At 37.8% G+C, this 72,089-nt stretch overlaps 1 pseudogene; it reads right to left on the reverse strand.

The window, feature by feature from the left end:
* Positions 1 to 4,355: 4,355 nt before the first annotated feature.
* Positions 4,356 to 58,886, reverse strand: LOC149224604 (zinc finger CCCH domain-containing protein ZFN-like; annotated as a pseudogene).
* Between the last annotated feature and the right edge of the window lie 13,203 nt (positions 58,887 to 72,089).

Genomic DNA, 72,089 nt, shown 5'->3' on the forward strand with positions numbered 1-72,089 from the left:
CTGCCAGATTCCTTGAAAATATTTCGACAAAGAATGCTTGCGATGATAACCAAGTAAAGGAAGCAACAAGAAAATGTAAAATGGAAAAAGGTTAGGAATTTGGTAAAAATTCCTTTCACCTAAATTAATATATTTGGGTTTCCAAATTAATGAATGCTTTGCATGGATGTCCAAGCAGGGATATGGTTAAAGAAGCCTTCACTACGAAAAAATTTCAATGACTTTTGTACTGCATGAAAAACCAAAGTGGAAACTAATCACTCACAAATTTAAGGATATGTAGATTTCAAGTTTGGCTCTTTGGGCTACTGGAATAAATGTTTGATTGCATTTTGAAATGCTTAGAGTGAATGTGATGTGTATGTCCAATGTAATGATCATGTTCTATTTGAAATTTATGGATAGAGATAATCGTTATATGTGTAATAAATCTAAGATCACTTTAGGATGTTATGAATTTTTGCAATAAATAGATTGTATCCATAAAATCTCACAAGTGTTTGGCTAACCAGAAGATCAAATTGCAAGTGAAATGATGGAACTAGGTGTGAAATAGAATCGACTATGACAACATATCACCATATTTAAGGGAGCTTAACAACACAATCAAAAGTCTCATGTTTATGAGATATAGATTAGTAAATGATGCAAAGTTGGGAAATTAAAGTTTTTATTTCAAATTTATTTATTTATTTTTATTTATTATTTATTATTTTATTTATTTATTTATTTTTATTTATTTAATTTAATTTATTTTTATTTTTATTTTTATTTTTATTTTTTTTATTTTTATTTTTTTTAGTATATCTCATGCAAATTAAATGTTGTGACATAGGTGAAACAATGGAGCATGGAGCTCAGAAAGGAGACTGTCATGATAGAATTACAACCTTGTGTAACTTTGTTTACATCATGGGAGAAATTCATAACCAAAATATTGACTATAACACTCCATGATAAAATCAATGGAGCACACCAAACTGTCACTTGGCCATAAGACTCCTCACACGTTACAATAGAGCATGCTAGACTGATGTTTGGATGTGATAATCTAATGATTACCCCACTTAGGAAAACCCACAGATAGGTAGATTACTTGAAATGGGGATTTCCTAGGCTGATACGGATGAGTAGCTGATGAAGGCCCATGTAGGAAAACCCACAGACATACAGATTTCATAGAAAGAGGGTTGCTTGGGCCTAGAAGTGTGAGTAGATGATGGGGGCCCATGCAAGAAAACCTTTAGATAGGTAGAGTTCCAGGAATGGGGGTATCCTGGGCCTGGAAAGGTGAGTAGATAATGGGAGAATAAATATGGCCCATGCTCATTGGGATGTGAGCACGAGGAGGTTTATTTAGTAAAGAAAAAGTTTGTTTGGTAAAGACAGAGTTTGTTTGGTAAAGATAGAGCTTGTTTGGTAAAGACAAATTTTGTTTGGTAAAGACAAAGCTTATTCAATAAAGAAAGAGATGGAATCATTAGCTATGAATAAAAATAAAGAAACAACCATAAAGATATGTATCAATTTAAAGAATTTGCTGCTAAAATTGTAGTTTAATTGATTTAAAATTTTTATGATTAATTTCATAAGAATTGTATGCTTATGATATATGTGAGATGTTGAACTATCCAAAAAATATATATGATGTTTATCATAAGCAATATCAAACTAGTATTAGCACGGTAATATCAGAGTGGTGCAACAAAAGCACAATGGAGCTAAAGACCTTAAGGGCTAAGCCATTGTGGTGACACTAGAATCATGTGATATGCATTGATAACCATGATGTATGCTATGAAAAATGTGTTGTGTTATTAGAGAAAGCTAGAGGGATGTTGTGGATGTGAGATTGCATCAAAAATTTTCTCGTGCAAGGAAGCACTATCAAGAAATTGATCACCCAAGGGACTGGGGAGGCAGAGAAGGGGATGGTTGAACCTGGAAGATATGTAACTACAAGGAAGAGAAAACTTAAATAAATTGGTTTTCAAGGAGTAATGTGCATACTCATTGGGATAAAAAATGCATTGGGAGTGTCCCAAAAAGTAATGAGTTGAATCTGTCCCATGCGAAAGCCTTGAGGATAATGAACGACATGGATGGACATGACAATTCAGAACATGGAGGATGTTGCCAATGTAAGACCTGTAATTATAAAGCCATATTTTGTTTATGTTCTCTGATTATATAACATCAAGGATGGTGTTCATTTAAGAGGGTGGGCTTTGTAACATCCCTCATATTACTCCTATTTTTGTAATGTTAAAATTGTGATTGTGTAATGCCAACATGGAGGCCATGGATGGCTAAGAAATTATGTATAATAATCAAATAAATTAAATGTGAATCTTAATTATCCAACCTGAATGGAGAGACACACATATCCAAGGTTTTGAGGGAGTTTCCTATTACTTTCTTGTTGGTTACTTGTGGTATTCTTATTGATTGCTAACAACATGCCTGTTTGGTGGACCCATACCGACAACATTTAACTCTTTAATGTTTCCCTGACCAACCATCAACCTACACTAACAAGAATTAAAGGTTGTGGAGTGGGAAACATGGTTGGAGGATGACCCTATCCCTATTCCTCCTCATATATTGAGATAAAATGAATAAAATCTAGGGAAGACAGAGTGCAGAAGTGGAGACAACGTTCTCACTAGAAGAGGGAGGAGGTTGCATAATAGACCAAACCACCTCTTGATAGATGAAAATACGTGATTAGATGGAAGATAATAGACTACACACAAAAATAGATCACACATAATAGAGGAAAAGAGAGGAAAGTGGGCATCAAGCCATTAACGAGAAGGGAGAAGGAATTCTATGTTGAATGAAGGACAAAGACACCCTCTAAGGTAGTTTATAGCGAAGGAGACTGGTTGCAAAGCAATATAGGATTTGGCTAGTAAGAAAAAGTTGGGTAGAGAAAGAGTAAGGAGCTCCTAGAGCCAAATGAAAAGACTAAACTAGACCTGACCTTGGGTTGATTCCCCATAATTGAGCTCAGAGGAATGAGGAAGTCACTATGGCACTTACTACAAGAGAGCAGTAGATAAGTTACCTTGGAAGTGGAATCCACCTCTTGAGCATGTGACCTTATCCTTAGCATGATTCCCTTGAATAAACATCCCCTTTCATAATGGATCTAGTTCAGGGGTGGTCAACTGATCTAGATCTTAGCGGCTAAGATCCAGGAACCATGAATGTTGAGAGGGGAGGGTAAAAGCATATACATCTTCCAAGAATCTAATCACAGAAACAAAAAATAATACCCACACTATATACAAAATACAACTTTATTAATTGAGAAGAAGGTATAAATTTATTAATTGAGAAAAAGATCCTTTTACAACTACATTATGGAGGACCAATTTGTCTTTTTGTAAGATGAGGCCCATTATTTATTGTATTCTCGGTGCATTATTTAGTTTCATCATTTAATACCATGGGTGAATGCCATGGGTAAATACCATGGTTGGATACCAGTTTCCATTCAGATCAATCCTCCCCCCTTAGGAAGCATGGTCCCCATTGTGTCAAGTTCCCTCCTTAGAAGATTTTTTTGAATATGAGCCAATGAAGAGAATGGTTTTGTGTGTTTGACCCATAATCGTGGGTTTGTGGATGACCAAAAACCAAGTGTTGTTGAAGAGAAGGGTTTTGTGTGGTTTGCCCATAATCATGGGTTTGAGGATGACCCATAACCATAATGAATGAAGTTTTGAGGATAGAGTTATCCTATAATGCTTTTGGGCCAGTTGTGATACTAAAAATGTATGACCTAGTAAATGGACTTCGATGGTAAGGGTTTTGTGTAGTTGACCCATAACCATGAAGATTGAAGGTTTGAAAATAGAGATGCCTTGTAATGTTTGTGGGCCAACTGTGATATTGACAATGTATGGCTTAGCAAATGGACTTCAAGGTAGTTCACTTGCTAGTATGCCAAGGTGTGGTAGAAATCTAGTGGCCTATCTGGTGGCTTATCTTTGTAAATTCTCACTATCCAATGATATGTTGTAAAGGATTCATCCAAGTAATCAAGTTTCAAATTTTTTATTCCCATTTTTGTGATTTGATAGTCCCACCATAGGATTTCCTTAGCATTAGAAGGGGTATTTTGGCACAACTAGAAGTAGGTTTATAGATAGCGATAAATGATAGCTCTATCACCATGGGTGCCCCTAGCTCCAAAATGCATAGCTAGAAAGGTAGAATACAAATCTCTAACATGATCAGTCTAGATTGCAAATAGATAATGTAAGAGTATGATTCCTGAAGGACTCCAAATTCTACCGGCCAACTTAAGGAGAACGATTCATATGGTTGCGTAATGATAGTAACTTCTAAGTCGAACACCCCACAAGAGCCATGTACCTCCTGCTTAGAATTTCCATTTCCATTTTAAGATTGCAGAACTTCAAAACCCCATCTTCAGTTGATTGTTTCTTGAAGCTAGATGTCTCCTTAAATTTTGAATACTAATATGTTGCTTTCAAATCTTGCTCTAAAAATTCTTCATAAATGGATCAAAAAATTTCCCCAAGAGAACCCCCTTTTGGATATGAATTTTTTCGCTATTCAGATGGTGAAATGTTATAGGATTGCAGTTGGGGCTTGTTAGTGGATGATCAAACTTTCATATGCCATACTTGTTGTAATATTGGTAGGTTGGTTGGCTAGGCCATAAAGGAAGCCCTTGTGAACTATGCATGCAACAAGGAGATAGTGCAACTCTCTCCTTAGGGTGGTGATATGTACAATTTGTGCCATACTGTAACACCCTGTTTTCATGTAATGTTGACACTACGACTAGTCAGGACTTTCAGGGAATGCCTCCCTTTGGGGAGTGACATATTGACATTAGAATCTTGGGTATTCCATGGCTATAGATGATCCTTGTATAGGGGAAGAAAGAAGACCTCACATATGGATACTTGATGAAACATACATTGTACTAATTCTAAGTTGTTTCTTTCCTTATGGAGATGACAAGGGGCTTATTAGATCATCGTAAATGTTCCAACCTAGCTGGAGTAATGGTGTTATTTTTTGAGATGAAATCATGATAGGTATGTATATTAGAGATCCTTACAGGTGAGGACCAAAGACATAGATAGCTCCCTGTAAGGACCATCATATGAGTCTTACTGGATATGGTGATGTTGATGAAGGTGACAAAGATAATTTTGTTGTTGCATATATAGGAGAACCTAAGTCATGTAGCAACGTGTTGGGCTTTGAATGATGAAATTTGTAAGTAGCTCCATATTTGCAAGATCCAATGCATGTATAATATGGATACTCTTTCTCTCCCTAGTGCATGGGAAGGCCTAGATAGTTTAGATATAATCTTTATCCATCTATGTCATGTGGATGATAATATTTTCTTGTTGCACCATATTTACATGCCCATGTCTTCATAAAATTCTTACATTCAAGTTCCTCAAATCTTTCTGGAAGATTTTTTTCTACTAAATGGATTATAAATTTGATTAGGTATATGCATGGATCACAGTAGGAAAACCAGGAAGTGATTACATTCAATACAGAGGAAAAATATCTTCTACTAATATCATATATGGAGTTTAAAAACGTACCTTTACCCTACTATCTTGATCAAACATTTTGCATAACGTACTACAACTATAAACTCTAAAGAAATTAATGCAAAAACAATATATTTGTAGAATTTAGACATATGTCATCTATGGGGGTTTAGTGGACATCATGTCTAAATTTCCTCCTGAAGCACTGCTTGCAGTGCTACAATTGTCTCCAAAATTTCATTGAAGTTGCATGTCCACTAATTGACATCGAATCCAATGGAGTTCCTCTTCAAACTATTGCATTTTTTACTGTAATTTTTATTGCTCTTGTAGGAGAAATAGGATGGAGTTTGATTGCTACCTCAATTGTTGTATTATCTCATTATACCCTTCATTGTTTCCTATGGGAGGGTGAAGATAAAGGTGACACGGAATATGATGTCCTAAATTTGAGCTAGAATTATCTTGTTTCTCCATGCTGAGTCTAGGCATTGAATGACAGTAGACCAATCACCCTTTTCTAATTCCTTTGTTGGAGACTAAAGGAGATGGGGCCACAAAGTCTCTTCGTGTTGTGATGACCAAATGCGAGCATCTCCAAGGTGTTGTTTCATAGAGGTTGGTGTAGGGAGGGGACTCGAATAGAAACCACAAAGCTTACCAACTATAAATGCAGAAGAGAGATTATGTGTGGAGAGTATTCAAAAGCACATGAAAAACAAACTTGGAAGATAGAGATATATCCTACAAATTCCCGAAGTAGGCCTCTAAGAGATAATTGATATCGATTTGAAAAGACAAAGGATCAAATATACCTATAATATGAACTTCCAGACTACTAACCTTCACAGAGCGAGGTCTTCTTGATTTCTTTAAGAGATAGTTAATTTCCTTGTTTGCAAAGATGTTTATCACAATGCTTACATATCAGGGAACAAAAATATGTGAATTTCTGACCTTATTCAATCCTCCAAGAGGAAACTTTCTTGCTTTGGAAAGCATGCAAAACCTCTAGAGACGTGAGGGTATTTTACCTTCTCCCTACATAAATACCAATATTTCTCTCCTCGAATACGTCACAAAACATCTTCACTCTAATTAATTTGAGCTCATATTCCTTGAATGCAGCATGGGGCTCTAAGACCTCCCACACTTCAGTGACCAATCTCATCTATAACCAATTGTTGTTGCACTATCTAGAATTCATCCAAGTGAGTGCACATTCATAAGGTATGACACAAATTAAATTAAGATCAGTACACTTCACCTAGGATAAGAAAGGGTGCAGATGTCCTACTGCCCAACATTCTGCCACCTTGCAATGAACGATGAAATATCGATGTTGTCCCTTGATACAGTATTTATGAGAGACAAATGAATTCCATAAGTGCACCATCGAGAGGCACTATTTTTTTCATTTCATGAAACCTTATTTCATCCATCCACCTGATGTTAAGAATTGCTTTGCATATGGAGGGCTATCATGGGATAGATTGAATCCCTCCCAATCTATTGATTTCATATTTCCCTTCTTCAATCTAGAATGCCATATTTTCTTGAGCATCTCCTTCCATGTTTTAGTGTCGAAAAATGCGGTAATAATATTTTTGAGCTAAGTATTCTAGAGTGGTTGTAATTCTACAAAGAAGGATAGAAAATTTATTATTGGAAGCGAGATATCCTTTGAGGTGATGCATAATTGGGATGGGAGAATCACCAATAATTACAATAGAAGAAACTCCCTATCCTTGACTATCTAGATACCAAATAGAGCTCGTACATTTCAAAAATATTATTCAATTTGAAACATAGCCCCCATACATACTTCAGTTCTTTTATTCCTTCAGGATTGAGAAGAATCCCTTCCCCTCTTTCCACCCCTAAATCTAATTGGAATTTCACTCAAATATTGATCATATTTATCTACATTTGGGATATGTTTGAAATGATAATGCATCCCATAACCAGAAAAGAAGCATGCACAGGTCATATGCATAGTCTTGTTCACCAAGATGCTTTGGATAAGGACCTAAAAAATTACCAACCCCATTTATGGGATCATGTGACTTAGTTGTCATTTGTGACACTACTTCGTTAAGAGTATCTGTAGGAAATTTTGGATTGGGACTAGGACGAGGAAGAAGGTCAAAAATCTCATGCCACTTGAGGTGGATGATGATATGTTTGCACCACCAGTGAAGGATCCCTCAAGGCATTAATATGTGGCTATGAAGAAGGAAACGAGGCTTTTTCCCTCTCTCTGTCCCCACACAATGTTGATTGTTGTTTATTGATGGTTCATCAATGGCCTTGATTTCACCTAGTAACTCTACTAAGAAAGTGTTAGGAGTTCCAAACTTGCAAATGATTCCAATTATGTCTCTTTAGTCATATTATGCTTGGTGCACCAAATGGATTTATAACATATGTTATTTTCCATCTATAGCATGCACGGTCAGGTGGTGCCAATGACATTGATTTAGTGTGAATATTTTCCCTTTTATCTCAACATTGTCGGTGTCTGTAGATTAGTTCACCATGATGTTGTGGCCCTTGTTGATGAGGGTTATAGTTGTAGGGTGATAGGTTTTGTGGAGTGTGCCCAGATCTAGAGAAATTATGTTATTTCTCTTCACCACATTGATGGGAGACTAGGATGTTTTGGTATCACAGGTATTCCATCCCTCGTTGAGCTCATCCCAATGCTTAGGTCCCTTTGAAACTTCTTTGTATTAGAACTCCATATCATGTGCAAATTCTTGAGTTTAAACCTCAACAGTGAAGAGGATTAGGCAAATGTAATGAATGTTTATATTACATATCATGCCATAGTTGGGAAGAAAAAGAAGGAACCAGTGGGACAATAGAAAGTCTGGGTGAATACATGCAATATAGAAAATGAAGTAACACAACTTCAGATAGTGAAGCCTACCTAGTACCAAGTTGGATTTCTCAATTTCCTTTCCGGCTATTTATTTATTCATTTGGTAGAAGAACGTGCTAGTGTGGAATGGGATTTAGTGTGAAATTGTTAAAAATAACATAATTTCTTGCAACAATCATTGGTGACTTTGTCATCTCATTCCCCTAAGGACAAGATGGATGAAATACAAATCTAGTAGAGCTTTCAATTCCTTATCAATTTTGACAAACCCTTTTCTTTTCTTTGACAAAACATTATTCGTTTCAATCAGAGTTGGAAAACTATTTGCAGAATGAAGGATTATGAGAAGGTATGATAACTCCCATTAGAAATGCTTAAAACCCAATTACCATGGAGTCATAGCCTACACTTATGGCTAAGATCCAGGAAAAATGAATGTTGAGAGAGGAGGGTAGGAGCATACACATCTTCCAAGAAACTAATTATAAAAATAGAAAAAAACATTACCCACACTAAATGCAAAAGATAGATTTATTAATTGAGAAGAAGACCATTTTACAACTACATTATGGAGGACCAATTTGTCCTTTTGCAAGGTGAGGCCTGTTATTTATAGTATTATTAGTTCCTTAATGAGTTAAATTATTCAATATCATGGGTAAATACCATGGGGAGATACCACTTTCCATTCGTATCGTTAGTTACAAGAAAGATTGCAGTGTAGCTAGCCTATGGTTGGGTGGAGAGTGGAAGTCCCTCCTTCAGTTGACAACTATTTTAACACACTCAGATAAGTATAATGGTTTATATGTTGAAAAGTGTAACTAGGTTTGTCTTCATAATGACATGCGTAATTGTGATTTTATGTAATTTATGAAAATAGTAAAAATCAAATTATTATTGTAATGCTTATCTGATGGGTTTCATGAACAAGGAATTTTAGTTTTAGTAATGGTTCCCATTATGAGGCTTTAGGATTTGTCATCTAGTCATAAAAGTCAATTTAAGTCTATGTCATGTATTAAGGACCCTTCTTTGGCACGTTACACATTTTTATGAGTCATTAAATAAGCATGAAAGCCCTCTAAGACAAGCACAAGACCTCTCCTTCAAGTTGGCTACAAGATAGAATAAATCATCTACACAAAGAGTCATGTTTGTTGACCCTCTTCAAGTCGCCTTATTATAGGCTCCAACAAATATAAATAGGGTAGTACGGATTTCATTTGAAGACAAAATTTTGGTGAAGCATAGGTTTGAAACAAAATTTTGATCCAACAAGGAGAAGAGGTCTCATTCTATAGAGAAGGAACAACAAGGATAGGAAGGATGAAAAACAAAATTGTTTTGGTTTGTTTTCCATACATTTGATCTGCAACTAGGGCACACTTCTCGGCTGTCAAGAAGCAAGGATCACAGTCAACATAGAAGGCCTAATTTCGGTGGAAAAGGAGTAATCTTAGAGGCTGAGGGGTTGAAGTAAAGTTATCTCATCAAGCGAAGAATAAAGGAAGGAATTCTCCCCATTATTTTTTATTACACAGATTATCAAGGGCATTTGCATTGCATACAAAAGGTTGCAGGTCCAAAAAGAAGGTTGAAAGAGAAGCCATCTGTTAGAGTCAGTCTGGTCAATCCTCTGTCAAAGATCAAAACTCTTTATGCATTTCATTTTTAGGTGTCCCGCTCCATTCCCTCAGCTGCATTCCGCTAGGGGCATGCCATGATCTGATGGAGAAAGTCATGCTAGTCATTTCCCCTCATGTCTGGCTCCTGCTGGCTTATGTCTTTGTGTCAAATAATAAAAAAGTCCATAATAGTCAAGGTCTAGTCCTTTAAAAGACAAAAGTCATTTTTGGTCATTAGGTCTAGGGATTGATCAATATGGTCTTTAATATGTCCAGTAAAGCCATGCAGGCCAGAGGGATGCTCTTGCAAAGTAATGATCTGCAGATTTCCATCATCTTATTGATAAAATTCGACGGTTCTTCAAAACTCTATTTTGAAGAAAAGTCAAACAGTGCTATTGGTGACAAAATTTTCAAAAAGGGTTGACAATTGATTTCTTCAGGTGCAGTCATGGTTTCCATGGCCAAGTGCTCTTTCATGCAATCCCTGCAAAAAAGTGTCAAAAATTTCATCGTTTGAGCCCAAAATTCGGAGAAAAGGTGAAAATCAGGGTTATATTAAAGTCAGTGAAAAGGTGTTGAACAGGACATTAGAAAAGTGGGTTTTTGAAAAAGTGAATTTAAAACATGACCTCCAAGCTTATATACACAAATACCATCATGAAACAAGCTCATTGTGCAATCAAAGGCATTGGGAAAACGTTGCAAGGTCGTGGGTTGAGGATTTGAGCGATTTGGAGTAGGTGTAGGCGATTTCTGGGCACGCAACACACACAGGTAGGAGCGTGGCGCACACAGAGCCCACCCATAGTTCAAAATTACCACTGGCACGATGCATACCCAGTGCGCAGCACACTGGGCTTTGCACGCGGCGCAAAGGGGCAAAACACATGGTTTTTCTCCCTGTGCGTCGCGCCACTGGTGCGGTGCTAAAATTCTAGAGCTCCAAATGAGGAATGGTTTGCATTTTTGGATTCATCATGGAAAATCACAACTATTAGTGCCCGGACAAGAAATTTTGGTAAGATATGAGTCTCCAAAAGGTCAAAAAACACCCAAAAATGGCCTCTCTGCCCCTTTTTTGACACACAGGAAGCAGTCTTGGGAGAATGAATATTTGGAGGGGCAAATGAGCACCAAATTCAAAAATTCCAGTGGGGTTAGAAAGTAGACAGGATAGGCTTTCCAACAAGCCCACTTGGGCACATTTTGGACACCTACAAGTGCCCCAAAACAGGCCCCAAAGTAGCGCGGCGCACAGAGGAAAAATTGCCCAATTTGCTTCCGTTTCGCGAAATTTCGGTTCGCGACTTCTCCAAGTGGGCCCGCTCATCTACACTTCAGTTTTTTGGCACCAAAGGCAGCATTTAAAGTATTTTTTCTCCAGATTGGCTTCTATCCAAGTGGCGAAGGAAGGCAAACGGTCACCCAAGCCAAATGTCATGTTTGTAGCGCTGCACCTGTAGCTGATGGTTGGCTCTCCATCTCCATTTTGCAATGATTCGAGTAACTCCCCAACCCTTGGGCGTTCTATCTCTTTCTTACACATTCTATATATTTTATGCAAGCTATTTTCAAAAGGTTGGTTGGCTTGTAACTTCTGGGAGACTGTTGGAAAGAAACTCTGTTTCTTCACTGTATATTTTTGACAGAGAATTAATGAAAGGCAACGGCTCTGTTTCATGAGATTCTTGTGGTTGTGAGTGTAGCAAATGTGTCTTTTATGTTTTCACATGTATTTCGTTATGTTTCATAATTCAATTCATGTTCATTTCCAGTGAAATTTTCTGAGTGAGATTAGGTAGAATTCAATTTTATTGCTCTGCCCGTGGGAAAATTTCATGTTCAGTGTTTTTCTTCTGTTGAAAAGGATTCATGTATCTCTACCCTTTTCACTTTCTTCAGCAATCTATTCATTCCCCATTACCTCAAACTAAATTGCTACATTTTCCGCCTGCCTTGCCTCACAGAATAATCTGTGCCTCTGTATTAAATTCTCTGTTCCTTGCTGACTGTTGGTCTCATACCATCCCAGAAGCTCGGTCATTCATAAAATTTGTTTCTTGTATCCATATTCACTTACTAGCCTAAGATCAATATTTCATTGTAAGTCATCTCAGACCATTTTTTGCTTACCTATTCACTGAGCGTGACTCAGAGAGAGCCCTCTCCTGTTCTGGTAGGGCTAGCTACCAGACTGAGCGTGGTTTGTGGTTACCCTAATTTTTGCCTTCCTTCAGCTTAAGGCAGATTTAGGTGCTAACCTAGTGGCGACCATACTGGGGGACAAAAACTGAAATCAAATCCCCTTGTTTCATAATAATTCTAAGCTTCCAGATGATGAGCTTAGGATTGGAAAGGCTGAGTAAGTTGGTTATGTCCTGTGATTTTTCTCAATAGCACGCTGGCTTCGAGACGATATACCAGAGCCAATCCAGACCCGGATCCTCCTCATATCTACGAAAATCCCAATTTGATTCCTAGACTCCTTCGTCAAGAAAGCACCATAACTCCCGTGTTCAAGTCTCATTCATGTCCTGATATTTTTGAGTATCTTGAAGAGCTTGAGTTTGACGAACGGTTTGAAATATCATTGTTTGAGTCCAAGTCCGAAAGGGCTGTTGACTATACTGTCCCCAATCCTCAATTTCTTGTAGACCTCGAAACAGAAAGAGCTAATCAGTTAATTGATAATTATATTGCAACACAGCCCCAAACTCCAACTGCTAGCCCCTTGCAAACTGTGCACACTCCTCCAACACCCCCAAGGCCAAATCCACCGAGAGTGATGGCTGCCCGTTTTGCACCCCTTGTTCTGCCCCAAGTTCTAGATGATATGCCAGCGGATTATCAAAGTAAAATCCCATTTTTTGATGGCACTCCTAACAGCATTACTGCTCAGCAACATGTGGACAAAATGGCAGACTTCTATGAAATCCATGAGATCAATGCAGAGAACGTGGCAATGAGACTCTTTGTACAGAAATTTGCAGGTGATGTGAGGAAATGGTTCATAGGTTTGCCGACAGCAAGTATCACTACCTTGGCCGAATTACAAAGGCAATTTTTAAATCGATGGGAAGTGAAAAAGAATCCCCTTCAAATTCTGGTTGAATATGAACAAATCAAACGAAACGATGGTGAGTCGGTCCAAGATTATTGTGTTAGATTGAATACAGTTTATAATGAGATTCCAGATCATCTAAAGCCACCTGTGGGACTAGCCATGATGAAGTTTCCAAATGGTTTTGATGCTAACATGGCCTACCAATTAAGAGAGAGAGAACCAACCACAATGGAAGACATGCAGAAAATTGTGGTCAGCGTTGAAGCAAATTTGTTGTCCAAAAGAGCTAAAGCGAAAGCAGAAAAGAAAATCACTGTGAAAGAAGAGCCTTCTTCAATGGATCAACTACGCAAAAAGGTAAACCCTGAGCCACAAGTTAGAAATCCTAACTTCCGTGGCCAGCAGCAGCCACAATATAGAATAAGATAGAGAGATCAACGAACCCAAGAGCAGACATCACAACAGCTGGTACAAACACCTTTGCAACAGAATTTTGTGCATGGACCGGAGTCAGATGAGGACGAGAATGTAATAGGTGAAGAAAACCACCTCTTTACTCCAGATGAGCTGCCTACTTACATTACCGAAGAAGAAGAGTGTGCGCTGAGTTCAGCTGCACACAATGACACGAATTTCATTCTAGCTAGTGACACTATTCTAGAAGAAGAATCAGAGGAGTATCAAAGGGGGTATATGAATGCTCTGTCTACACAACAACAACGATATTACTTAGAAACAGAGATGTGCCAGCCAAACCAATTCAAAAAAAGAAGGAGGTTGAAACAACAAAGAATGATTCATCAGCTACACAAAGAAAAGGAAAAGAGGCGGTTGGTCTGGAGAGCAGCAAATCAAAATCAGCAGAACAATCACAGCAGCAAGCTGCATCAAAAGAAAAGGAAAATAAAGAGATCCCAGTCAAAGAGGTAGAAAAGACTCCCGCTTTTAGTTTAGAGAATGAGATTTCTAAGTTAAAGGTATCCATCCCCTTGACTGAAATGATTTTTGGGCCAGCATCGAATGGTGAGTCTCCTGATAGCGATGTGCCACCCTTTTATATCAGTTTAAGATTGCATGATTTTGTGTTACATAATGCCATGTTCGATTCCGAAGCTTCTCACAATCTCATGCCCAAGGCTATCATGGATAAGCTCGGTCTGGACATCACCCGACAATACCATGATCTCTATTCATTTGATTCCAGCAGAGTGAGGTGTATAGGACTCATCAAAGACTTGGTTGTGAGTTTGGATCAGCTTCCCATGAAAAATGTTTTGATGGATGTGGTGGTAGCAGATATTCCTCCAAGGTTTGGCATGCTTCTCTCCAGGTCTTGGGTAGCGAAATTGAAAGGGACACTACAACTAGATTTCTCCTATGCAACGATCCCGGTGTTTGGACAAATGAGGAAATTATATCGGGAACAAAAAATGAAATATATGATCACAAGCAAGGAGAAACCTATAAATCATCCAATTAACTATGTACATACAGATTTAGAGTCTTTTGTTTTGTTTTCAGATAGTTTAAATGATATAGATAGTCAGATAGTAGAAGCAGATGATGTTCCAGAAATAACAGAAATTTTCAGAGAAATTTTGAAGAAAGAAGGACAAGAACAACAGAACAATGTTGGGCAATCAGCTGAGAGCAATGGACAGCAAGCGGGCAAGGCACGACAAACAGATTTCCAACACTTACAAGAGGAGGAAGAAGGCTTGTGGACCATGGATTTTGATGGAGCAGTAGGAAATGATGGCGCTGGAATTGGAATTTGGGTACACAGTCCTTTCTCCGCCCCAAACAAAGTGCCTAGTAGCATGAGGGTTTGCTCTTACAAGCTGGCCTTTGAGTGTTCAAATAATGAAGCTGAGTATGAAGCTTTGATTGCTGGCCTGAAGATTCTTAGAAAGCTGAATGCTAAAAGGATTTCGGTATATGGCGACTCCGAATTGGTAATAAAGCAGGTCAGAGGCGAGTATCAAGCAAAGCATCCTAGGATGTGGGCCTATCATAATGCAGTTTTAGACATCTTAAAATTATTTTCAGAATACACCTTGACATGTGTGCCTCGTATACAAAATAGTATTGCTGATGCTCTTGCCAAGGCAGCAAGTAGTTTGAAAATCCCCATGAACTCTAGCAATAAATTTGAATCCATATCAAGCATCGTCCAACAATTCCAGACAATCAGAGATATTGGCAAGTGTTTCAAGATGATGAGGAGATTTAGGATTTTCTGCAAAACAAAAGCAAGTTCAAAGAAACCTCAATTGATGTAGAAAATGACGATGGTAAAGGGAATGGTACAGATGACGTGCAGATCAATGAAATGGACGTGTTGCAGCTGAAGAATAACATTATTCCTAAAGGCTTGATACCTCTAGAATAAATTTTTAATCAGGATGATGTAGCCCGCAAGCCAACATTGTAGCCAACAGAGAAGGGTGTAGAAGAGTTCAACATCGGAACAGCTGCCAATCCTAAGTTGGTAAAATTGTCTAAAGCATTACTGCCAAAGATCAAGGACAAATACATCAGTTTGATGGCTCCATTTGCAGATTTGTTTGCTTGGGATTATTCTGATTTAAAGACCTATGACACCAGTATAATTCAGCACACGATACCCATCAAGCCCAATCAAAAACCATTTAGACAGAAGCTGAGATGGATAAATCCAAAGTTGCTGCTATCTATCGAAAAGGAAGTAAACAGGTTGTACAAGTCAGGTATCATTGTGCCCATCAGATTTTTAGATTGGATCTCAAATTTAGTGCCCGTACAAAAGAAGACTGGTGAGATCCGCCTATGCATTGATTTCAGAAATCTAAATAAAGTCTCATTGAAGCACAACTATCCACTGCAAAAAATGGACCATATCCTTCAGCAAGTAGTGGGGGCATCTCGTATGTCACTGCTTGATGGTTATTCCGGATATTACCAAAATTCTGTCCATGAATATGATAGAGACAAGACAACATTCACCACTCCATGGGGAACCTTTCATTATGCCAAAATGCCTTTCGGTTTAAAGAATGCAGGTGCCACATTTCAGTGTGCAATGGACTTGGCTTTTGCGAATGAGAAGGATGTGTTTTTGGTGGTGTACTTGGATGATTTGACAGTGTTTTCCAAATCTGATGAAGAGCACATGCATCATCTAAAAACTGTCTTTCAAAAGTGCAGAAAGTATGGTTTATCGTTGAATCCGAAGAAGAGCTTATTCACCATGGAGGAAGGCAAATTCCTCGGGCACATCATTTCAAAGGATGGCATTCATATTGACCCAGCACATGTGCAAGCGATTCAGCAAATCAATCTGCCCCGGAATAAAAAAGAGATATAGTCGTTCAATGGTAAGATGAATTTTCTGCGTCGCTTTGTACCTAATCTTGTTGAACACTTAAGAGAGATGACCAACATTTTCAAGAAGGAAAACCAAGTGAAATGGGCAGAGGAGGTGGTAAAATCTTTCAATTTGGTCAAATTGGCCCTTTCTTCAGCTCCAGTTCTAGTAAGCCCGGACTACACTCAGGATTTCATATTGTTTTCATTTTCTTCAGAGCACACTATGGCAGTAGTATTATTGCAGAAAAGAGATGATCACGAAATACCCATAGCATTCTTCAGCAGGGCTATAAGAGATGCAGCTTTAAAGTACAACATCATTGAGAAGCAAGCCCTGGCATTGGTGAAGGCATTGAAGGATTTCCGGGTATATATTCTACATTCTCACATTCTGGCCTATGTTCCTAACGCTGCTGTAAAGGATGTTTTAGTGTAGACCGATCCAGAAGGAAGAAGAGACAAATGGATTGCAGCCTTGCTGGAATATGATGTGGAAATAAAGCCCACAAAGCTGGTCAAAGGACAGGGATTGGTGAAGTTAATGGCCAAATCAAACTTGCATGCCTTGGACATCAATCTGATCGCTACTATGACTGATGAGAATGAGGAAATATCATCCATTCAAGTATCTGAAATGTTTGCTCTGTCCCCATGGTATTCAGATATAATATATGTGCTAAAAAATCTATCACCACCGCCCGACATGACTAGAAATAAAGCGAGAACAATCAAGTTGAAGGCTGCCAAGTTTTGCATTCTAAATTCTGTGCTGTATTGGAAAGATCCTGGTGGCATTTTGTTAAATTGTTTGGTGGAAGAGGAGGCAAAGAAAGTCATGGAGGATTTCCACAGAGGAGAGTGTGGTGGTCACCTTTTTTGGAAGTCAACAGCGAACAAAATTTTGAGAGCAAGGTATTATTGGCCTACATTATTTGCCAATGTGTACAAGATGGTCAAGTGCTGTCATAAATGTCAGATTTTCGAAGGAAAACAGAAATTACAGCCTTTTCCACTTAAGCCTATTGAGGTGAGCGCTCCTTTCCAGCAGTGGGGGTTGGATTTCATTGGGGAAATTCATCCTGCTTCTTCCAGATAGCATAGATGGATCCTTACAGCGACATACTATTTCACAAAATGGATTGAGGCAGCTCCCACCAGACAAGCTACAGATACAGTAATCATTTCATTTCTTGAAAATAACATCTTGTCTCGCTTTGGTTGTCCAAATAAGTTAATCACCGATAATGCAGCAGCTTTCAAATCAAAAAGGATGGTAGAATTTTGTCATAAGTATCACATCATTTTGGGTCACTCAACTGCCTATCATCCACAAGGCAATGGATTGGCGGAATCTTCAAACAAATCATTGGTCAACATTATCAAGAAGCTGCTGGAAATAAATAAAAAGAGCTGGAATAAGAGGCTGGTCCATGCGCTTTGGGCAGATCGGATCAGTCAGAAAAAATCCATTGGTATGTCACCATTTGAGCTTGTTTATGGAGTTGACATAGTATTTCCCACCTCTCTCGTTGCCCCGGTAGTCAGAATTCTTCAGGAGGCTGACAGTGAAGAAGATCCCATGCAGACAAGGTTGAATCAAATGGTCCACTTGCAGCAGACAAGAGAAGAAGTTTTCAAGAACACATCCAAATTGCAGGAGAAAATAAAGAAAATATATGAAAAAAAAGCAAAGGCAGATAGATTTCAGTTGGATGATGTGGTGCTGAAGTGGGATGCAAGGAATGAAGAGAAAGGTAAGCACGACAAGTTCGAGAATCTTTGGAAAGGTCTTTTCAAGATTGCATCGTATAGGGGTCAGAATGCCTTTCTTCTGAAGGAAATGAACGAGGAAGATTGTCCTGGAGGGCCAATCAATGGTCGGCTGCTCAAGCAGTACCACTACTGATTTATTAACGCTACTTCCACTGTCATTGTAAATACCATTTTTATTTCATTTTGGTTTCAGTCTGTCAAGTTAGTTTTTGAGTCATTTCAATGTCAAGTTTGAGTCAATTTCTTGGTCATTTTAGTTTCATAAATAAGTCAGAGCCCTGTGTTTTAGTCGAAATGATGACTCCATAGCCCAATGGACAAAAGGCACTATCTAGCTCCTCCAGAGATATGCTGTTCTTGGCACCTCCAAGGAGCTACCATCCCCCATTGGAGCCAATGTTAGAGTTAGTCTGGTCAGTCCTCCGTCAGAGATCAAAACTCTTTATGCATTTCATTTTTAGGTGTCCCGCTCCATTCACTCAGCTGCATTCCGCTAGGGGCATGCCATGATCTGACAGAGAAAGTCATGCTAGTCATTTCCCCTCATGTCTGGCTCCTGCTGGCTTATGTCTTTGTGTCAAATAATCAAAAAGTCCATAACAGTCAAGGTCTGGTCCTTTAAAAGACAAAAGTCATTTTTGGTCATTAGGTCTAGGGATTGATCAATTTGGTCTTTAATATGTCTAGTAAAGCCATGCAGGCCAGAGGGATGCTCTTGCAAAGTAATGATCTGTAGATTTCCATCATCTTATTGATAAAATTCGACTGTTATTCAAAACTCTGTTTTGAAGAAAAGTCAAATAGTGTTATTGGTGACAAAATTTTCAAAAAGGGTCGACAATTGATTTCTTCAGGTGCAATCATGGTTTCCGTGGCCAAGTGCTCTGTCATGCAATCCCTGCAAAAAAGTGTTGAAAATTTCATCGTTTGAGCCCAAAATTCGGAGAAAAGGTGAAAATCAGGGTTATATTAAAGTCAGTGAAAAGGTGTTGAACAGGACATTAGAAAAGTGGGTTTTTTGAAAAAGTTAATTTAAAACATGACCTCCAAGCTTATATACACAAAGACCATCATGAAACAAGCTAATTGTGCAATCAAAGGCATTGGGAAAACGTTGCAAGGTCGTGGGTTAAGGATTTGAGTGATTTGGAGCAGGTGTAGGCGATTTCTGGGCGCGCGGCACACATAGGCAGGAGCGCGGCGCACACAGAGACCGCCCACAGTTCAAAATTACCACTGGCACGGCGCATACCTAGCGTGCGGCGCACAGGGGAAAAACACAGGGTTTTTCTCCCTATGCAATTATAGAGCTCCAAATGAGGAATGGTTTGCAGTTTTGGATTCAGCATGGAAAATCACGACTACTGGTGCCTGGACAAGAAATTTTGGCAAGATATGAGTCTCCAAAAGGTCAAAAAACACCTAAAAATGGCCTCTCTGCCCCTTTTTTGACACACAGGAAGCAGTCTTGGGAGAATGAAGATTTGGAGGGGCAAATGAGCACCAAATTCAAAAATTCCAGTGGGGTTAGAAAGTAGACAGGACAGGATTTCCAACAAGCCCACTTGGGCACATTTTGGACACCTGAAAGTGCCCCAAAATAGGCCCCAAAGTAGCGCAGCGCACAGAGAAAATGGCGTGGCGCACAGAGGAAAAATTGCCCAATTTGCTTCCGTTTCGCAAAATTTCGGTTCGCGACTTCTCCAAGTGGGCCCGCTCATCTACACTTTGGTTTTTTGGCACCAAAGGTGGCATTTAAAGTATTTTTTTCTCCAGATTGGCTTCTATCCAAGTGGCGAAGGAAGGCAAACGGTCACCCAAGCCAAATGTCATGTTTGTAGCACTGCTCGTGTAGCTGATGGTTGGCTCTCCATCTCCATTTTGCAATGATTTGAGTAACCCCCCAAACCTTGGGCGTTCGATCTCTTCCTTACACATTCTATATATTGTATGCAGGTTCTTTGCAAAAGGTTGGTTGGCTTGTAACTTTTGGGAGACTGTGGGAAAGAAACTCTATTTCTTCACTGTATATTTTTGACAGAGAATTAATGAAAGGCAGCGGCTCTATTTCATGAGATTCTTGTGGTTGTGAGTGTAGCAAATGTGTCTCTTATGTTTTCATATGTATTTCGTTATGTTTCATAATTCAATTCATGTTCATTTCCAGTGAAATTTTCTGAGTGAGATTAGGTAGAATTCAGTTTTATTGCTCTGCCTGTGGGAAAATTTCATGTTCAGTGTTTTTCTTCTGTTGAAAAGGATTCATGTAACTATGCCCTTTTCACTTTCCTCAGCAATCTATTCATTCCACGTTACCTCAAACTAAATTGCTACATTTTTCGCCTGCCTTGCCTCACGGAATAATCTATGCCTTTGTATTAAATTGTTTGTTCCTTGCTGACTGTTGGTCTCATACCATCCCAGAAGCTCGGTCATTCATAAAATTTGTTTCTTGTATCCATATTCACTTACTAGCCTAAGATCAATATTTCATTGTAAGTCATCTCAGACCGTTTTTTTCTTACCTATTCATTGAGCGTGACTCGGAGAGAGCCCTCTCCTGTTCTGGTAGGGCTAGCTACCAGACTGAGTGTGGTTTGTGGTTACCCTAATTTTTGCCTTCCTTTAGCCTACGACAGATTTAGGTGCTAACACCATCATCATTGGAATTCTTGTAAGTTGTCTTTGTGCAAAGAGGTTGATTTGATCTTGGAGGGCTTGTGGTCAAGGGTCTTGATCTTGGTCTTGGTATTCATCAATTGGAGTTTATATAAGAAGAAGAATTTGTTCGGGTTTTCCTCTAAAGTAGGAGAGGTTTTGACCCTGGCTGGTAGTTGTTTGATGAAGAATAACAATATAATAAAATAACTAAAATAAGATCCTAATCTAAAGTAAAAATCATTCACAAACAGTTACTAAATATAATAGAAATCACCTAATCATGATGCCCTAGATTTATCAACATGGTATCAGAGCTAAGGTGAAAAAATTAAGGAAGGGAATCTTATCAAGAGACACACAAGGGTCTCGAGAAAGACATCAAATCAAATTTAAAGATATAAAAGTGAAGTCAAGGGCTACAAAAAAATATCAAACCCTAGATCGAAGAAGAAGTCTTGCATCCTCTAGTCATAATCAAAAGACCATAAAGACCCTAATCAAGTTGGAAAGATCTACAAAAAAAGGTATCTTGAAGTATATACATCCAAGAGAAGCACTCAAAGAACAAAGATCACATAATCATATTGAACAAGAAATATATCTTCATCAAACAAAAGGTTTCTATTGTTTATATCATCATAAAATTATAGAAAGCAACAAGTGGAAGAAGCCTCTCAACAAGTAAGACCGTATTTGAATCTATAAAAAAAATATTTTTGCAAGGAAATCAACAAATTGGTTGGGGCTTCAAACTATCTTGCATGGACGAAAAGGACAGATCTGAACCTCATTGAAAATGAGTTGATGGAACATGTTAAAGGATCTATCACAAAACCAGGAGAGGAATATGATCAATCTCTTGCAAAGTATATGCAAGGGGAAGTTAGGGCTCAAAGTATTCTCATATAATCCATCAATGATCCCCTCATCCCATATGTATCAAAACTTGAAACTTCGGAAGAAATCTATGACAGACTGGTAGAGTTTTATTCCATAAGCATTGTTGGAGAAGTCATCTCATTAAGACAAGAACTCTACAAGCTAAATATGTCAAGGGAAGATGGAATAGCCTCATACTTTATGAGGATATCTAAAATCAAGGATCAACTACAAGATCTAGGAGAAGTCATGTCTGATAGAGAAATGACTACAATTGTATTAAATGAACTACCAGAGGATTGGGGTAACTTTACTTCAAGTATTTATGGGCAGAAAAAAGCTACTCCATTCCAGGATCTATGGTCACTGTGCAAGATTGAATAATATAGACTAAAGGCCAAATATGTTGTGGGATCAAGTGAGAAGAATCAGGCATATGTTGCAATAACAAAAATAAAACGAAATTTTCAAAAGTTTGGTCCTCAGAAACAGAAGAAGAACATGTCTAAAATACAATGCTATGGGTGTCAAGAATATTTGCACTATAGGAGAGATTGTCCTAAGTTAAATAAGGAAAATAACCAAAGAGGAATAGAAGAAGCCCACATCACCAAGGAAGTGGAGGAAGTTGAAAAGAAGAAGTCCAAGAAAGAGGAAGTAAGAGATATCTATTACTAAGATAGTCTTCCTCACATAAGTTATTTTCAAGTTCCTAAGTCTTCGGTTGTAAGATATGGCTATCATGATTCACTAAGTAAAATAACGGGATACATCAAAGCATCATAGAAGCATTGAAAGAAAGAGCTCGAGACATCATCATAGAAAAGAAAGAAAGATGTTTAGAATCTATGGAAGTCAAGAATATATCTCTTGGGAATCTCATTGGAAACATAAGTGGCAAGGTCATCTAGTTCAATGTTCATCATACATTTTTCAAAAGGAAACATCTGCTGATGGGGATGCTTTATATCCTCAAGATTATTTGATGGGATCTTCATTGAAAGGTTCACCGATCATGAGGGGAACCAAGTTTTTTTCATCAAGATTTCCAAAGTTGTGGAATTCATGGGATGAGAGAATGATGACATAAAAGTGAAGAAGATCAAGGGATTGCAACTCTTTTAATAAAGGAAGATGTTGTAGGAAGTCTAGATGACCCAAAGGAAAAATGAGGTATGTGTGCTTGCATTTGATATTATGGAAGTCTTGTCATATGGTTGCAAATATAATGCTTTATCTTAAGAGCTTGATCAAAAGAAAGGATCTCCTCCCTCAAATGGATGCAGGAATGCATGGGTCACACCATCACTAGATGAAATCAACATAATATGTCCTCATATGAAGTATTAGGTGGTTAAATACAATTAAGGAACTCTGATTAGAAGCTCCTGGGAATGGAATGTGTGCAGAAAGGAAGGAAGAGATCGTGGAATATTCAACAATGGTAAAGGCAATCAACATCTAAAATACCAAGAATATTTTACTAAGATATCTCCATGGAAGATATGATGACTTTGATGGAGTCTAAAAAAGAAAGAGACCCTTGACAATATATATCTTTGGGAGATTTGTTGATATGTATGTAGGATGTTGATGAAACTAGGAGATGTCATGATGAAAGACCATCACAAACATAATGTTGATTTTAATGTTCATTCCTTTATTTTTTGAACACATATCTAGATGGTTTTATGTAGGGCTACTAAGGTAAGATCTATGGATATCTTCCACCACTGATGCACGTGTAGTAGGATGAAAGATCATTAAGGAAACATGGCATGAAGGAAGGCCAAATATGGACTGATGGATCACTTTCCAATGATGACATGGCTGACTCATGGATGAAAGTGATGGATGGTTAGTGCCCTATGAAGAAGTCCCAAACATGAAGACTCATGGATAATGAAAATAAGTTCATGACATTGTGAGGAGGAGTTCTTCAAACAGTTGGCTACCCCATCATCTCCACCTGAGAAGCTGCGGTAGGTCCCTAATTAAGAGGGAGCTTGGAAACAAGTTTCTTACTTAGTAGAAACTTGGAAGAAAAATTCATAGGCCAAGAGGGAGCTTAGTTACTTTCCTTTCGTAGGAATGAGTACATTCCTTTATTGGAATAGATATGTCCTCCCTAATTAAGAGGGAGAGATAGACACATCATTATTATATTCAATTGGGAAGATAGAATGGAGGATTGGGTAAAAATATGGCATCCGATGCTCTTTCAGGATGTATTTGGGGATCCAAGATAAGATTAGTTGTAGAGGACATATATTCTTTAAGGACTAGGAATCCAAGATCAAAATATTCCTAGTGGAACACACCCTAAGAACCCAAGTGGGGTATGTTCTGAGAGAGACAATGATGAGGGTGTCTATACATCATTGGTCTTGCCAAGAAGAATTATATGTTCAGGTTTTCCTCTCAAGTAGGAGAGGTTTTGACCCTGGCTGATAGCCTATATTTTGTGTCTCTTGTATCTTTATGGTTTATGCACTGGTAGATGTTTGATGAATAATAACACTATAATAATATAAGTAAAATAAGATCCTAATGTAAAGTAAAAAGCATTCAAAAATAGTTACTAAATAGAAGACAAATCACCTAATCTCGATGCCCTAGATTTCTCAACATTATTCATAGTTGGATTGTGGAATTATGAAAGTCTTTTCTATGTTATTTACTGATGTATGGTATTCTGTTATCCATGAAATAATTCCCAATTCACTGTATAATCATGATTGACTAGCTATGTTGCATATCTATGGTGATAATAAGATTCTTGAACTATGTGGTTACTGCCATCTCATGAAGTGAAGGATATCATGTATGTTTGTGATAGATGGTATGAAGTCCAATAAGGATTAACCAATTATGATGCAAGTTTCAATTATGTTAAATGTTGGAATTGGGTAGTTCACAACCATACTCATGAATTTATGTTATCTCATATGCTGTAGTTTTATCTTATATGTTGTGATTTCATTGAATATTTGCTTAGTGATAATGATTACATAATTCAAGAATGATGATATAAATCTATGGTTTATGGATATTCATGTGTGGATACTTGAAAGTTGTGCTTTCACTTACTGATTGGCTACCATGAGTGTTATGATTTCAATGACTGACATCTCCATGGAACTACTACCTTATTTATCATTTATAAGTTATCTGTATGTTTGGGTTGAGTTCCTACATGTTTGTAATTCCAGTTTAGGTCTTGTGAAATTTGATATAAACTGTGAATCTATGCGAATTATCCTTACTGTTGTTTCTTGGATGATAACTTTGAACTATATACTTAGATATCACCATATTAAGAAACACTTGGTAAAATCCTTAGGGATTGAGTTGCAGACTTGCTTCATCTATTGGATGCCAATATTCAAGTCTTGGCCATCCCCTTCAGGGAAACTAATTTTTGGGTTGATACCCCAAGTCTTAAGTAATTTTCTCAATTTATAGTCTTGTACCCCTTCATTCCCTGGAGAATCCTGGAATCCAAAAATATGAGTTGGCATAAGTTTTTCTACTTATTGAATAGCCCATATATTTTTGTCATTGGATTCCTTTGTTTTGATTGCATGGAAATTCAAAGATCCATAGGTCCAAAGGTTTGGTAGAGTATCGTTCCTTGCCCATTTTGGATTCTATTATACCATATTTTTCATTGAATGCGGGGGTCGAGACATCTAGCAGTGGCAAGATTGTCCAACCCCTAGGAAGCTTATATATTCTTAGGCCCATATAACTACCTTATTCCTTATCATATGGGAATGACTTCACGTAGGATCCACAATGCAATATATTAGATTAAATTTAGTATCTAGGATATCTAGAGGTGGAGTAGGTGAATAGGAGTTGACACGATTTGATGGATGGATTTTATCCTCATGTGTTGGAATGGATCCGAGAGTTCAGGCTCTGGGGGTGGAAAAAAATGCACCCATTGTGTAGTACTAGATGGGCATCGGGGCATACTTTTTATTGAGAATAAGCAGATCTAAGGATTTTGGGGTCCAGGAGTGTAGAAAATTGAGCACAATGTTTTCAAGTTGGATTCCCCCCAAACAGATAACAAGAAAAAAGTTGCAAACACATAAGGGAGGACCAATGGACCTCACACCTAATATGATGTGGTAGTGGCCACATGGAGGCCATAGAAGTAAATATGATGAATTGGACCCCTTATGTTGATGCAGAAGTTCCATGTGGTATACACGATAACACCATACTAACGTGGCCCAATATAAATGGTCAAACTTCAAGAGGGTATAACTTTAAATTCGAGAGTAAGATTGAGATAAATTTGATATCGCTTGAAAATATCTCAATCAGATGAACACAATGGTTAACTTTGTTTTGAGATTTGAGCAAGTGGTAAAAATATGATTTTTATGACTCAATCTTCATAATAAATCTTCGATTTCAGGTCAATTCAATAAGTAAGACCTCCCATAGATTGAGATATTTTAATGGGGTGCGAGGGAGTGTTATACCGCAACATCTCGAGCAACATTAAGAAATTTGGAATTCTTCAGCGTGAGTTGTAGGATAAGAACGATTAAATGTAAATTTTGTAGGAATAACATGAGGATGATAATTTAGTTGTAGCAACAGTACAAGGAATCACCAAGAAGACAACCCATGGAATTGCAATGAAGGAAACAAAAGAGAAAGAGAGGCATGTAGACCAAAAATGAAGGAACTTAAAATAAAGGATTTCATTTGCTTCAAGAAAAAACAATTGGTATGATTAATAGTTTAAATTCAATTAACAAGGAAATTAAAATAAGGAGAATTACAAATAAGGAGAAGCATCAATTCTGGAGGACTAGTTGCAATTACTAAGAGGAAATTGCAAATATATCTAACATATCACTTTTTTAAAAAAATTGAATATATTATAACAAAATGGGTGTAATACCTTCTTCACAAGGGGGAATGGTCCTCTAATTTCAACCAAGAAGCATGTTGGTCATAGGGGGATTTCAAGGAAAGAGTCTACACAAGCTTAGGGAGAGTATATATCCTTCTTCATTCATGTGAAAGGGGGAGAATAAGCAGACATCATGAGATTATGCATACATAAGTAGATAGGGGGAGTCTAGCACAAGATCATCAATGACTAGTAGATGTCTGGTCATGTTGCCATAAATACCACAGGGGTATATTGTTGCACATATGTTTTCATTGATGTCAAATACAATCATTAGGAAAATTTTGATTAAAAAATGGGCGTAAAAAAATGTAATTGCAAAATTAACTTTAAAAGAACCATTAGGATTCAAGATGAAGATGTCATCTCCAGGGGTGAATATTTTGGAGCGAAAAGAAGAAAATTATTTTTTAATTGTATTTTTAGGATACCTCCTTGTAGGTTCATTCAAATTTCAAGAGTAGACACACATTGGATGTGGGGCGCAAGGTGCCAAAGTGATGATATTTGATCAGTGCATGGGATCACCTGATGCATTCCAAAAAAATGGTGGATATTTAATTGCATATATGAAAAATTGCACCCTCCCTCACCTTTGTTAATGTTCAAAAAGGCGGGGTGGGGGTGAAGTGACTCCTATGTTGTCGATTTTGATCTGGTTACTAAGAACATTTTAGAAAGTGCTATATATTTAAGAATTGGGTGGGTCTATGCCTAACTGAACTTGAGGCTTAAGAACTTGGTCCTAGCCCTAGGTCTTGAAATGTTAGGTGTCAAAGCAGTTGGTACTAAAGACAAATGACAAGATATTTGGGTATTTGAAGGTTTGCCTATGCATTAACATCATTTAATGGTTATAGTTATATTTTTGGATATAATTGAAAAGTTCAGTTATAGAGACATGGTCCCAATGTTTGGTCATGTGGTCATCAAAATTAAATAATAAACCTTCTCGAGATGGAATTGATAATATGGGTATGTAAAGAATCTATATGTTTAGAAAAACATTGAACTAAGTGGAATTGTATCCAGATATATATTAAAATGTCTTGAAGGCATGATTACATTTAAAAGGTCACATGGATGTAGAGATAAGCTATCGAGGAGCCAAGAAAATATGAAAAGTAATTTGGCTTATCCATATTAGATTTTTAGTAATAGAAATAAAATGAATATTCTTGGTTTTTGGTTTTTCCTCCATGAAGTGTTGGGCCTGTCAAGTTCTATTGTTGTAGTAAAGTATAAATAAACCAAAAGAGGATGGAATCATAGTTGTAGTGATTGTGTTGTGGATACAAAGGAAGTTTTGCAATACAAAGAATAAATATTTGTTTGGTTTGGTTGTGCAAAGAGTGAGATAGAAATAAAAGTAAAAGGGTGTCATGCGTGCTTGAAAATAGAAGGATCCTAAGAAATGAATTCAATGAGGGACGTATGATCCCAGAAATGGTTAGATGATAATTCAGGAAATACGTCCAAATCCATCTACTCTGAAATGAAATAGAAAAAAAATAAATAATTAGAATTGGATTTTTGTAGCTATGGTTGATTGATATAAAACTTGCCTCACTATACAAACATTTGTAGTATTTATAGCGTGCAAAGTAAGAAAGAAGTGAATTCCAAGGAAGACATGTGAAATTTTTCAATTTAGGTGTGGAGTTTTCTACGAAATTTTGAAGTTTGATATGTTGAAATATTATTTGAATTTTTATTTGTAAAGAAACCGAATATAACCACCATGGAAATAATGTCTATAAGTACACAATAGAGGAATAACATATAAGGATAGTATATAAAATATAGTTGAATGTATAGGGCAAGGATTGATAGGAAGAAGGAGATGAGAGCTTGAAGAGAAGCAAATTGGATCAAAAATCAAGAAAAATGTATAGACAAGAGCACCTCTAGATCCGAGTTTGAAAATGTATGAAAAATGGATCTAATAGACAACTTAGGTTGGTGCATGTGTATATTAAGGGACTTTTTCCCCCTTCTAGTTATTTTTAGTAAAGCATTTTAGGTTGGTTCTTGAATTTCTTAGAGGACTGGTGTCTCCTTTTGGTTGGTTCCAGTAAATCAATATAAAAATAGGTTTATGCCTACAATATATTTCGATAATAAAAGAAGTTATATATGTGTGTGTGTGTGTCTATATCTATAGAAGGGGTATTTTTATGTTGTTGATGTCATTGATTTTATATGTGCATTATAATTTTTTGATTGGTTAAGCTTGGCCATTATACTGATTCACTCCTCCTTCATAGTATAATCATATTTACAATGCCATTAAGTTAAAGGAAAAATTCCGCCTATTTTCATGAAATCAAAAACCAAACCACAATAGATGAGAAATCAAACTGATCAAGCCACAATTTATAAATCTATAAGGATCCAATCCCTAATCATGGGAAGAAGAATGACTCAGGGAAGGGAAAGAGCTATAATGTCATCAACTTTTCATATGATTCTATTATAGAATGAGTTGAGAAAGATATATACCATATAAATACCATTTCCTTCCCTAATAGAAACAACGATTGTGAAATTACAATTAGACAAAGCAAGGTAACCATATAGGGGGAATCATCCTCTACATCTCGACCATCTACCAAGTATTTTCTATTGGATCACTGAAAGAATAAACCTACACAAATATCCATCTTATAACTTCTTCATATATCTACTAAACACAAATAAATCTTGGATCAAGCTTTATACACAATTTCCATTTCCATATATATAGGCATTGATACATTCCAAGCAATGGTAGGACATCTTTCTTCACCCCATAATCACATCTTTACTGAAAAAGGTCTTCACCCATACTAGATCATAAATGTGGGGTACACTACACATATAAGTCTACATCCATAAACATAAGGTCAAATGAGTCTTGATAAATGGTGGAAAAACTCTAAATATCTATTCCTTAAGTCTGGATAAGAAGTTGTGATACCCTAATGAAGTTGTGGATAAAGATAAAAGAATAACTATCAAGGTCTATGATGATAGAATGACAGTCAAAATGAGTCATCACTTTATCAATGAAAATTGTTAGGGTTACACGAAATATTAAATTGTAATTCCTTGACCTTGATCTACCTTATTTTGTCCTCCTAGGCTGACCATGGATTCTTGCCATGAAAGTCATTGCTTCCACATTTGACCAATGTATGAAGTTTCCTTATAAATACATAGAAATAATCATTCATGGAGATCCTAAACCTTATAATACTATAAACATCTAGAAGAGAAACTTAAAAAATCATGCCAAACCACTATGAATGAGGCAACTTATATGGACCTATATACAGTTGCTTGATCATCCAACACAAAATTTCTTGAATCCAATATTAAGGTCCAGGTGCAAGTTATAGGTATAGGAGAATATGATTTACAAAGATCCTTTTGAATATGACAACTTTCTCCTTCTCTTAACACATATGGAAAACTCAAACAATGAGAAAAAGTCACTCCCATCACAATAAAATGTTCACCTACAAAATTCTCACATTGAGGAGAACTAGATAAAGAGACAATTGAAGAGGACATCACTAAGTGGTTATACAAAGAGAAAGATTCAATCCTAGTACCTATTGATCATATCCTAAGGGATATCCACTCATTAAAAAAATGGGATATAAAGATAATTATGGTATATGACCTAAAGGACAAGGAATCAAAATACCCATCTCTCAAAATAAAGGTACAAAATGTAATGGACTAGGGTTTGGAAAATTGGATAAGACCACTAATTCCAAGGGTAAAACTAAAAATGTGATTGTCACTTATACCACTATTAATACTTCTAAAGAGGGTACCATGGAGGACAATTCAATACATATTAATGAGTTATTCCTTGATACCTCCATTTTCACTATAACTAAAGTACCATACACATCCACACCATCAAACAATGACATTGTGCTAGTTTATCTCGAATTAGGAAATTGGAACCAACAAGGAGCACCGGTTTTTGATTTATTTGAAAATGATGAAGTTGTCACTTAGTTCATGGGAATAAGAGATAACATGCCCTTATGGTATCATAAAGCAATATTTTTTATGGAACTAAATGTTAAAACAGACTTTGGGGACACAATCATATCATTCAGTTGTAAAAGTGAAAATTAAAAAATTGTTAAGAGATACCCTAGTGAAAATCACATTGTGACACTAACAAATCTAAAAATAGTAAAAACAAAGGACATATTTGACAGTGAAAACCTCTCTGAGCTTCCTAAAGAGGAAGGATACAACCTCACCATATGACAAGAAATAGATAAGGATTAATAACATTGGTGAAACCTTCTAAGGAGACTAATATTGGGACACCATATATTCCAAAGATCATCTTCCTAGAAACATCTTCAACTCTCAAATAAAATAAGAATTTCATATAGTTTTTCCAAAAACAAAGTATCAACTTTGCGTGGTCCTATGTAAATATTCTTGGAATGGACCCTTCTATAGTGATCCATCATTCGACATTATTTCCAAATGAAAAAATGCTCAAACAAAAGCTACAAAAAATGCACCCTTGAATAGAATTATTCGTAAAAGTGGAGCTACAAAAACTATTAGACGTTGGATTCATTCACCATATTGATTATCCTAAGTGGATCTCAAACTTAGTACTTGTGTCAAATCCCACTAGGGGAATCAAAAACTATGTTAACTTTAGAGACTTAAATAGATTATGTCTAAAGGATGACTTCCCATTACAAAATATATACATGATAGTAAATTTGACAGCTAGTCATGAGATGTTTTCCTTAATGGATGGATTTTTTGGCTATAATTAGATCTACATAGCACCCTAGGACCAACATAATATGGCATTCACATGTCCTTGGGGTACTTATTGTTGGAATCTCATGCCTTATGATCTAAAAAATTCTATGGAAACCTATAAAAGAGCAATGAACACCATCTTTCATGACCTATATCGCAAAATCATGGAAGTTTATGTAAATGACACCTTGGGAATATCCATTGCTAGAGAATCAAATTTGGATAATATGGAAATTGTGTCTAGTAGATTAGAGGAATACAAGGTGATATTAAAACCCGAGAAGTGTGTCTTTGGTGCCACATCTGGGAAACTATTGGGATTCATTGTTCCACGTAAGGGCCTTGAGATTGACCCAAATTAGTTATTGATATGCCTCCACAAACTATATTGAAATAAATAAGGAGCCTTCAAGGAAAATTATAGTTTGTTGTATTATTCGTTTCACAACTTACACACAAATTTCATCTATTCATCCATCTTTGACATAAGGATGTTACCTTTAAATGGACGAAGAAGTGTCAAGAAGCTTTTCAACAACTAAAAAACTATATAGCATCCTAACCATTATTGGTGCCACTAGTCTAGGTTAGATCATTGATATTGTACATCTTTGCTACATCAATAGTTCTAGGAGCTCTCTTGGAACAACATGATGACAATGGGAATGATAGAGGTATATATTATATCTAAAAAACCCTAGTAGGATATGAGATAAATTGCCCACTAGTAGAGTGAGCATGTTTAGCAGTTGTCTTTTCCTCTTAGAAGCTTATACTCTATATGTTGAATAAAAAAACTAAGATTATTTGAAAGGTTGATTCACTCAAGTATATTCTATCTAAGGAAACTATAACAGGGCATATGGCTAATTGGGTGATGATCTTACATAAATTTGATATGCAATATATGGATAAGAAAGCTATTAAGGGACATGTTATTGCATATAAGTTGGTTGGAACCTTGATATATACAAAGATCCATTAGTGTCTAAGTTTCCTAATGAATCGATATTAATTATCACAACTTTACCAAGTGGAAATTATACTTTGATGGTTCTTATACTCATCATGGATCAAGAGCAGATATATTGTTTATCACACCCCAGGGAAATTGTATTATGAATTCATACATGATAACATCTCCATGTACAACTAACATAGTAGAATATGAGGCTCTCATTACAAGATTGAATATGGGCACATCAAAGAACTTTAGGTTTATGGAGATTCTCAGTTAGTCATCAAACATGTTAATGATAAGTACCAAACAAAAGATGAAAAGTTGATGCCTTATAAAAAGATGACTGCCAGTTTCAGGAAATACTTCTCTAACATTAATTTTGAGTAGGTACCAAGACTAAAAAAAAAGTGTTGTTGATGCAACGAAAATCATATGATCTCTCATTGACACGCCTAACAAGAGTTAGTGACATGATCTTGTATTTGAGCAATTGTTTATTGCAACTTTTGAGGTCCCTGATATTGAACATGTGTGTCAAATTGTTGGCCCTGATTCACCTTGATGTAAATACATTTATACATACTTTTATGATAATATTCTACCACATAACCTTACCAACACAATAAAATCTTAATTTGTTGTTCATCTTGCTTTGTTATACTTGGTGACATGTTATGCAAATGAGGTCTTGATGGTATCATCCTTATATGTTTCAACTTGGAAGAGGCTAATATTGGGTTACATGAGATACACGAAGGCATATGTGGTTCACACTCTAGTGGTCCAACCCTAACTAATAAATTGCTTAGAACAAGTTATTACTGGTTCACTATATAACAAGATGCTTAGCAAATATTGTAAGAAATTTCTACAACTTCAACAACATAGAGATTTTATATATGCTATCTCTTATCGCATGAATTCCTTTCCATGATCGGTCACCATGGAAGCTTCTTGTCTCATTTCTCTAAACTCTTAGTGTTTTCAAAATTTTACATGCTATTTTTTTCTTCTTCTCATAATCAACTAATATTGATGTGTCTACGTCGCATGAATAAGGGGAAAGTATACCAATACTAGAAACAAACCTTGAAACAAGGACTAAGTAGCTACGAAATCGAACAATGAATATTTATCTCATCAAGTGGGAGTACTCGCTAATGGAAGAGGTAACATCAAAAGTTGAGTTCTTCATGCAAAATAATTCACAATTACTTATTGTTGATGACTATAGTTATTTGAAGGGTAGGGGCATGTTAGGCCCTAGACAAAGCCCCAAGTTAAGCATAAAGCCCCTTAGAAAGCACTAGATAATGAGTTATATTTCTATTGTTATATTAGTGTTGTCATCTAAGACCCTTTGATAGTAATTGTATCATTTTTCTCTTATATATATACTATGGATACCTAGTTTTATAATGACATCGTCTTATTCTTGTATATTTATTTTATTATAAAATGAAGTTGCCCCCTCAAAGATGCTTACATTTCATTATTATATCTATTTTTGAAGGCATGTAGCTAATTCTATCTATTTTCAGTTTATTTTGGTATTTGTTGCCTAATATGAAACCACATGGATGTTAAGTTAGTTGTGTGTGCATGATTTACTTAGAAGAAGTTTTTTTATTATAAATAAAAAATGAAAACATTACCACTCTACTTCCTAGAAAACTAAGACAAAGGGCAACACGGTCTGAGGTAAGCATCCTGTGATGTTAGGTTGACGTCTTGAGGGAATTTTTTCTTGGAGGCCTATGTTCGGTGGTCAAACAAGTCCCTTGTTGACACTGGTCTCAGTTTCTATAATTTGGTTTTTTATTTTTAGTTTTCTTGGAGTGGAGTGTGGGGTGTCATAAATTCAGGCCGGGGTGGCCAATTGGAATGTTAAAAACCCCAGAGTGATGAGTGATTTTTTTTTGGTTGTTTCTTGTCTCTGAAGGGTCAAGGAGGTGAAGGGTTGACGACAATCGTGGTTGTAGTTGGAAGCTATCGTCAGGGATGGAGAGAATGTAGGTTTGTGGGAGGGTGGTGGTTTTTTTGGTGGGCCGACCTTGCAACGAGGGGCTGGTGGTTGACCGCTTTTGGAGCATAGTGCGGTAGACATAGAGGGGCTAGGGACCATATTGATAGTGATTCATTTAAGACTTTTGGGTGTGAGGGTGACTCATATGTCCTGACAGCCAGGGCATTGGTAGGAAGCTGTGGTGGGGGCTGAAAAAAATTATTATTGGGGGTCTCATGCATTGTCTATGAGGCTGGGCCCAAAGAGGTGCAAGTCCTCATGGCCAGGGGACAGTGCATCACGTCTACTAGTAGGATGAAGCAAAGGAGCTGGAACAATAGAACATCATCTCCTTGGGGCGTGTAGACCTAACTCCACCTTTTGACTCGTTAGAAGCATAAAATCGTTAGGTGATAGCAGCAGTAGAACAACTAGCTGAGATTGACATGATGACTTCAACGATGTCATTAGTTTTATGAATGATCTCCAACATAATCAGTGGCATATGATGGAGCAGTTAGTCTCCCTTCGCAGAGGTCAGAAGCAACTCTAGGAGCAGTTCAACAATTTTGAAGGGAGAATGGCACATCTGGAAGCACATATACATGAAGCATTTCACCAACCAAGGGGCGATGACCTTGATGACCCAACTATGAGTAATATGGGTGCTTAATGATCATTGTCATATATGTTTTGATTCTTGGACAATTTTGGTCCACTAAGGAAATCAACCAATTTTAGTCTTGTTAATGTATGTCTTTTTATCTATACCAATTAGCCAACAAATCCAGTAAAAACGAGAACAATAATGTTTTAAAGCTATGCTCCTCATGGTTTAATTTTTCCTTGAATTAATAAAAACAATTAACTTAAAAAAATATTAATATAATAATATATTCTTGTAATAATCTTCTTATTATTATTGCATATTGATACACTAAACCATAATTATTGCAATAACATATTTCTATATTACCATATTAATATATTATACAAAAAGATATAATATGACATGTTTCTACAAATAATACATCCTACTCATTACCCCAATTACATGTTTCTATATTAACATATTGTACTCAAAGTTATAATTAATACACTGACATTATTTTCTGCAATAATATATCCTACTCACTTTTAGAGACATGTTTCTATTAACATAACCTACTCAATGTTAGAATTAGTACAATGACATGTTTTTACAATAATATATCCTACTCACTTTTGGAGTTGTAGGGATCTATAACTCTAAAAGTTATAGGGATATGTACAATATCATCATGCATGGGACAGATGTTAGAGCGAAACCATAAAATCTCTTTTCTTTTTGAAATTTTGTATATTTTATTTATTTATTTTTTATAATTTTTAAAGTTTTATGAATCTTAAAATTGCAATATCATAGTCGAACAAAGGCCACTTCAAGGTGTACGCTATATGTAACTAAAACCATTTTATTACACTAAACATCGGTGGCAATTTTCCAAGTCAAACTCACAAATTTATTTTGAAAGATAAAAACGAACATAAATGAGGTACAAAATATAGTCAGATTATCATGAGCTATCAGAAGTCAGATTTCTCTACTTTTTATGGTCTTTGATATTTGATTTGCTCCCTTTTCAATGAAAAAAATTATGACATATAAGAAGTTAGATTGCCTTTTACTTCAAAGGACATATAATGATCAAAGAGGAACTTTAATGTTGCATAGCTTGCTTAAATTTTGAATATATCTTTATGAGGGTAATGGAACATGGTTGGGTAACCTTTTCCTTCCTTATTGCCTAGTATCCTATTATTCTCATGATGCCCTGCCCAATTAGACTATTATTCTCATGATGCCCTGCCCAATTAGACTTTTCTCCAGTTTGATTGGAATTTTTTTGTCTTCTTGCATCTTGTCCTTTGCCTTTTCCTGTCTTGGTGCCTTATGGTTTAGGATTAAATACCCAACATGGTGCTTTTGTTAAGCCCGGGTGCTTTCATTGCTTTAAGTTTAAATGCCCAACATGGAGTATTATAAATAAGGGATTTAGTGGTATATATTTTATTTATATTTTTATATAAAAGTTATTAAATTACTATAATTTTTATATTAAAAATATTAAAATAATATTTATATAGTTTTAAAAAGTACTATTATGTATATATTTATTATTAATTTAATATTTAAAATTTAATTTATTTATATAAAAATATTTAATTTACGAAAATATAAAATTGTAACAATAAAATATAACAAGTAAGTCAAAATATAAATTCATAATAATAAAATAAATCTTACAGTAAACATAAACAATATTTAAAAATAATGTATATCATCAAATAAAGAATTGTAATAAATTGGCTCCCAACTAATAATAAATATCTCATTTTTAACCATAATAAACTCTAATTATCATTGATTAGTTGGCTCAAGAGAACAAAACTGATTATCTTAAACTTGATTACCTTAAGAATAATTGTTATCATTGAAGATGAAACCATAATAACTATCTCATCTTTAACCATAATTAGACCCTAAGTATCCTTATTCTAATATAACCATTAGAAAGGGTTGATTAATCATATTATCTTATTTTTAATGAACTTTAGCATATCATATGGAAAGACATATCATCACCACATTATAATTTTTAATTAAATAATTGAAATACCAATATCTTCTCATCTTCTTACTTGTTTGAGCCTTATCCAAAAAAAAATTCAAATAATATACAAAATTCAAAAATATATTATATTTTATTGTAAAATTCTATCATTTAACATCTATTTCAAATTATAAGAAAAAATAAATAAATTTACTAACTTTATTTATATCAGCAAGAAAAAGAAACAAAAAGCCATTTCATTTTTCCCAAGAACACGTACAAAATCAATCTATTTTTTTTGGTTTTGTTTTTTTTTGTCAGTCAACAAGCTTTCATTATATTATCAAAGAGAAACTGAGTACAAAATTCATCTCAACAAGCCCTTCTCTCTCATTCCGAATAGAATTTTTGAGAATAGGGCCTGGAGGTAAACATAGACACTCGATTCCAGCGTTTATTTTTGATTGGCCTATTAGCCATACCATATATAAAATAAGATTGAACATAAACCAGAGCAGGATTCAACATATTAAGGAGGCGGGTTGGGAGAAAAGACAGGAGGAGCAACAAAGTAGCTTGCATGTTCATGCATGTGGAAGTCTATGTGTTCCACCCTTGCTTCTAGAGTGCAAAGGTGGTCGTTGGTGTGCCGATGTTATCGTTGGAGGTTATCCAGGTTGTCCAAGAATTCATTTTGAACATGCTGAACATAATTGATGTAGGCTACCAATTCATTTCGATCCTCATAGTATTGTTCCTGCATGGTGTCGATACTCATTTGAATATTGTGCAGCTGGGCTGCTAGAGAGTCCAAGGTAGTTGGTGCTATTACATGCCCCAGGGAGAGGGTGGGGGAGATTGCAACATCATCCTCTATTTCCTTGTTGGATGCATCTCTGAGGACACTCGTGGCTTCCCTCGTTATGCCTCTGTCGCACTTCCTAACGAAGATCTACTCCCCCCCCGTCGAGGACGACCCCTTTGTCGCGGCATGGACGTGGACCAAGTAAAATTGAAGGCGGGCGTAGCAGGACCATCGTGCCCCCAAGATCCAGAACGAAACCTTACAGAGGGCCTACAAAAATACCTCCCCCTTGACAAGAAACACCAATTGATACAAAAATGCACAAGAGAAATGAGCTCTAAAAACGAATTACCAAACCTAAAGATGTCGTGACTAGTAACGCTCCGCCAATTCTTTTGTCATTCATTGGAACCACCCCAAATCGTGTCCATGTAGAATGATCCCCTCCAAACTGGGAATGAGCTGGCCACTGAGCCACAACGAGTGCCGGTGAGAACCAACACTATGCAGACTGCTACAGTACGGAAAGAGCCAACCTAGAGAAATCTCCACTGAAACTTCAACCAAGAAAAAAAATGCGTGTGAGGCTGGTAGAAACTAGGATGAAGAAGAAAAACAAATACATAATTATACTGAGAGTCAAGGCAAGACCCCTAGTCTGTTGACAACACAAGCTACTTGATGGACAGACCAGAGTACCTAAGTGTAGGGCTTGAAACCTTGACCACCTCCAACATACCGGGATCCCATGGGCAATCCCTAGAATAGTTCCCCTCGTTCTAGATTATCCCATTCCCTGCAGTCCTCGCTTGTTTGATGTCATGATATCGACAGGGTAGTCTAGAGCATAAACCCAATTCCCTCTACAATCTCCCACTTCATCGCCCAAAACACCAATCTGACCAAATTCATGTGCCTAGTATGGAATATATCATTGCCACGAGTGAGAGAGTCGCCCACCTGCAGACACTTAATGCCAACCTTTCTCATTATGGTGCATTAAAGGGCTATGTGGAGGCCAGGCGGGCTTCGTACACCACCTTGCTACCATGTGTTGTGTCGAGTGACCACCCCCATAGGGGATTGCTGATTCTACCTCCAACAGATCTTGGAGAGCCTGGAGTTCACCTAGGTCCAGATCTACCTTGCTCTTCACCTCCCTCCAAGTAGTAGTGAACTCTTTATGTGGATTTAGTGATCCCCGATTGGAAATCCAATCTGCCACTTTATTCCATGTTCGTAGAACATGTCTTGTAGAAGCATATTCGAAGTTAGCCATAACATGTTGAATGTGTTCGAGTTGGGATTCCAGGTGCCAACTCCTAGCTAGATTATGTGTAGTCGATCCATTGATGATCTTCTGAGTCATTCAGGTGTCAAAATGGAATCTCCCACAATGTGGATCCGATGCCACTTTTGCTGATGGGATAAAATGACTCCTTTTTATAGGGATGTTAGTTCAACAACATTTTTGGTGGTGTGACCGCAGTAGCCTCTGCATATACCCCATGGGTTACCCCTAGAATCTTGAATAACACTGCCATATCATGTTGGACCCGAGTTGCCTTTTGAGGCTCCATCAAAGTTGATTTGGATGCATCCATCCGGGGGCTTGAGGGCTTGAGGAGGACCAATGGAGAGATTGCGGGGGGTCCCTTGCTGGAGATGGCCAAGGATGGACCATTGCCTAGGAGAGGTTTAGTGAGAGGAGGATTTGTGACTCCTGATGGTTAGCCTTCCAATCATTCGAGTCCCATTTTTCAGAGAGTATGGTTTCTCGCGTGTTCTCTTTCACTTGTGTCCAGATTTGTGAACTCGAGGGAGTTTGATCCTGAAATATTGCACTGTTGCATCCTTTCCAAATACTCCAAAGGGTGAAGCCCATTGCTAGCCACCAGGTGCAACTAACAATGGGATTCTTAAAACGGTGTGTTTGCCAACCTTCCATTGTTTCCTAAATATCCTCAAGGTGGCAGTCAATGGGATCGAAGAGATTGGTAAACAATTTTGGTACTTCTCAAGCTGTCGAACACGCATCCAACAAGTGTTGCATCATTTCTTCACTATTTTCACATAAAGGACATCAGGACGGAGCCACAAAGCCTTGCTTTAGAAATCTGTCCCAGGTGAGTATTCGCTTATGTCCCACTAGCCAAAGGAAGTGAGCCACTTTTGGCCAGAGTTTGTTGGTCCATAATCTACACCATAGTGTTCTTATGGGATGATCGAGGGAATTTGTTTTAATGAGATATGCTTCCTTGAGGGAAAAATTCCTTACAGTAGAATATCCCAGTCGTAATTTATCATGACTTTGTGAAAAAGGAATTATGCTTTGGGAGAGTTGCAGGGCAAGACACCCCCACTCATCATTGGGTATTTCCCTTGGCCAATATTTCTCCATTTTCCAGCATCTCCATCCTTGATCTTGTTGCCCTGCCACCCAGTAATCCACCACCCACCCTGCCAAGAGATCCTGAAGGAGATTGCAGAGATGAGTTAAGTCTGAATCCTGAGTAAGATATGGGAGTTGTTGCCATGAGTCCTCCCAGAAGAAAGCAGATTGACCATTCTTAATCTCCCAAAAGAAATGATCCTGAATAAGGTTGCTATGTTGGTTGGCCATGTTCCATATTTCTGACCCTACCTGAAAGGCAGGGTCTCGCAGAAGGGTCTGCAGGGTCTCGCAGAAGGGTCTCTTGAGACTTACCTCCCCATACTTTTGTATCCAAATCAACTTCCAAAGCTCATCACCCCATTGTATCCAACGCCACCACAATTTTGCCCACAAGGCCGCATTTATATCTTCTGGGTCTTGCAGGCCTAGTTCGTCGAGCGTCTTGGGGAGACAACATAATCAATTTACCTTAAAAACATATTATTTTTAAATAAAAATATATTCAAAATTAAATTAATTATTTTAAAATTTTAATCAAATTATCTTTAATAATCTTAATAAGTTTCAATTAATTAATTAACAAAATTATTTTTTTATATACTTAAAAATAAATTTAAAATTATTAAAAATTAAAAAAATTATAATAAAATAATAAATACTATATCTTAATTAATTTTTTATTTTTTAATTACCTTCGATTGGAGTGGCTCTTTGAGCAAGTGTGTGAAAGGGTGGGGGGACTAGCCTTTCACCATCACCCCACTCCACAAGGAGGGGAGGCAGGGTCATCCGACCCTCCACTTGGCTATAACATTTAATTCCCATCCATTGTATGGTATACAATTCAACCACACCTTTAATCACCGTGAATGTAGAGAAGATGAGCATTACGAAAACCATCCTTGCATTGTTGTCTGTGATGAGATTGGTCATTGCTATTCTAAAACAAGCAAGGGGGAAACTCGTCCCCCCAAGTTCAAATTTTATGCCTAGAATTAATGTCTCCTTATCCTCAAGAGGAGAAGGCCCAGGTTCACTTGATTTAGTGCAGGAATTCTACAAAGAATTCACTCAACTCTTTTTTAAGCTTGGCTTCATGTTTTGTTGGCAATGGAGGATCTGGTGGCTCGTGGTGGTTAGTAGTTCATGTTTTGTTGAACACTTTTTTAAGCTTGGCTTCATGTTTTGTTGGCAATGGAGGATCTGGTGGCTCGTGGTGGTTAGTAATTCATGTTTTGTTGAACACATTTTGGGGCTCAGGCTCTTTTTTCCATCGTTTCAACATTCTCTCCATCTCAACGATGTTAAGAGTTAGGTGCCTTTCTTTACATTTCAGGCTTGGTCTCCATCTTATCTCTCGTTGCAACTTTGAAGGAGTTTCAGTGTTATTTATTTTACTGCTCAATTTTATAATTTATATGATGTTTGGCATTGTGTCTCTCCCTTGCTTTCGATGCAAGTTGTTTCCTTAAGTCTTTGTTGGTTTAAGAATAATTCTAGTCTTGCCCAATGTGTTGGGCATCTGACAATTGAGGCTGGGTCTCACAAAATCACAATTTTTAATGATTTAACTGGCCTTCTTGATATATTCTACTACTTCCCATTTGTAACTCTGGAACCTTCCATGTGTGCCTATAAATTGCACCTCATTTCCTTCGTTTCATTCGTTATTGCACTCGCTTATTCCCTCTCTTAAAAATTAGATAAGATTAGCCTACCCTAGTGCACTTTCACTACTCTATCCACCACTTTTTGTCACGTTGTCACCTTCAACATGCTTCGGTAGTGTATGAGAATCAGACCCAACTCCTTTAGCAAAGGTGAGGAGAGCTCGCAAGACCACTTCCAAGCTTAAATTGTGGTGTGGAGGTACTAGGACCACACGCTTTAGCACATTCAATGTGTTGTGAACCATGTTGCTACAGAAGCAACAACATAAAGAAACGAGCGCAAGATGAGGACAAAGATGAATCTAAAAGCAAGCTTTCTCTTTAGATCAACATCATTCAAGTGGAGATCCAACAAATGTCCCTTGAACACAGGGACATGGCAATTTGATTAGTGCAAATTGAGGCACTCCTATCCAAAAGAAAAGCCCCTCTTCACCTAGCACACTGTTGACATCAATAAATGATTTAACCTCTACCTGGTATGCTCCATGACACTTCTTTTGCAGTCCAACATTTTCACTTGGGCTTAGAAACTCGTATTTTTCATGGATTTTGAGTTGTACGACTACCTGTTTCATATATCTAAACTTATCCACTTGCAAAGTAATACTAATAACTTTATCAAGACATAATATACTCACTATTTTTATATACTTTATGTTAAATTTTGGGAAAAAACGCTATTCTTCCACTGCTAGTCTAGTTTTCCTAGTAACAAATTGTAATTGAAACTTATATAACAAACCCATTCTCTAATTTATTAATAAAAACATTAAAAAAAATTATAATACAAAATTATTATAAACAATTATAATATAACCTACAAACCAATCATCAAACTTTTTCCATCATACTTATTAATCTATCATGAACCGCTAACTAATCATCATAATTTAGAATGTTACTTCTTCTCTTGACCAGAGTATTATGATTGCAATATTAATAATTGTTATCATAATTTAGAATGTAACTTCTTCTCTGGCCGAGTATATTATGATTGCAATATTAAAAAAATAATAACAACGTTACGTCATTAGTAAGGTTTATTTTTATTAACGTTATCTTATTTCATTCATTATTATTAAAATAAAAAAAGTGGTTTCTCTATGGACAAAGTCATAAAGGCTTAGTTATTTTTTAGGCTTACCGTCTTTTAAAGGTGTCATTACTTTCTATTAAACCCATGTTAGTCATTTCATTTTATAATTTAAGAGTACACTTCATCTTCATTAGAAATGGTATTATTCTTTAAAAGAAAGAGAACTAAAGAGAATATTTACATATGTTATAAATTAAATTAATTTAATGTTAATATTAATAATAACACAAGTTCTGTGAATTTTTTTTAAAAAATAAATAAATAGTTTTTTTATTATACTGTAATTAGTATATTAATACTTAATTTATAAATATATTTGAGAAAAAAATAAATTATAAATAGTTATAAATATTTGATTAAAATTTTAAGTAAAATAGTAATTTTTTAACCATATAATTGAATAATACAATACAATATAGTGAATTATAATTTAAATAAGATTTAAGTTTTAAAGTGAAAAAGAGATTTAATATTGAGTGTTTTTAAAATCAGGGATGTATATATTTTTTATATGTATAAATAAATAGAGAAAAATAACACAAGCTATTAATAAAAATTTATAAATAAAAAAATATTTATTACAAATTTCATAATAAATTAATTTATGAATTTATAAATAAAAATGATACTCAACATGAATTTCATAATAAATTAATATAAATGGATTCAAATTTAATTATATATATATAAATCCATATTAAATGTATTTACATTCTTTGAAAAATAATAACACCCTCTTATATATATAAATAAAACCCTCTTATATATAAATAAAATTTAAAAACTCAATTTTAATTAAAAAATAAACTATAAATGAAATATTAACATTTACTTACATAGAAATGTTAAACTACATGATGGTCTCTTATAAAATTTCAAAAGCTAGATTATTTTTTCCTACTTTGAGCTTAATTATATTAATCACTTCCCTGAAGATGAGTTTTTCTTCTCCATCTAGTTAATGGATCTCTATGTTTTCTTGACATGACATCTCTATCACTCTTCTAGATGTTATTTTTTTATATTATTTATTTATTTATTTTGAGTAGTTTTAAACATTTATATGTTGTTGTAAAATTTACATTATTATTTTACAATAAACATATATAATTTTGATAACCATCAAGCTTATGGTAAATAATGGCTTAGTCTATTATCACTTAGACTCTCATGGGACAATGGATGGTTCTTAGTCTTTGTATTGATTAACTAGTGTTTTGAACTATTTTAATGGCGACATCATCTCTTCATAGAAGGGTGCAATTGGTTTGTGAACTTATAGTTGAAGTTTATTCCTCCCAATGATATATATATATATTCTGAATAAACAATAATATGTTTAGGAAAATGTATTATTTTTAGATTTCATTTTAATGAGCCATCTCAACCTTTTTAGTATTACTTTGAGGTTACATAGAGTGGTTAACCTTTTTAATATTAGCTTGGAGTTATTTAGAATAGTTATTGGGGTTATAGTTAGACATATGATAAGGATTACAAGTTTAGTACATAGTTTATTATCTAAATCTTTAAATTTAATTATTTACTTAAGGTTTATGAGTTTTTAAGAAGGTACATTTATGAATTCAAATTTGTTAGATTTTTCAACATTATTTGCAATAACATTTTCTTTCTGTACTAAAAGCATTTTAGTCTATTTTTTTTATTGTTGAGGCAAATGATAGAGATTACATGTTTAGTCAATAGTTTATTTTATGAGCTTATATAGTCTTTGCTTTTTCTTATGTATTTCTCATTTCTATTTGCAACATGAAACTGATATGAGCATGAGAGTGACAAAGCCTTTTTGGTTTCCTAGTCTTAAGGGATAGTTGAAATATTTTCTCAATCTATCCCTACTTAGATCCTAATTTGTACAATTATAGAATATTTTCTCTTCTTAGTATGTTGAGTTATTTTTCTTATGGGAAGCTATAAAAGTAAGTATTAAACTCAATAAAAATTAGTCAAATATTTTCTTATCACATTTTCTTGTGTAAAACTCTGGTTGAGCGGGATTTTCGACATCAACATAGAATGCATCTTTTTATACGATCTCTAAATCACTAAGTGAACCTCTATGTTGTTCTAATGTGGTAAGAGTTGGTATTGTTTCACCACTACCATCACATTACATTTGGTTCATTGCTTGCTTTCGCTTGGTGTTCCTACCCTTCATGGAGGGACCACTGCGATGAGTGGTCTCTGTTTCCAACCTCTTCACATCACTTTGCTTAGGGTGGTTCCATCAACTTAGAACTAGTTGCTACTATTTATACCAGTTACTCCTCCAGGATGAGCTTCCTTTGTGTCCTTTTCATGCTTGTTAAAAATTGAAGGATATCAAGTATCCATTTATCTCTTTCTTGAGCTGATTAAAACTTAACAAAAAGGACATTATCGATCTTACTTTTCTTCTCTTTTGTGCTTATAAAATGTTGAAGGAGATTAAAAAGAGAAAAGGGAAGGTATATCACTTTGCTCCTTTTTTGTCAAAATGATAGCATTAGTCACGTTTACCTTAAACATGACACCCATTTGCGTCATTTCCTTACAATTGGGTTTTAGCTTGCCTAGGATCCTTACCATACATATGAGTTTGTTTACCCCTTCGGCTAGTTACTCTTCCACTGACTATGCCTTGTGCTTCAATTCCTCCTATATAGTTACATGATATTACTTGGTGCTCATTAGTTAATGCTACCTATTCATGACATTTTTTCGTGTCATTACATGTCAAGGGAAGTCTTAGCCTTAGTTGGTGATAGGTCCCTAGAATACTAGTGATTACCCCATTACTATTGTAGTTTTATCCCTTATTAATATTGTTGTGCCCCTATTGTCCCCATATTTTTATTATTGTGCCCCATAGAATCCCTCTATTGTTATTTTTATGGCTTTATATTATTATTGTTAGGTCGGTTGGGTTATATTGTGACTCCTTAGACTCCTATATATAGAAAGGAGGTTTTGTCATTTGAATAATAAAAGAATTGTTCATTTATGTAATGTAAAGGAGGTTGCCTCCTCGAAGAGGCTGAATTCTAAGGCATTGATCTATATTTTCTATCTTTTTCTTGAGATGGTTTCATAACATTTGGTATCGGAGCTTTGGATTCTAGGGTTTCACTGCTCCAAATAGGTCATCGTGGCATTTTCACTATAACTTTTTTCTACAATGTTTCAGAAGCTTAAAAAAAAAACCATTTGAGAAGAAATCGTGCTGAACCTCGGGACCAATTTCAGAACTTTTCGCGCTATATTTGTGGAGATATGATCTGAGGAAGTTGGTCCTTTTGCAGACTCCTGAATTTCATTCCAAACAGGTGACCTGGGGAAAATCGTCATAACTTTCTCTCTGAGCATCATATTGAAATTTCGTAAGAAGGTATAGAAAGAGGACGGGTTGTAGTTTCTTGTATATGCTTTTCAGAGCCAAAGGTCGAAACAATGACTTGTGGCATGTTGTACAAGTTCACTCTACTGAACTAGTCTATAATCAGGTCACTGTGGGAGATTTCACATAACTCTTTCTTGGAGAATCCAATTTGGATCAAACTTGTGGCATTGGAAAGATAACATAGAGGGCTACTATAAGTTGCAATTTCATAACTAGATGGTCTGAAATTATAGAGATACATCATATTCAATATCAAGCTCCTACAAAGTGAAAAAAAGGTGTGTAGTTTTTTTAAAATTTTTGCATAAAGCTTGGTTTGAAAAATTAGTTTGAAGGAATTCAAAGGGCATGGTAAAGCATTATTATCGGTAATTGATGCCCCGAGGAACGAAAATGCAAACACCTAGTAAGCAACCTGAAAGCTCTAGCATGACTCATGAAGAAGAGGAAGAAATGCAACATGATATATCAAAATTACAAGACCAAGTGCAACAACTGTCACTTGCACAAAAAGAAACAGAATCTAAGATGGATGGTTTAAAGAAAGATGTAGAAGCTAAGATGGATGTTTTAAAGAAAGGCGTAGAAGCTAAGATGGATTGTTTAAAGAAAGGCATAGAAGCTAAGATGAATGATGTGGAAGCTAAGATGGATGATTTGAGGATAGAATTGAAGACAGACATGGAAGAATTGAAGATAAATATGAATAAGTTGCTACAAGAAATGGTCACTAATGGTGAAAGGGTAGTAAATGAAACTCATGATGAGAACAAAAGAAATGTTAATCATGATTCCATAGACTCTAATGTTGGATCAAAGACCCACCATATTCCAAAAATCGATATGAGGATGTTTGATGGCAAGGATCCCGCAACATGGATATTACAAATGGAGCAATTTTTCGATCTCAATATGTGCAAAACACACAAAAGGTACATATTGCAACTTTATATTTGGAACCAAATCAGTTTGTATGGTATCAATGGCTTTGCTCTCGTAAACAAATATCACTTGGGCAATTTTTACGGAAGAATTGACAGCACATTATGAGGATACAAAAAGCAACACTTTTTTTAGCCAATTGATAAGTCTCAAACAAAAGGGTTCAATAATGGAGCACATTGAGGAGTTCCAAAAATTGAACATAAGGGTAAAAAATATTCCAGAGGAGCATAGGATTGATGTGTTCATAGGGACTTTAAAGGATAATATCCAACATGATGTTTGCCTTTGGGAACCTGATTCATTAGAGAAGGCATTCGGGTTGGCAAGAAAAATGGAAAGAAAAATTATGGCAACCAGGAAGCATACCAGTCACAACTATAAGGATGGAAGTGTTGTTACCCCTAGCCTTCCACAACCTATAAGGTTGACACCACAACAATTGGAAGGAAAAAGAGCAAAAGGGCTTTGTTACAGTTGTGATAACAAATACACTAAGGGTCATAAGTTTGTTGAGAAGAAATTATTCTACACAGATTGTGAAGAGGAAGAAGAAAAGGAGAAAGAAAGGTAAAAGGAAGAGGATATAATCGAGGAACAAAGCCTAGATAAAAAAAAATGAATCTGACCATATATTGTAATGCATTGGCTGGAATTACCACTCCTCAAACCATCAAGATAGAAGGACAAATCAAGAAGAAAAAGGTAATAGTGTTGATTGATTCAGGAAGTACCCACAATTTTATTCATTGTAAGGTAGCAAAAGAATTGAATTGCTTCCTATATCCAGCACCAGAGTGTCAAGTGATGGTTGCAAATGGAGGAACGATAAATTGCTCTGGAAAGTGCCATAATATCAAGCTATCCATGGGAGAATATGTATTGACTAGCCCAATGCTTTCCATTCCAATGGGAGGTGCTGATGTTGTACTAGGAGTCCAATGGCTACAATCCTTGGGTACAATGGCTTTTAATTTTCAAGAAATTTTCATGAAATTTTCCGCATAAGGAAAGGAAGTTGAATTAAGGGGTATTTCAGGGAAACTGGGAAAGATAATCGGCTCTAACGGTATGACAAAGATTCTAAAAAAGGAACAAAGAGGTGTAATTGCACAATTATGTTTGCTAGATGTTTCCACATCGGAATCATCTACTTCTCCAGATCTCCAAAAAGTCTTGGACAATCATTCCAAGGTATTTGAGACTCCCAAAGGTCTCCCACCTATTCGTGATCATGATCATGCTATTCATCTGATTCTAGGAAGTGTTCCTCCAAACATCAGGCCGTACAGATATCCCTATGCCCAAAAGAGTGAAATTGAACGTATGGTTGTAGAAATGCTAGAGGCCGATATAATTCAACCTAGTCAATGTTCTTTCTCTGCTCCAGTAGTATTGGTGCACAAGAAGGATGGATCATGGCACATGTGTCCATATTATAGGGACCTCAACAAGCTCACTATTAAAGATAAGTTTCCCATTCCTATCATTGATGAATTACTAGATGAATTGCATGGATCAATTTACTTCACCAATTTGGATCTTCATTCAGGATATCATCAAATCAGAATGAAGATTGAAGACATTCCAAAAACAACATTTAGAACTCATGAGGGTCATTATGAATTTTTGGTCATGCATTTTGGCCTTACCAATGCACCTTCTACATTTCAAGGTTTGATGAATTCCATGTTCAAACCCTTCCTTAGAAAATTTGTGTTAGTATTTTTTGATGATATGCTAATCTACAACAAGTCTTGGAAGGATCATGTTGAACATGTTGACAGGGTGCTACAACTGTTGGAGGAGAAACAATTATATGCAAAAAGATCCAAATGTTCCTTTGGAGTACAAGAGGTGGAATATCTGGGTCATATTGTATCTCATGAAGGAGTTAAGGTAGACCCTAGAAAAATTAAAGCCATTAAGGAATGGAAAATCCCCACATCCATAAAGCATCTGCGAGGATTTCTCGGGTTGATAGGGTATTATCGCAAGTTTGTTAAGAATTATGGGAGAATAGCAACACCTCTAACAACATTATTGAAGAAAGACGCATTTTCATGGACTCCAGAAGCAACAAAGGCCTTCGAACATCTTAAAGAGGCAATGTGCCAAGCACCGGTCTTAGCTACACTGGACTTCACAAAAACCTTTATTGTGGAGTGTGACGCTTCAAGAAATGGAATTGGTGCTGTTTTAATACAAGATGAAAGACCCATTTCTTTTGAAAGTCATCCAATCAAGGGAAATTTTTTACACAAATCTATTTATGAGAAGGAAATGTTGGCAATACTACATGCACTTAAGAAATGGCGACCCTACCTAATGGGAAGACACTTCAAGGTAAAAACAGATCATAATAGCCTTAAATACTTTTTAGAAAAAATATTATCCTCTAAAGAGCGACAAAAGTGGGTCACAAAGATGTTGGGTTATGACTTTGAAATCATCTACAAAAAAGGGAAGAAAAATGTGGTGGCAGATGCACTCTCAAGAAATGATGAGGATGTGGAAGTGTTGTTGTGTGCTATTTCTATTATCCAACCGGATTGGATAAACGAAGCAAGGGAGGAGTGGAAGAATGATGAAAAAGTGTGGGCACTTATTCAAAAGTTACAACAAGATTCCAGTACATTTAATACATTTAGTTGGCAAAATGATTCGTTACGGTACAAAGATCGCGTATACCTCTATAAGAATTTGCAACTCAAACAAAAGATTCTTATGGAATTGCACACTTCTCCCTTAGGAGGGCACTCAGGATTTTTAAAAACTTACCACAGGGTTAAGAAGGAATATTTTTGGGATGGCCTTAAATCGGATATTCAAAAGTTTGTGGCATAATGTTTGGTTTTCCAACAAAATAAAGTTGAAAAAATTAAGACCCCGGGTCTATTACAACCTTTATCCATTCCAAGCCAACGTTGGGAGGAGGTTTCAATGAATTTTATCATAGGTTTACCCAAGTCTGAGGGAAAGAGTGTCATCATGGTGGTAGTTGACAGACTTACCAAGTATGCACACTTTTGTGCATTATCACATCCATTGAAAGCCAGTACAGTTTCTACTGAATTTATGGAAACAATTCAAAAGCTACATGGAAACCCAAAGATTATTGTAAGTGATAGAGATCATTTTCACTAGAAATTTTTGGATAGAATTATTTTCTTGTCTTGGTACTCAGTTAGCTCATAGCTCATCTTATCATCCTCAATCTGATGGGCAAAATGAGATAGTAAACAAATGTTTGGAAGGATATATTCGTTGCTTTGTATCTGATAAACAGACACAATGGGTCAAATGGTTGCCTCTGGCTGAATGGTGGTATAACACTTCCTTCCATACAGCAACAAAAATGACCCCATTTATGGCACTTTATGGATATCAACCACCATCCATCACATCATATTTAAGAGAAAATTATAAGGTTCAAGCAGTGGAACATCACATCTAACATCAACAACAAGTCCTCCAACTCTTAAAGGATAACCTCGTGTTGGCACAAAATAGAATGAAATAACAAGCAGATCAACATCGCAGCGAAAGAAGTTTTGATGTAGGTGATTAGGTATTCCTACGGCTACAACCATATAAACAAATGTCCCTCAAGAAAGCTAAGAAGGATAATAAATTATCACCAAAGTATTATGGTCCGTACAAGGTGTTGCAAAAGATTGGTAATATGGCATACAAATTGGAGCTTCCTGCAGCGTCTTGAGTGCACCCAGTTTTCCATGTTTCATGTTTAAATAAGGTTATAAACAACAAGCTCCCAGTTCAAACAATATTTCCAGAACTTGACGAGGAAGGAAAAATTATATTGGAATCAGAAGCAGTCAGAGAAACAAGAACTCGACAGCTACGAAATCGATCAATTTCAGAGTATCTCATCAAGTGGAAGAACTTATCCACTGAAGATTCCACATGGGAGGATGAGAATTTTATACAAAAGCATCCAAAACTACTCAAGCATTGAGGACAAAACTTTTTTTGAAGGAGAGGGGCATGATAGGTCCCTAGAATACTAGTGATTACCCCATTACTATTGTAGTTGTATCCCTTATTAATATTGTTGTGCCCCTATTGTCCCCATATTTTTATTACTGTGCCCCATAGAATCCCTCTATTGTTATTTTTGTGGCTTTATATTATTATTGTTCGGTCGGCTGGGTTATATTGTGACTCCTTAGACTCCTATATATAGAAAGGAGGTTTTGTCATTTGAATAATAAAAGAATTGTTCATTTATGTAATGTAAAGGAGGTTTCCCCCTAAAAGAGGATGAATTCTAAGGCGTTGATCTATCTTTTCTATCTTTTTCTTGAACTGGTTTCATAACATTTGGTCATCTGCATTCCTTGTTGACCTTTTGTGTTGGCCATCCTTGTGTCAATTGTACTTCATGACTTCATCCATTCACATCATCTCTTATTTTATGCTATGTCGATTGATGGGGGATGCATTAAGGCCCTCCTTTGATGAATATTCTCCTAGCGAATTCATCTCATTATCCAAGGGCTTGATCTAGGAACTAGTAGTACCTTGGAGCTTCCAAACCTCAACGATCAGATTCCTTCCAATTGACAATGGGTTTACCTCATTGATTCATGATCAGCCAAGTTTGTGAGTGTTTGATGTCAGCTCATATTCACACTTAGTGGATTGTGCTAGGTACCTTGGGGTCCATTTTCATCAATGGTGGGTCCCCTTGCGACTCTGAACACTACCTCAATGACCGGTAATTAGGTGGTTTCTATAATGCTCAACATCAGCTCATTTATTTTCATGTTGTAGATTCACACCATTAGGGTTTTGTAGAAGACCATGGGCTAGGGACATCTCACTCTTATATGGCACCCTTCCCAAGCTATGTTGGAGTTATGTATTATTTGATGTACTTTGAGGACTACTCTGGGGAAATTCTCTTTTATGTTTCCATAGTCCTACTAATGTATACTGTGACATAGATCCAGATTTAATTTCTTGTTGGCTATGATATTTTGGTTTATCACATGGATCCACTGTACATCTCTTATGGCCATGTCCCAATATTTCATGTCATGGATCTGCAATGTATAATTGGTAGCCATGTTTAGTTTCTTTGTATGTTGAGCATGGGTATGCCCAACCCAGAGATGAAATTATTATATTTGAGACCTAGGTATCAACATTTCTCCTATTCAATCCTTTTGTCGTGGATCCTTCCTTGAATTTTGAGCTACATGTTTTACTAATGCATTTTGGCTAATTATTTTCTCTTTTGATCTCATGCATTAGGGAGCATATATTATAAACCTATTTTCCAATCCACTATAATGAGAAGGACCTTAGTTCAACATACGTCAATAATTTGCTAGAATGCATCCCCTTTCACCCTTGCTTTTAATATATATGGGGAAAATTTTTGAGTATATATGTTGAATTTGTTTAAGCCCCATAGGATTATAACTTGCTCCTTGGTCATAAGTGGTTTTATGCCATGGTTGTAGTTGTATCATCAGAGTTTGGTGTGCTTATTTTCCCTCATGAAGGAAAGGATTGTCACAAATAATTATATTGATTACTATATGTTGATGAAAAATATACCGCTACAGGAACTACGATGTCATATGTTGGAGATAACGCTCCAGCCTATGAGAGCATCAATGTAGGTTTATTTAGTCAATAATTTAATATTTTGAGTTTATATAGTCTTTTGTTTTTTCTTATGTATTTCTCATTTATATTTTCAACATAAAACTAATATGAGTGCGAGAGTGAACAAAGCTTTTTGGTTTTCTTAGTCTTAGGGGATATTTGGAATCTTTTCTCAATTTATCCCTCATATTGTACTTAGGTCCTAGTCTATACAATCTCATGAGATTTTATCTTCTTAGTATGTTAAGTTATTTTTCTTATGTAAAGCTATAAAAGTAAGTATTAATCTCAATAAAATTTAGTCAAATATTTTCTTATCAAACTTTCTTGTGCAAAACTATGATTGAGTGGGATTTTTGACATCAACATAGAATGCATCTTTTTATACCATCTCTAAATCACTAGATGAATCTCTATGTTTTTATAAGGTGGTAATATTTGGTACTGTTTCACCACTATTGTCACATTATGTTTGAATCGTTGCATTCTTTCCCTTGGTGTTCCTATCCTTCCCGGAGGGGCCGCTACAATGAGTGGTCTCCTTTGCTAGCCCTTTCACTTCACTTCACTTAGGGTGGTTCCATCAACTTGGAACTAGTCGTTACCATTTATACTACATGTTCCTCTAGGATGATCTTCCTTTGTGTCCTTCTCATGCTTGTTAAAATATTGAAGGATACCAAGTATCCTTTTATCTTTTTTCAAGCTGATTAAAACTGAACAAAAAATAAATTGTCAATCTTACTTTTCTTCTCTTTTATGCTCATTAAAATTTGAAGGAGATTAAAAGGAGAAACGGGAAGGGAAATCACTTTGCTCATTCTATCTATCAAAATGGAAACGTTAGTTGTGTATTGTTGAGAAATATAGGGAATAGAGATTATATTATCTCTCTTGTAATGATAACTATTTGTGAGGAATTTTTACTTTTTCTTAATTAGATTCTTCTTGTACTTGATTTTTATTATGTTTTCTTCTTCATCAAAAAACTACCAAATGATAAATAACAATGAAACAAAAGACACAAGATGTAGGCAAATAGCTAGGGAAAAAACCTCTCCAAGCTTGAGAGGAAAACCCAATGAATTCTTCTTCTTATAGAATCTTAAATTGATGAATTCCAAGACCTAGACCCTTGACCAAGAACCCTTCCAAGACCAAGTCAATGCTCCTTCTTTAGGTAGATATTATTTCCAACAACTTCGACCTATCTTGCAGCTGCACCTTCGACTTGCCGAAAAAATGTAACTTTTATTTTCCCAAAAACTGCAACTTCGACTTGCCTAGAAACTATCACTTTGACTTTCCAAAAAAATGCAACTTCGACTCTCTCAGAAACTGCAACTTCAACTACAACCATAAACTACAACTGCAACTTCGATTTTTCCTAGAAACTGTAACTTCTCTTCTTTGCTTAGGTAGATTCTCTCTCCTATAGAATTCGACTTCAAGAACAACTCTTCTTGGTGACCTAACTTCTCTTCTGCAACTCGGCTTTAGTACAAAAAAAATGTGCCCTAATTCCTTCACACATGTGGAGATAAGTAGCCCAAACCAAAACCAAAAAATGTGACTTCTTCTCCTTTCTTCAATCTCCTCTTCTTTGCACTTATTTTCGTCTTTGTGATCGAACTTGTGTAAGTGAGAGTGTCTCCTCCAAATGAGTTCTGATGCCCTATATATAGGCTTCTTTGTGCCTCCTATTAGGTCGAATTGACATGAACAATGTAAACTTTGAAATGGGAACTATAAACTCAAAACGGGAACTCTGGCCAAAACACCCCAAAAAAACATAAAAAATAGTGCTAAAAATGAAAAGTGTGTATATTGGAACGATTGTTTTTTTTTTAGGGTCAATTTTCAACATGTTTTAAAACTGGCAGTGAAAACGAAATTTTCGTGCAAAAAACACCCTGAAAATGAAAAGTGTTGATATTGGAACGATGGTTTTTTTAGGGTCAACTTTCAACATTTTTAAAAAATGTTAGTAAAACCAAATTTTTATGTGCAAAAAAACAGTTGTTTATGAGGAAAAAAACACTAATTTTTTTGGTAGAATAACAATTTTCTTTCCTAGTATAAATTCAACATGTTTTAGTAATGATCATAAAGATAAAATAATGAGATCTGAAATACATTAAAATTCTATTACCCCGGAATCACCCCGCCACCCCCGTGGGTCGTTGGGTCATCGGGGTTGGGTGGAGGGATGTCTGGAATTGCCCCACCATTGCCGTAGGCTGTTGGGCTGCAGGGGTGGGGAAGAGGGATGCAGGCAGCCTCCACCCCACCCCAGATGTCACACCCCTATACTGGCAGTACTCTTCCAACCACACTATAGGAGGTGCGGCACCACTGACCACTTTCTTTTCACCAATACTTGCGATCGTGGACTACGCCTTATGTCTATACTTAGTTTATTTTTCTTTTACCAAGTAATTTCATTCATTATAAATAGCAGTTAAACATTCATCAACATTAACATAAATGCACAACCGTATAACTGGGAGGGGCAACTCCCTGTAATGAGTCTGCCCGTAATAATAATAATCATTTACAATATACAAGTTAAATCTTAAGGAAACCCCAAAATTACACTTAGAATATTTTTACATTCATCGGCACAACTCAGTTAGCCCAACTCGTCAGTGTGCCCACACGGTCGCTCAAATGACTCTACCCAACTCTTCGTTTGACTCCGCACGTTCACCCTTTTACATGAGAAACTTGGCTGTCGTGCAGCTCGACCTTTGGTCGTTGCACCGTTCAGCACTTTCGAACGATCGTGTTGTTTTCCTAACTCGAGTGCCGCTACCCGTGTCACTGTGCCACCCAGCTCGAGCACCTTTGCATGTCTGTCGCACCTCGTTTACAATCCAACATTTGTCTACCGTTTCACCTCACCGGGCGCTCCCACTCGTGGGTCACCCTGCACGAGTTCGTTCAGCCCAACCACATTTCGTTTGGCAGGTGCACATGCCCGTGTCACCTTGCCCGAAACTCTTCGCACGGTTTTCTGTCTTCGTTTCGCCCACTGTGCGGGCTCATTCAGACCTCTGCCCTACTCTTCACCGAAGAACCGTTATGTGTGAGATCGCACTTCCATGCCTTTCATCCAATCTCACCGCCAGTTATGTATACCCTTCGTTCATCATGTGGGGGCTTTCGGCTGACCCACCAAACTCCTCCATAATGCGTTGATTCACCGCCTTAACTCATTGGCCTGCCTATTTGTTCAAGCCATCTTGCCCGTTGTTAAGTCGCTCGTGGGTGTGGTTCACCCACTGTAAGTCTGCATGCCTAGCTCGTCGTCCACACTTGCTCATCCGCTCGCCAACTGCAGCTTGCCCTCGTGCCAGTGTCTCGCCCTCGCTAGCTTGCCGGTTTGCCCATTTCCACCATTTAGGCACGCCCGGTGGGTGTGCCCGTCCTGCCCGATCATCGCAACAACGATAGGGCGTTACATCCCCCCCCACCTAAGGTCATTACCATCCTCGGCAATCTAGCTATCCTTTGTAGCCTCCTGTCACCAAGATACCCATACTAAGGCATATAACCCATTGTTATGTCATACATCAGAAAGTCTCCTCAATCCATGATCATCAACCACATCCACTGCAATCTCCACATGTTGCTCCCACTATGGAAGGCTGGTCCCTCCATCTCAAGCTACATGCTTACTGCAACATATCGTGTCGACCTCATCATGTATCGTCATCATGTGAACTACTGCCATGATACTCCAACACAATGCTAACACATCTCTGCACATTGCTAGCCCTCATGTCTTGAACTAGTCGGGTGATCAGTCCAACTGTCATGCTCAAACCATGAGAATGCACATCCTCATGCCATCATCAGCCTTTTCTCAGACTCCTGTCACAACATCAACTTGATCAAGAATCCATCCCCATATAAGCCATGTCTAGGTCCATGAAGTAGTCCTCATCTCTTCTGCAACATGTTGTCATGATGTTTGGTACCAATGTGCTGCATGAAATCAACTGTATCTATCCCAACATCATCATCCATATGTGTAAAATCCATCTCCTCAATATGAAGAGATCCTCTCATCAAACCCAACTCTCGATGTGCCACATCCAGGTCCATCGATCCACCTCCATCATATTTGTAATGTACCATCCCTCAAGTTTGCCCCAGAAACAAGTATACACCCATCTCATCTCCCATGTGCTGCCCATGATCATAGATCAATCAGCCCTCATGTGTCAAAAGTGGTTAAGTCTCGGCTCAACCCATGCCCAAGTGTTGCCACCAAGGCATCATCATTGCTGCAACTCTATCACTCCAAACTATCGCGTATCAATCCTCCACCTCAAGTCACTCTTTCAAGCACACCCATACATGTACTCGAAAGTATGCACCCCATGTTGCATAAAATCCTCTAAGTCCACCATAATATGAAGTTCTCAAAAGTCACAACCTCATGTCATCATGAGCTCCATGAGTCATCTCCAACCATCATCCCTACAAGCATGCATGTCTCGGCCCAAAGGTCTCTGCAAGATGCCTCAGCTCTCCATGTAGTAGGAATGCTCCATAATCTACTCACAACTCCAACCAAGTCCATGGCCTTGTTCTACAAAAGTGCACAACATCCCCATTGGCTCATAAACAAAACATCTCCATGTAACACTAGCAAATCCACCTGCACAACATCTTTGCCTTGGCACTCCTCATTGGATGCCCATAAGTGACACCTCTACAAGTTCTCCTGCATAATTTCCCTGCATAAGACTACCATGCTCCATGTCTCCAACCTGATGTCCATGACTCAAGTTGCCCATGTTGTCCAACTAGGTAGACCCATCACAACAGTCGGTCATCCTCATCCAAGTCTGTAATCCGGCCTAGTGAACTCGGTCACCCAACCATATCATCAACATATGAGTCTCTTCCACCATGGCTCCCCCACTGAAGGTTCCACCAGGACTTCCTCTTGGTCTCGACCATGAGAAGTCCACCAAAGTATCATCATACTCAAGTGTGTGCCCTCCTCTAATCTATCCATGAGTCATGCCAGGCACATAGCCAATTCTCCATGTGGCTAAAGCATGACCCATTCCTCCGCAACGATCATCATGTTCGTCCCTTATCATGGGCTCTTGTACCTTCTATCATAAGGTCACAAACAACCCCAACAAGCCCTGCAACATTCAATGATTCCTGCTTCTTGATACAAGGTCTCATCGTAGACATCCATGGTAAGATCCTCCCTTACATCGATAAACTGATTTTGCTCTTCCCTGCATACGGTTCATCTTCCAAATGCTCAATTGAAACACAAGTATCAATAATACTTACTTCAGCATGAGGCTCCTCCATGTGAGTATCCTCATCCACCGATGTATGCAAACTGCACGATCTTCGTCCAACTTAAACACTTTCAAATTCATCCTCCATCATTGTCACATCTGCAACATCCTCATCATGCTCTGCAGCTTTCCCTTCAAGTGCACCAATCAAGTACCCATTGACTTCTTCTATTGAACTAAGCCTCCGAACATCTGCCTGATTGTTTTGGTAGTAGTCCCCAAGTTTGTCAATGTAGTCGAGCTCATCCTGCTCTATTACAATGACCTTCTTACCAAGAAAGTCCTCCTCTTGTGTATACTCCCATTCTGTATACTCGTATTGGTCCTTGAGTTATTCAAGTTCTTATTTTATCTTCACATAGCCTTTCCACATCTGCATGCTCTCGGCCTTCATTGAAGCCCATTCAGAACTCCATTTCCTCATTTGTTCCAATACCTCTTTCAGAAAATCCTTTCCTGCATTATGGCCAGATTCACCTATTATAACTTGAGGTCCTTCCGCCATCTCTACCATCTACTTTTGTTGCAAACCTGAATCACCTGTCACGAATGTCAAGTATTTAGCTTCCCATCGTTCATCAGCTTTGATACCACCTGTCACGCTCCTACACTGGCGGTACTCTTCCAACCACACTATAAGAGGTGTGGCACCACTGACCACTTTCTTTTCACCAATACTTGCGATCATGGACTATGCCTTACATCTATACTTAGTTTATTTTTCTTTTACCAAGTACTTTCATTCATTATAAACAACAGTTAAACATTCATCAACATTAACATAAATGCACAACAGTATAACTGGGAGGGGCAACTCCCTGTAATGAGTCTGCCCATAATAATAATAATAATAATTGTTTGCAATATACAAGTTAAATCTTGAGGAAACCCTAAATTTACACTTAGAATATTTTTACATTCATCGGCACAACTTGGTTAGCCCAGCTCGTCGGTGCCCCCACATAGTCACTCAAATGACTCTGCCCAACTCTTCGTTTGCCTCCGCATGTTCACCCTTTTACATGAGAAACTTGGCTATCGTGCAGCTCAACCTCTGGTCGCTGCACTGTTCAGCACTTTTGAACGATCGTGTTATTTTCCTAACTCGGGCGCCGCTACCCATGTCACCATGCCACCCAACTCAGGCACCTTCGCACGTCCGTCGCACCTCGTTTACAACCCAACACTTGTCTACCGTTTCACCTCGTCGGGCGTTCCCACCTGCGGTTCACCCCGCACGAGTTCGTTCAGCCCAACCACGTTTCGTTTGGCAGGCGCACACGCCTGTGTCGCCCTACCCGAAATTATTCACATGGTTTTATGTCTTCATTTCGCCCATCATGTGGGCTCATTTTCACCTCCGTCTTACTCTTCATCGTAAAACCATTATGTGTGAGCTAGCACTTCCTTGCCTTTCATCCAATCTCACTGCTGGTTATGTATACCCTTCATTCATCGTGTGGGGGCGCTCGGCAGACCCACCAAACTCCTCCATAACGTGTCAGTTCACCGCCTTAACTCCTCAGCCTACCTATTTGTTCAAACCAGCTCACCTATTGTTAAGTCAGCTCATGGGTGTGGTTCACCCACTATAAGTCCGTGTGCCTAGCTCGTCATCCACACTTGCTTGTCTGCTCACCAACCGCAACTCGCCCTCACGCCTGTGTCTCACCCTCGATAGCTCACCAATTCACCCATTTCCACCATTTAGGCACGCTCGGTGGGTGCACCCGTGCTACCCGACCGTCGCAACAACTGCAGGGCGTTACACTGGTGGCCCAACGGCCCGTGGGGGTGGGGCAGAGGGGTGCGAACAGCCTCCGCCCCACCTCAGTGGCCCAACGGCCCGTGGGGGTGGCGGGGTGATTCCGGGAATCACCCCGCCCTCTGTCCCACCATGGCGGCCCAACGGCTCACGAGGGTGGTGGGGTAATTCCCGGAATCACCCCGACCTTTGCCTCACCCCAGCGGCCTAAAGGCCCTTGGGGGTGGTGGGGTGATTCCATGAATCACCCCGCCACCCCCACGGGCCATTGGGTTTCCGGGCTGGGGCAGAGGGCTACAAATAGCCTCCGCCCCACCCCAACTGTCACGCCCCTACATTGGCGGTACTCTTCCAACTGCACTATAGTGAGGTTCGGCGCCATCGACCACTTTCTTTTCACCAATACTTGCGATTGTGGACTACACCTAACTTTCAATACTTAGTTTATTTTCTTCTCTACCAAGTATTATGTTTTCCTTTATACACAGTGAAACCATTAACATTCACCATAAATACATTAACACATAAATGCACAACAGTATAAAGGGAGGGACAACTCCCTGTAATGAGTCTGCCCACAATATCAATATATATAAGTTAAATCTTGAGGAAACCCCAGATTTACACTTAACCAATTTTACAACATCGGCAAACTCGGTTTCCCATCTCGTCGGCACGCCTGAACGGCCTCCGTACGACTCGCCCAACTCTTTGTTTACCCCTGAATGCGTTCGTTCAGCTCGTCACACGTACCTTCGTGTCACCTCACACAACCATCGTTCATGTTAAACAGACATGGTCAGCAAAGAATGTGAAAGATAAATCAGTGAGTGTATTTTTTATTAACATCAGATGTACATTTATAATACAATGTTGTGACTCTTGGGTTTCAGATCCCAAGGTCTCTTGGACTGCTTTGTCCATTCAACTTCCACGCTAACCCATTAGGATTAGGTGTCCAACATTCCCCCCCTTAATCCGAAGGGTTATGTATGAGTCCAAGAAGAGAGCTGTAATACAAAATGTGCAGAAATGCATGGCAGCACTAGGCTGAATGTGCTCTATGAAATGTTGGTAAAAAAGGGCGGTGGTTTAAGGATGACCACCAACACTGGAACACTTAGTGCAGTTCCCGGAACTCTTCCAATACTGGCAAGAAACTGAAGTTTTCTGCTAGAGGAAGTGTTCTTAATCTGTGATGGTTTAAGGATGACCAACAACTCTGGAATGCTTAATGCAATTCCTGGAACTCTTCCAAAACTGGCAAGAAGCTGGAGTCTTCTGCTAGAGGAAGTGTTCTTAATCTGTGATGGTTTAAGGATGACCAACAACTCTGGAATGCTTAATGCAATTCCTGGAACTCTTCCAAAACTGGCAAGAAGCTGGTGTCTTCTGCTAGAGGAAGTGTTCTCAATCTGTTCACGAGCACCTTTGTCTCTGGCTGCAACTCTGAAACTGGTGTGGTAGGTTGTGGCTCAGGCTCGCTTGATGTGACTTTGAAGCTTGTAGATGACCATCATTTCCCCCCCTGTCAGATACAAGGTGAGAAGATGGAGAAAACTCAACTGCAAGACTGTTCAATACTCTGGAACAAGTTCTGACATGTGTTTGGAATATCTTCTTGGTTGTTGATGCCCATTGCCAAGAAGCGATCCATCCAAGATGAATCTTTGTTCTTGCAGGACGTTTGTTTTTGAAGCATCTGTTTGAAGAATGAGTGGTTTTATGACAATGCTTACATGGATGAAGATCAAAACAATGATCTTTCAGATGGCCAACTCAATCACAGTGTTGGCATTTTTCAATCTGTTGTTGTTGTTGTTGCTGTGGAAGAGGAGTAGAATCTGGAACAGCTGAAACTGAACTGTCATAAGGAGCAAGTGAACTGTCATGAATGAATCCAGCACTTTGAAATTGAATGGGCTTGGCATAGTCTGGAATATGAAAGGACAAGTCCTTGTCATATCCAAGACCAGTTCTGTGCTTGTTGTGGACAAGATGTTCCCAAGGTCTGATGATGGGCTTGGGAAGTGCAGATTGAGTTTCTGCATCTGCATGTACACTTGCTGCTTTATTGGGTACTGAATCTGAATGAACTTGAACAATATTGACTTGCTGTTTATGGGAGTCTGCTTCATTGTTCTGAACAGAAACAGGTTCAGAATGATGACTCCACTGCTGTAATTCTTCCTGCTGTAGCTGTGATTCAAGCTGCAAAAACTCTATCTTTTCTTCTGCATATTGCAAACATGTTTGAATGTCTGAAAGAGAGGCTTTGTTAATTTTGACTGTGCTGTTAGCAGTGGACATGATTAGAGTTCTCAATAATTCTAATATTCTTTCAAGCTTAGCCATTTTTCTACACCTTAAAAATCTCCAAATCCCACAGAAAAATGTAAGCTGCTAAATATCTTCAAGTTTCATAAGAGAGCCCTATAGCTTAAACGGAAAAATCAACCAGAGATATCTTGAAACTGTCAAAATTATACAAATATCACCAGACTTTCAGAGATTCTGTTCTTTAAATTCTGTAGAAATTTCACAGCAAGAATGAGAGGCTCAAAGTCCTTCCAACACAGATACAATAGATATGTTTCACCCTTAAAATGCTCAGGTATACCAAGATACGCTTTGTATGGATGCACAACTAGATGACTTCTTCCTTCTTTGAAATTCGAACTTCAACTACAGGAATGGATTACATATACCTCTGATATATCAACTCAAATAATAACAGAGATTGGAAGCAGCTAATATTTCAGTGAAGATTTGCTCAAGAGATTATTAGAGACTGATGAACTAATAACTCCAAACAGATCAATACATCACTGAAGTTTGTGTTGCAACCCTCATGAAGATGGAGAATAGCCTATGCATATTTTGATGCATCTATGCCACTGTTCAACTCCGGGCAGAGTTTCCGTCCTGACATCTCTGTTGATTCCTGTACTTCATATAAGGTAACAGCGGGTGGAACTTTACACTTGCTGAGTAATTCGCGTGGAGAGATTATACCCACAGATACACTAGAGTCTATATATTCTCAACCTTCTCTTTTGCTAGCAACAAGTTCAACTTCCGAGGTGGACAAGGAGGTCTTGCAGAAGTTAAGCTACACAGCTTCCGACATGGAATCTACTTTGGAAGGTCCAATGCATCATGAATGCAGAAAAATAATATCTGAAGTGGAGCAAAAGATATCAGATCCTAATAAGCAAAAATTTCTAACTCTCTCTTTAGCTAAGCCTAACAAGGAGCAGCAGTCAGTGAAGAAGTCTGACAGCGAAGTGGTTGATTTAGGTGCAGAAAAGCTTTCACTCCAGAATGTGTATCCAGCATCATCTCAGGCATGTATTGCTCTGCATTGTGGCACGGAAAGTATGGGTGGTACTCTGGAATCTTCAAGAAGCATGTCTAAAGAAATAGATTCAGACAAGTGTCCCCATTCACCTAAGGAAAATGGGCAGAAGATACTGTGTACAGATAACTTACAAGAGGAAGAAATCACGGGATTCACAAAGATTATTCCCAGATCAGAAAAAGAAGGGCCAAGCACGCCTCAGCAGCCGGTAACACATGCCTTCAGTGTTTTGAAATGTGAACATACATTAGGAAGCACTTTCAGACGGGAGTATAACTCACCATGTGGAAATATGAAGGATAAATCATGCACAGCCAACACCAAAAGTATAACTCACCATGCGGATGGTCAATTCAACGAAGAATTAGATACAAAAACGACCGCATGTCTGTCTCTGGCTAAATATGAAGGATAAATCATGCACAGCCAACACCAAAAGGAGCAGCCGAAAGGCGATCACCAAATGCTGGGACTGAGTCGTTCTTTATTGGTAGCGGTCTTCACACTCTCACGGTCAACTTTAACATATTGTATGCAGAGAAACGACCAACACATTCACGGTCGTCCACTGCGGTCTTCTACTGTGCATTCCTCCAGCAATATGTCATACAATATATAAAGAGCAAGGGGGCCAAGCGTGGAGCGATGAAAGGAGATATCATACTCTGTGTCAACCAACAATGGACAGCGTTCAAGAACGTTCTTCAACGTAGCAGAAGCATTTGGAAATGATGCGTTATGACAGATATGTAGCTCAGCGTTCCAGACAGATATGTAGCTCAGCGTTCCAGACAAGAAAAATACACGGAGAAAATTACGTAACAGCGACCGAATAACCTTACTTTGAGTAGCTGAATCCGCCTCTACTTAACAATACCGTTGAGCATACCTCATAACCGCGTGGGGCAGATGCATTCCGTAAATCAATTCCTGGTGGAGTGGACGAGCGGAGTTTCATATGGTGGCCCCAGGGTTGACATTATGTTCTGAAACTTTCCTTCCCTTCTACAAATTCACGAAAACCCTTTCGATAAGAGCATTAATGGGAAGATGGATTTTCTCTGCACAAAATTTTAAACCTGGGCAAAGGATTTTCTTTCAACGACAGTTTGAATCTTCTCTGCGGCTCTCGGATTATGATCTCCAACAAAACAAACGTATGGTGAAAAGCAACGGCACGACCTTCAATAAAACAAACGTACGGTGAAAAGCAGCAGCACGACCTTCCAAGGAAAGCACAAGCAGATAACTAATCTGGTAATTAAACTGTCTTTCACTTCGAACGATGCCATTAGCAATGATGGGCACGCAATCAAACTCTCCGAGTCTTTGTGGGTCTGTCGATAAATCAACATCCAGCAGAGGAAAACAGGTTTTGTTTGGACATAGACTGTAGCCACGGCAATGGGTTTGCCAGCGGATAAATGGAAGAAGAAGAGCAAGAGCTCTTCATTTCAGGGCGGCAGCAGTTGCAATAGTAGATGTAAACTCCAGGTGTGCACAATCCTATTTATCTGCTTCCTCTTTTTCTCCAACAAATAACATTAACCTCGGGTACTTACACTATAAGCCACATTTCGGGTTACAACCAGATGAACGGTAAGTCTGAGATTCCTGTGGTCTACGTAAACGTTGCAGAAACAAAACCAGAAGGTGTCAGTTCTGCTATGTCAGAACATCAAACGTTTATGGACAGTCGCCTGGCAGACAGAGAGCGCAGGTATAAGGGCAGCGCAAACGCTTCAAAATGACAGCGCTATTCACAATTTTTTTTTTATTAATGTACAACGCTCAGACAGGACATGTGGAGCAGGCCAGCGTTCAGAAATAAAACGCATATGATAGACAGGCGTTACAAAGTCAGCGCTGGTGCACCAGAGAACATCATGGACTGACTAGCGTTACAAAGGCAGCGCTGGTGTGCTAGAGAAAAGGAGTTACGACTATTCTGAGGACTGGGACCTGTGCTCAAGTCAGAATGACAAAGGCCAGTGCTCAGACCAGTTGCACAAAACTACACAGGCCACACAACCTGGCTCTGATACCATGTTAAACAGACATGGTCAGCAAAGAATGTGAAAGATAAATCAGTGAGTGTATTTTTTATTAACATCAGATGTACATTTATAATACAATTTTGTGACTCTTGGGTTTCAGATCCCAAGGTCTCTTGGACTGCTTTGTCCATTCAACTTCCACGCTAACCCATTAGGATTAGGTGTCCAACAGTTCAGCCCAACCATTCATTCAGCGGGCGTGCCCTCGTGTTGCCCTACATGAACCTTCTGCACGCTTCTCTGCTTACCTGATTCACCCGCACGATTCACCAACCAAGTCTAATTGCTAACTCGCCTATTCGTTCGGGCTCATATGCCTTGCTTGCTCCACCGCAGAACTACACACTAGCTCACACTATGACTTGTTGTCTTCATCCAAGTTCGATGCCTCCAACCACCAACTTGTCCACCTATGTATATGCATTTCTACCATAGCATGGGGCGCCCAGCTGACCCACCAACACACATACACTTGTCGGCCCGTTTGTTGTTTCGACTCGTCGGCCCACACATTATGTAATGTGACCACCCACCCATGTGTTGGTTCACCCATCAGCTCGCCCGCTTGTGGGGTCACCCAGGACCACCCACACGGTATATACACTACAACGCTCAAAACATATCTCATTTCTCCCTTTTCACTTCGTGCGTGCTACGACTTGTTTATCTCCCTCGTGCCTTCACCATGCGCGCTCTCACTCAATTTCCCTCATAGCTCGTGGTCATTACATTCTCCCCCACTTGAAATCATTGTCGTCCTCGATAATCTCTCATCCCAGCAACCATCTGTCACCAAGATATCCATACCAAGGCATATAATCCACCGGTATGTCATACATCGGAAAGTCTCCTCAATCCATGATCATGATCACATCTATCGCAATCTCCACATGCTGCTCCACTGTGGAAGGCTGGTCCCTCCAACTCAAGCTACATGCTTACTGCAACATCTCATGTCGACCTCATCATGTATCGTCATCGTGTGAACTGCTATCATGATATTCCAACACAATGCTAACACATCTCTGCACACTACTAGCCCTCATGATTTGAACTAGTCGAGTGATCAGTCCAACTGTCATGCTCAAACCATAAGAATGCACATCCTTATGCCATCATCAGTTGTTTCTCAGACTCTTGTCACATCATCAACTCGATCAAGAATCCATCTCCATGTAAGCCATGTCCAAGTCCATGAAGTAGCCTTTATCTTCATCTGCAACATGTTGTCCATGATGTTTGGTACCAATGTGTTGCATGAAATCAGCTGCATCTATCCCAACATCATCATCTATCTACAAAATGTCCATCTCCTAAAAATGAAGAAATCATCTTCTGACTCTCGATGTGCCCCATCCAGGTCCATGAAGCAACCTCCATCATATCTGCAATGTGCCATCCCTCAAGTCTGCCATAGAAACAAGTATACACCTGTCTCATCTCCCATGTGCTACCCATGATCATAGATCAATCAACTCCCATGTGTCAAAAGTGGTTAAGTCTCGACTCAACCCATGCCCAAGTGTTGCCACCAAGGCATCATCATCGTTGTAACTCCATCACTCCAAAGTGTCTCATATCGATCCTCCTCATCAAGTCACTCTTTCAAGCACACCCATACATGTACTCAAAAGTATGCACCCCATCCTGCATCAAAGTCCCTGACCTCAGCTCCTTAATGCATTAGATCCTCTAAGTCCACCATAATATGAAGTCCTCAATAGTCACAACCTCATGTCATCATGAATTCCATGAGGTATCCCCAACCAACATCCAGCAAGCATACAAGTCTCGGCCCAAAGGTCTCTGCAGGATGCCTCAACTCTCCATGTAGTAGGAATGCTCCATAGTCTACTCACAATTCCATCCAAGTCTATGTCCTTGTTGTACAAGAGCACACAACCTCTCCATCAGCTCATAAGTAAAACATTTCCATGTCATATCAGCAAATCTACCTGCACAACATCCCTGCCTTGGCACTCCCTATTGGATGCCCATAAGTGACACCTATACAAGTGCTCCTGCATAATGTCCCTGCATAAGACTGCCATGCTCCATGTCTCCAACCTGATGTCCATGACATAAGTTTCCCATGTTGTCCAACCAAGTAGACCCATCACAACAATCGGTCATCCTAATCCAAGTCTACAATCCCGGTCTAGTGAACTCGGTTGCCCAACCATATCATCAACATATGAGTCTCTTCCACCATGGCTCCCCCACTGAAGGTTCCACCAAGACTTCCTCTTGGTCAGGGCCATGAGAATTCCACCCAAGTATCATCATACCCAAGTGTGTGCCCTCCTCCAATCTGTCGATGAGTCATGCTGGGCACTTAGCCAATTATCCATGTGGCTAAAGCATGACCCAATCTTCTGCAACAATCATCATGTTCCTCCCTTGTCACGGGCCCTTGTACCTTCTACCATAAGGTCACAAACAACCCCAACAAGTCCTGCAACACTCAATGATTCTTGCTTCTCCATACATGGTCTCATCGTAGACATCCATGGTAAGATCCTCCCTTGCATAGGCAAACTAATTTTGCACCTCCTTGTATATGGTTCATCTTCCAAAAGTCTCACTGAAACACAAGTATCAATAATACTTACTTCATCATGAGGCCCCTCCATGTGAGTTTCCTCATCCACCAATGTCTGCAAACTGCACAATCCTGGTACAACTTGATCAATTTCAAGTTCATCCTCCACCGTTGTCATATCCGCAACATCCCCAATTATCACGACTTCCTGTTGGCCGGATAAATCGATCTTGTGGACAAGGCCGATCTCCCTAGTATCAGAAGATAGTCTAGCAACAAACAGACAAACAAATCTATCTTTCTCTAGACATATGTGATTTATAAGTAAATACTACAAAGGTGTTAAGATCCTACCTTAGATCCAACGCTTGTTCGTAGCAGTCATCCTTCAATCCCTCAAAAGAGTTACCTTTAGAAACCTGCAATCACAAACAAGCAAACATTAAATAGCATCTGCATAGTAAATATTATAAATCATGCCTATTATGGTGATCAAGGAATCCATAAAATAAACCACGAAGCAATAGCTTATTGAGAAAAACAAACTTATTTGTATTAACTTTGAAGTAGAAGAGCCTTACAACCTTTTTAGACTTGATGTTGAACAAGCTCTTCCTGGGGTTCGAAATAGGAATTTCCTTTACTTTGACAAGCCTTGCACTCTTCCAAATGAGATCTTAGATGTATGTAATCTATCCTCACAAAGACTCAACTAAAGAAGACTAAGTTCCAGTAGCATTTCAACTTAAAAATCTTCAGCTTTCAACCTCCCAAGTAACCAACCCAATGCTTCATTTTATAGTGCAGAGGAGGAGGTTACAGGTCCACCTATGAAGGGATAGAATCCTCCTTCAAAGGGATAAGCTCCTCACATCAAGGGGTTAGCTCCTTAAGGTATGGGATGCATGAACCTTAAGAGAGCAAACTTGCCACCTCAAGATTCCTTCCAGAAGCTTCTAGAAATGACTAAAAGTGAGTTTTTTAGAATATAATCGCACCTTTTAACTTTTACAGGGGTTCGCACCCATAACACAGAGATAGAGCGGTCAGGTGTGCAGGAGACATGACCATTAGGTGCGGGACTGCAGGTAATGCAAAGAGAAAGTGCGGAACCAGAGTTTTAGAGACTTTTGAGGGCTTTCTCTTATTTTCAAGGCTTGATATGAGGAATTGAGGCTTAAGACCTGCAAAGGAGGAAAGCATGAGTGATAATGGACTCACATAGATTGCAGAATGTCAAGGTGACAATTTTTAGTGCAATAGATTGCCCCCTAAAGTGCAAAGTCTGTAATAGATGAAGATAGAGTTTGTCATCTATGAAGAGTGAAGTACTTTATCATTTCAAGGATCATCCTGTGGACACCCCAGTCGGAACCTGTAAAAACATTCAATGCAAAATATATATATGTGAACATATCATCGCTGAGGTAGGCATTCCCATACTCAGATCAAAACTGACCAGAAAACTGACTAAACTGTTCTGATACAGGAATGATTATGTAATAAATCAAGAGTATAGACATGTGTAGACACAGTATGGGTGCAACCATCTGTTTATGAATAGTCCACTGTATAATGAATAAAAAAATTCCTCGCAGCTTGATGGTAGAAACTAGATCCAGGGTCTTGATTTCTGCTTCCCGAACTAGTACGATTCTATCCATGTGAATGAATGTGTCGAAGTCGAACATGGTAGAAACCACTTGATTACCAGTCAATGATGTAAACTGTTAACAAGTGTGAGAGAAACCACCAGTAATGTCAATGGCTCTCAAAGTACTCAGTACAATCCATGAAATGTGAATAAATGAGCTGATGTCGAACATTTCATAGAATCCTTTGATCGAAGGTCAATGATGAAACCTATCATTGAAGGCGAGAAACCTGCCATTAGGGCATGCAGATTTCAAGGTACTGATGATTTCTAGATCATCTTTCTAGATAATGAGCTGAAGTCGATAGAAAGCGATCTATTGTAGGCAAGCCCACAACACGAAATCATAGATCAAGTTTTGAAGAAATATATTGGCAAGGACTGACGCAGGGATGGTCAAAATGGATGATAGATATTTTGCAAATGAATGGTTTGTTTGAACTATTCTCTTGAACACATAATGACACTGCAAATGGTTTGGTGACAATTGACCCAAAGCTAATACCCAGAAACCGGCTGAAGGCTTTCAATATGGTTTGATTAACTATTAGGCAAAGGATTTCCCAACCCAGGTGAACAAAAGTGTCATGTTCAAGAGTGGCTAACGGCCTTTCTAAAACACAAAGTGTAACAAACAAGTTCATTTTTCTCTCTTTTCCCCCACCATTTCTAGCAAGTACCTCTTTATTTTTGACAAGCTTGAGGAGGATAACATTTACTTGTTTATAAGCTCATCCTTCGGATGAGTCAAACTTAGTTTAAAATTCGAACCCTAAGAAGGAGTGGTTCGTTCTTGTTTAAAATTGAATAGGTCCTTTACTGTTAAATTTTAACGAGTCCAGTATAGGAAAAACTTAGTGTTTTTCAATTTTAGGGAGTCAGAAGAAAAACTTAAGAAAACTCCATGGGGGTACTTTTCATAAAATAATACCTCAGGTCCAAAAAAGGATAAAATAATACAGGAGGGATGACATTTCCAATACTTTAACGAGCTGGAAAGGACAAGCACTCGACAATCTTTTCATATTTAACGAGTCTGAAAAGGGTTTAAAGAGGACTCTATTGACCATAATTAGTCAACATGTACCTTTTTCATAAATAGTCCATTTCAGTCCGTAAAAGGGGTAAACTTATACTGAAGGGACGATTATTCATTTATTTTAACAAGTTTGAACAATCAAGTGCTTGACAATCTTTTCAATTTTCAAGAGTCTGAAAAAGTTTTAAAGAGGACTGCAATGTTTTTCTTTTTCGTAAATTTGTGTCCCTCGAGTCCGAAAAAGTATAAAATAATACTCGAGAGAACCGCTTGGCCATTATGATCAAGGAGTACTTTTCATAATTAGTGGTCTCGATCCGAAAAAGTAGAAAAGTGATCGAAGACACGTTGTTTCGTAACCAGTATGGAACCTGAAAGAACAAAAGTCCGGTAATATTTTCATGTTTATACGGTCAGAAAAGAGCTGAAAGTTGACCGCCTTTTTAATTAATTTAACGAGTCAAAAAGGGAAAAACTCGGCAATCTTTTCATATTTTACGAGTTAGAAAAGAGCTTAAAGAAGACTCGTCCTAGAGGAATGAGTGGTATAAAGGCTAGCAACTGGTTTTGGCAATGGTGGAACTGCTCAAAACATGTAATGGTTAAGAGGCTGGCTAATAAAACCATTCATCACTGCGGTCCCTCAGGAAAGGAAAAACAACCAAGTGAAAGCATATGATCAGCCAAAGAGATGGTGGCAATGGAATGAAAACAACCAAGGCTCATCTAACAGAATTTAGCCGATAACAACAGCAATCACGAGATGTAAATTGGGGATGGGTTCATTTTTACACAAGCTTGAACCATGGAGAACTCTGCTTGGATTCAGTTTCATGTTTACACAAGCTTGAAATGAAAAATAATGCTTGTTATAAGTTCGCATGCCCCCAACATAATGACTCAAATCGAGGTACATGCCCCCCAAGCTTCATTGCATTCAACGAGGTGGATGGAATGAAGGTTCACTTTTGAGGGAGTTGTTTAATTTTTTAATGAGGTTGACATAGTAAAAGAACTATCCTCATAACCTTGGTTTCATTTTTTTAACGAGCTTAACACAAGACAAGGAACTATGCTCATGACTCCTTGTTTCATTTTTTAATGAGCTTGACACAATATGAGGAACTATGCTCCAGACACCCAGTTTCATTTTTTAATGAGGTTGAGGCAGGAGAAAACTATCCTCGGGACTCCTGGTTTCATTTTTTAACGAGGTTGACATAGGAACAAACTATCCTCGGGACTGGTGAGGAATCAGAAAACGACTGTACAACCTGATATGCAATTTCA

Source organism: Pinus tabuliformis, chromosome Q, assembly GCF_031772625.1.
Source record: "Pinus tabuliformis cultivar Carrire ecotype Pingquan chromosome Q, CPIR1, whole genome shotgun sequence".
Taxonomy (NCBI): domain Eukaryota; kingdom Viridiplantae; phylum Streptophyta; class Pinopsida; order Pinales; family Pinaceae; genus Pinus; species Pinus tabuliformis.